Source organism: Lacerta agilis, chromosome 15, assembly GCF_009819535.1.
Source record: "Lacerta agilis isolate rLacAgi1 chromosome 15, rLacAgi1.pri, whole genome shotgun sequence".
Taxonomy (NCBI): Eukaryota; Metazoa; Chordata; class Lepidosauria; order Squamata; family Lacertidae; genus Lacerta; species Lacerta agilis.
In genome coordinates this window covers 17,026,899-17,093,667 of record NC_046326.1, presented here as the reverse complement: position 1 = coordinate 17,093,667, position 66,769 = coordinate 17,026,899, and the positions used below count along the sequence as shown (strand labels likewise).

Below are 66,769 nucleotides of genomic sequence, written 5' to 3'. Positions count from 1 at the left end.
GTTTATGGTGACTGGAGCAGCCTGCTGGGACCATGTGTCTCCACTCTTGAAGGCACTCCAGTGGTTGCTGGCCCAATTTAAGGTGTTAGTAAAGGTAAAGGTAAAGGGACCCATGACTGTTAGGTCCAGTCGTGTCCGACTCTGGGGTTGCGGTGCTCATCTCACTTTACTGGCCGAGGGAGCCGGCATACAGCTACTGGGTCATGTGGCCAGCATGACTAAGCCACTTCTGGCAAACCAGAGCAGCGCACGGAAACACCGTTTACCTTCCCACCGGAGCAGTACCTATTTATCTATTTGCACTTTGACGTGCTTTCAAACTGCTAGGTTGGCAGGAGCAGGGACCAAGCAACAAGAGCTCATCCCGTCGCAGGGATTCGAACCGCCAACCTTCTGACTGGCAAGCCCTAGGCTCTGTGATTTAACCCACAGCACCACCCACGTCCCTAAGGGTTAGTACTTTGGGTTAGTACTTAGTACTAGCATGCAAACCTGCAAACAGCTTGGGATCCAAATGCTGAAAAGCGCCTCCCTCAACATCAATCATCTTGGGCCCTATGATTGGCATGGAGTCTACCACCAAATGCTGCCTAGTTGGCACTGATCCATAACAGGGGTCTTCTTGTTGGCAGTTTGCCATTTGTGGAATGCCCTCCCTGGTGAGATGTTTCTGCCTCCCTAACATTCAGGAAAAAACTTTAAAACATTTATCTTCACCCAGGCTAAAAGATGCCATTCCTAGAAACCTTAAATTATTAGCTGTGGAATCACTCTGAAATAGAGAATAATCAGACTGGGGGCAGCTGCTTTTGTGTAAGTAACCAGCAGGAAGCCTCTTGGCTAAATCTCAGTGAGAAACATGATCTATCATGGGAAGTCTCTTGGGAAACTGAGCTTGTGTGTAACATCCCCGTATGCATTTGCTAATAGCCTAATCTTCCAATCCCAGGATGGCTTCCGCTGAGCCAAGTTACAACAACTGTTGCTCAAACAGTTCAGCTTTTTATTCATAGGCAAAAGTACTGCACATGACAGAGAGGAAACCAGAAGAGGGAGCTAAAGGCACTGAGAACAGACACTAAAATAGAACTCTGCATTGATTTCTAGTTGTGAAGGGGGACTTACCACCATTCTGTTTACCAAAATGTGCCTTTGTGGTTCTGCGGAATGCTTTTCTTTTGCAAAAGGAATGCTTCGTCATACCCTTGGAGGGCCATTGGGCTATTCAGTTAAACCCTGACCCTTGCCTGTGTGTCCAGAGGCTACCTTGTCAGAGATATGGCTTGGATTTCAGGATAGAGAAACCTGTCAGCTTTGGCTTGTCAAGTTTCCAAGTGTCTTAAATTCAGTTATCTGCATTTCCTCTACAATTAGATTATTTTTTAAAGATATCCTCACGAAACACCATCAGCATATTAGTGCAGATTTTTCCTATTAAACATGTTTGCGTATGCAATTTTGACCAATATACACATTTTTGCAAGGAACTTTCCCGAATATAATGCATTTTGTATGTTATTTTTACTAATATGTGCACTACTCTTTGGAACTCCCTTCCCATTGCTATTAGTTGGGTTCCTTTACTGTATTGGTTTCAGCAATTGTTTTTGTTTCCGTAAGCCTACCAAGGCATGTAATTTTCATATATGTGTAGCTGCTGTTTTATTTATATTTTTTTTTTAAAAAATGTGTTAACTTGTTTTTCATGTTTGTTTTTATCTGCATATTTAAAGAAAGTTTTACTATAGATTGTCACTCGGATGCCTTCTGTCAAGGAAGCGACTTATAAATTTTATTAAATAAATAAAAACAAAATCAATGGCCTGGACCTTGAAGCTCTCTATTATCCAACCAGCTGTTTGAAAATATGTATTACGGACTCTCTGCAAAACTGGATGAGTGTGTGCAGAATGTGCTGGAAAAAAGATCTCCATGGAACAGAAGGGGTGTGGAATAACTTTTGCTAAACCTCCTCCAGGAGAAATCATCACCTCCCTTTTTTACACGTCTCTAAGAGGTACCTCAAACTAAGGCAGGGGTTACCAGTGTATCACCAAATATACTCCTTCCCTGGTACCCACAAGGTCTTATCCATCTGCTGACGTTTGGAGTTGTTGTTGTTTTAAAGCGTTCTGTTGTAGCTTATAGAATAGGTGGGTTGAGTAGCTGGCCCCTACAAAGTAAGCACAAAAAACCCCAACCCCCTCACCCACCCATAATTTCCTCCCCACTTTGATCATTCTGAAATGCAGTTTCATTTCTCAAATGATGGAGAATGGTGCAAGTGATACCATCTTCATTCTTATTTATACGCCATGAGTTGTATGTCTATATAATGAAGATGGTATTATAAAATAAATGTTAGAAGGCGAAATTATGTAAATATGGGAAATATACAAGTTTGGAAGAGAGGATGGAAAGAACAGGAATAGGATGTAGAGGGGGAATTAAATGTATGGAAATGAATTTAAAGTGCGAAATATAGACTAAGATATAAGGAAGACATAATATGAAAGAAGGGAAGTTCATGGATGTATGATTTAAATGTTTGGTGTGATATAATTTGTATTTTACTTTTTATTTGTAAAGTTACTGTAACAATTTCTTTGTTTGTATCTAGATAAAATCAATAAAAAATATTTACAAAAAAAAGAGAATGGTGCAAGTGGAGGGGAGGTGGGGAGGGGATAATTTTTTGTAACAGCTCTATCCTTTGTTTGTCTTGGCGTCACATCAGTAGCTGGAAGAGTGGACCAAAGATTGGAGGTTCTGCTGGTTACTTCCATCTAGAGTCCCGAGGCAGGCTAGAAGCGAGACTTCTGGGGAAAAGACAAGTCTTGGCAAGGGCTCTTGATGCTGCCCTGGGCTCCTTCGGAAAGAGGGGTAGGATAGACAATAATGATTATGGTTTCCTTCACATGCCAAGAATCCTCTCATCATGCCTCTACTCTCCCCCTTTATCTCCTTCAAGTGCACACAACAAAAGGCCACAGTGATGTAGCCTAGTTCAGACACACACACCATTCAACTGATTTCTGGGGGCCCTGGAAGGTATTTATAGATATCTGAAGGGCTGCCAAGGCTGGCTGCAGAGCTAGTAAGAATCCTGGGCTCTTGGATATGAAGCAGAATGTAAATGGGAGGAGGGCTGACTCTGTATCAAATTCAAGGGGAGCATTTTAGATTCCATCATCTCCTCCACCAGCAGTGCCGGATTTACATATAAGCTACACAAGCAATAGCTTAGGGCCCCACTCTCTTGGGGGCCCCAAAAAATTTTAAAGGGAAAAAACCCTGGATGTACATTTCCAAAATATAAGATAAAAAACAAAATAAAACCTACATACAGCAACAGTGTTTTGTGTTGTGTAGGCTCCTATGATGTAAGTAATGGAATATAAGCCTGCTATAAAGGGCCCCATTACCTTCATTAGCTTTGGGCTGATTTAGCTGTGACATGGGATGGCCCCATTAACGACTAAAGTAAGTGATGCCAGGGTTCCACCCATTTGCAGGTAACTCCTTCTGAGCTAGGAAGGCATCACCCAATGGAAGGTATGTATGTGGTTATTGTGCAGAGAGGTAATCCTGCATATGCCCAGGGGGTCTTCGTTCCCCACTCCCCATTATGTTCAAAGTTGATATGCAGAAAGCATCGAAAGGAATTAGAAGAGTGAAAAAAGCCACCTTGTAACTTGGTTTAATAGGCTTGGGCATGGAGACAGCATGAAGTGTGGACTAAGGCTGTCCACATTAAATTTCCTTATCTACATAAAGGAATATTGATATTGACAATGGGTTCTTCCATGTGCTTCTTGATAGTTTCCAAAGACTCAAGAGACGCTGTTGCCATAATGCCAACTTTTTGGTGGCTTTTGTCTCAGGCCAATTTCACTAAATCTCCACACCAGCCAAATTCACCTGCAACCTGGTTTTGCTCCTGGGATCAATCAGCCTCTGACCCCAGAACTGACCCGATTGTGTTTCTGGCTAACTTTGACAGTTTAGCTGATTTTTAAAGGCCTGCCTCTTCTGGTGAGACCTCTGGTCAGGGCAGCCATCTTAGCCTAACCCAACCACTGGCTTCTTTCTTCAGTTCTTCACCAGCCAAGTATTACAAACACATTTGGGGTGAGTAGCTTAATATTCAGACCTCAGCTCTCCACTTTTGACCCTAACCCCTCAGTCTTCTCAAATATTTGCCTCACACTTTGCCCATCAACTGACTTTCCCAACTGACTTTCCTAACTGACGGTTGTTTTCTGCAACTGACAATTAACTACCCTTTACCCACCGACTAGGACTTCCAGCCAATCAGAGCCTGCAGTTCCCTTGACCAATCAAAATGGAGTTCTCTGATCCAGGCCCCTATAAATACTCAAAGCAGTGCTCTCCCTCATGCAGAATCTGTTGCCAAGCTGCTGCTGCCAAACAGGCCTGCAACATAGTAAGAGTTCAAGGCTTTGGATTTGAGGGTTTTGCTCTACATCAACAGAGGCCACAGAAACCTTTTTTTCTTTCCTTTTACACAGGTCAAAGAATATGTGTATATCTGTACTATACACAGAGCATTTTTCCACACTGTGTCTCCAATTTGCTAAGATTATTCCATTCCCCAGATGGAATAATAAAATTATGGGGGGGGGGGAGGTAAGCCCCACCCTGCATAATCAATCACATGATATGGCGCATTCACACTATTTGAATGGCGTGTGCGCGCACACACGGGGGGGGGGGCTCAGTCTCTAGGAGTTGGCTCCTATGCCCCTCCTACCCTATTTCTTTCTGTAGTCTTCTGGGATATTATATTCCCTCACCAGTCCTTGAGCCCAGTGCAGCACTGTACAGTACTTTGATTCCTATAGTCAGAGAGTCTGTGTTTTAAAGGGCCTGCCTCAGCATCATGCCTTCTTTCATCCCTGAGATCAAACACCAGAGGTTAGAGGTGAGGTAAGGTGGTTGGCAGCAGTTTTGATGAAAAAGAGGGCACCCTGTACCCACTATGAGAGAAAGAGAGACAGCAACAGAAGCAGTTTTGAACAAGGAAAGGATAGGCCCAGAGAGAGAGCTACCTAGGAGTTTGAAAGTGGTCTCCACCTGTGTTATTCATATTTTTGTAAACAATCAAGGTTTGTTTGTTTGCTTGCTTGCTTGTTTTTTAAGGACCAAAGGCTCAAGTGCTCTCCAAAGGAAGCCATCTGCTGATAATCTCTAACCTGGAACTATTATTATCAACATGATTATCATTTTACTTACTTATTTTCAACATATAACCTGGAGATTATTACAACTCAGAGAAGTAGGATATCCATCCATTCAAGACTCAGGAACTACAACCAGGTGGAGGTCATCATATCTGAAAATCAGTATTTTCAGTTATTGAAAAGGTTTATTTGCATTATAGAAATGCATATCCTAAGATCAGTAAGTGTGCAACAGAATAGAAATTAGAGAGAAAGAGAGGGGGGAGGGGGGAGGGGGAGAAAGAGGGAGAGCCTACTACTCTACTAATGAATTTCTGGTGTCAATACATGCAGGCTACTGGGTTAAATGAAGTTTCAGTGAGTTTTTAAAAATGTGCATTCTAGAATAGTCTGTTGGAAAGTATTACTACTCTCCCCTTGCCTTTGGTTGCAACAGGTTTGAAATCAAAGGTGGTGAAAAGGAATTTCTCTGCACCTTTTGACAGAGGTGCCAGGAATATCTATGGTTTGTACCATGACCTCAACAGCCTTCCTGGCTATTGTGCTTGGAGTCAGTTTCTTCCTCATCTACACTGTCCACATCTACAAAACTGATACCCAGGTAGAGTGTCTTACCTTACTCAATAACACAAACTAATTCATAAAGATCTATTTTAAAATGGTGTATGTTCATATACCTGAAGGAGTGTCTCCACCCCCCCCCCAATCGTTCTGCTCGGACACTGAGGTCCAGCTCCGAGGGCCTTCTGGTGGTTCCCTACCTGCAAGAAGTGAGGTTACAGGGAACCAGGCAGAGGGCCTTCTCGTGGTGGCGCCCGCCCTGTGGAACGCCCTCCCATCAGATGTCAAGGAAATAAACAACTATCTGACTTTTAGAAGACATCTGAATGCAGCCCTGTTTAGGGAAGTTTTTAATATTTGATGTGTTATCATATTTTTAATATTCTCTTGTCAGTCACCCAGAGTGGCTGGGGAAACCCAGCTGGATGGGCAGGGTATAAATAAGAAATTATTATTATTATTATTATTATTATTATTATTATTATTATTATTATTATTATTATTACATTTAGCTAATTAGCACCTGATGGCCCTGAAATACAACATGGATTGGACTCTGGTGACCATTTGAAAATAGAAGTACCAATAGTTTGGCTCTTGTGATGTGACACTTTCGCAGAATGGAATTTTAAATGCAATAAATATTCAAGTTGAGTAAATGTTGTTTCTCTATTTTCCAGGAAACCTTTTATTGCAGCCTTTCCCCCCATGGAAGAACATTGTTTTTTTAAACCTGTGTCCACTATCAACCAACTGCAGCCAAGTGGATGGCTGTGGAGGCCGCAAATGTGGGGTTGGGGGTTCAAGTCAGTTGCCCTTTCCCAAATTATTTTGACCCTGGCACCTGCTATTCAGAGATATGCTTCCGCATGGAGGTTTTGCTTGGGAATTGTCCCTTACTACTGCTCTGTTTTCTCCTTGGGAATGCTTGTAATTCTTTCTTTCTCATTGCATGCTCCAGATTCTCATCTTCAGAAGTCTCACGGCGAGCCATGTATTAACAAAACAGATCAATCACTTTGCTGGTGACTTTGGTGAGGCCTTTTTCAGTTCTCATATCTATACCCTACCAGCTATTTCCCTGCTCCCCCCCCCCCCCCATTCCCTTTGGCTTATGTCATTGGAGGCTGGCCACTGCTGGCGCTTGTAAAAGGTGAAGCTGAGCCTGGTCTTCACAGAGCTTCACAACTGTGTGGGGTGGAATGCTCTCTTCCTCCTCACATACTGGAACGAGAGCGAGGGAGAAGTGAAGGATGCGAGAGCAGCAGCAGCAGCATCTATAGTTGAAAGAGAAGGGAGCTTCAAAAGCAAAGCATTATCTCAACCTGGAAGATGCAGGCGGAACCAGCAGGGAAATCTTCCTAGGTTATAACCCAGTACTGAGTCAGGGAAGCAAAATCCTTACAGGAGCAGGTATTGGGGGAATAGTACAGGGAAGCATAGCAGGGAAGTATACTAGGGGCCTAAGAGCTCGCCCACACTTCCGCTTGTTCATGCCTAGAAAGCACGGGGGTCTGGACAGTTTTCCACTTGCCCCATTCTTTTCAGGTAAAACTGAGCAGTTTTGCCTTTCTTCCTGGAAAACCAGTTCTTTAGCGCTAAATCAGAACCAACAGCAATTCTCAGAAAAACCCGATTCCCAATTGTTCTGATGCTGTGCTAAATCTCAGGTTTTTCCGGGTGGAAGTAGTGGAGCAAATGGGCTTGAGAAGCCCTGGGCTCTTCCACACTTCTGCTTGTTCCATGCCTGGAAACAGTGGCATAGTATGGGGGCACAGGGGCGGTTGCCCCAGGTGCAAAATTGTTAGGGGTGCAAAATTTCAACACCTCTTCTTTTCTTATTTCTGCAGCTGCGATCTCCTATGTGACATGGATGATGTTAAGCTGTTGAATGTGCATGTGTACTCCTTTGGTTTCTCTTGCTCCCACCCCTCCATGTGGTCCGGGCAACCCACGCAACACCATGGCCTAGAAAGCATGAGGCTGTTGTTTTCTGCTTGACCAATGCTTTTTAGGTATGGGTCTGAGCAGTTTTCTACTTACACCTTTCCTTTCCCAGGAAAACCTGCTATTTTGTGTTCAATTGGAGCAAACACTGGAGGAAATCCAAATTGATGTTTGATCTGATTGAGCACTAAAGAGTGGATTTCACCTGAGGAAAGGAGCAGGACTAGCGGAAGTGTGGCAAACCTCCAAAAATATGAGCTTTTGCTATTCTGAGAGCAATCGTACATTGACAGCATGGAGGCAGAGGGGGAAGAGAATCTAGAATATGAAGGATGCTACGTAAATCTTTTAAACTGATATTGCTAAGCCTTTATAGGAGCCTCTTCCCCCCTTTTTTACTGAAAAGTAAGGTAAAAAATGCCAATATTAATATCCACACCAGCCATTACTTAAAGTAATTGATATGGGGAAATTATAAAATACATTTTAAAACAATGCATAAATAAATAAAAGCTTTATTGTGGTCCAAAGGCCCATCGAACAATTTCAGAACAAAATACAGTTAAGACAGCCAACCACAAAAGAGAGAGGAACCGAGGCAGTCATTTTGTTTTGTCTCAAGCAGGGCCGGCGCATCCATTTAGGCGAACTAGGCAATTGCCTAGGGCGCCAAAATGGAGGGGGCGCTGGCCAGGCTTGGGCAGGGGGGCGGGGCGGGCTAGCAGCAGCTTCTCCGCTGTAGTCGAGAGGTGCTGCTTGCCCCCTACACCACCCCCAGCTCCCCCTAAAGCAGGCTTTGGTGGGGGATGGGCGGCAGGACGGGCGAGGTGTAGCTTCTCTGCTACAGCAGAGAAACTGCTGCTTGCCTCTCCACCACCCCCCACCTCCCGCTAAAGCAGGCTTTGGCGGGGGGTTGGCGGCGGGACAGGCGAGCAGCAGCTTCTCTGCTACAGCAGAGAAGCTGCTGCTTGCCTCTCCACCCCCCACCTCCCGCTAAAGCAGGCTTTGGCGGGGGGGGGGGAGAAAGTGGTTCGCCTAGGGCGTAAGAAGCCCTAGCACCGGTCCTGGTCTCAAGCATGATGATCCTTGATTCTTTTAACTTCCAAGACAAACTTTGCCACCGCCAGTGTAATATCATTAGACCTGTCATCCAAAAGATATTTAATATGGGAGGCTTCAGATTTTCCCAGCAGATTTGCCGGTAGGGGTTTGATTAAAACAAAGCATATTTTTCTGTTTTTTTGAATGCAACCAATTTTCATCCCATGCTTCCTAGACTTCTATGAGCAAATCCCATATTTTCCTAGCATTCAGGTTTACTTGTAATCACTTTTTTGATTAATTTGAAAGTATTTTGATTCTTTAAACAAAAATTCTTCCATCAAAGACAGCAGGAACAGAATTTTGCCCATAAAAGATGACATCCTAATGAATATGAGGATACAGTGGGAAAAGAAAGACAAAGAAGTAAAAGACATTCTGAGAAAGCTGAACCAGGTGATGCCCAGGGTCACTTTCAAAGATATAATGACCACCACAAGTGCCAGGAACAGCAAGGCCACCATATTAAACCAAAAGGGTTCTTATTGTGTTGGAGACCCCTTGATGGTTCGGCTAGATCTGTACAACCACTTGGGGAAGAGAAAAAAGTACGGAGGAGACTTCTTACGAGTGAGGATCTACTCTTCAAGTCTTAGGGCTGGAGCTTCTGGGCACATCACAGACTATAAGAATGGGACATACCTGGTCAATTTCACTTTATTTTGGGAGGGTGATGTCAAAGTGTCCATCTTGCTCATTCACCCCAGCGAAGGAGTTTCTGCACTGTGGGCTGCGAGGAAGAGAGGCTACGACAAAATGGGTTTCAGTGGCAAGTTTCTGAATGGGACCTCACACGTCTCCACTAACTGTGGTTTTGTCAGAAACGCAACTGCGGATCTGTGTGAGTATCTTGATGAACGAGACCAGGAAGCCTTCTACTGTGTGAAACCAAAGAGTGTGCCGTGTGAAGCTCTTGTGAAACTTCAGGCTGAACTAACAAAGAAATCCTACCTCACGGACTTGGAACAAAGACTTTTTAAGAGGTATTTTACTCTCCTGTCTCTTCTTAATGCATACTAATGCCAACTGTCAATGCATTTTACAACTCGCAGCCCTGGAGCAGGGTATTTTAAGAATTCTGCTGTTCATTCTGCAAATGTTTCATTTTGAGACAGTTTGGGCCTGTGTGTTTGCTCTCTGGAGCTCGTTGGCAGTCAGAAAGCCGTACAGAATCCCCAGGGTCAATGATGAATAAGCGGGTGCAATACGGTGTCTTTTAGAAGTATCTAAAAACAGGAGTTAGAGATATGGCTTTAAAGGGGGATTCGACAAATTCATGAAGGAGAGGGCTATTGCTGGCTACTAGCCATGGTGGCGATGCTCTGCCTCCACAGCTAGAGTCAGCAATCCTGAATACCTGTTGCTGGAAACCACAGGAGGGGAGAGAGAGGTCTTATGCTCATGTCCTGCTTGCAGGTTTTTGGTAAGATGCTGGGCTAGATGGGCCATTGGCCTGATCCAGCAGGCTCTTCTTTTGTTCCCATGAGTGTGTACATGCCCCTTCTAGGGTTGTGCAGGCTAAGATGATTACAAATGGGTAAGCAGCTCCTCTCCCAAGATAGATCCTCCTCCCGGCTTGGTTGTTCAATACAATGATGTGGCAAGCTCCTCGAGATTATTGGAATCTGTTTGCAGTATTGAGGAAGATGTGAAGACGGTTTCATCTGCTGAATCCAAGGCTTCAGCATGCAGTTTGTTACATTGCCAGTTAAATACACATTTGTGTTGCAAAATATTGGCTTTCAACAGTTATGTGGGGCAAACAATTGCTTAATTTCCAGCCGAAGATTGGACAAGTTCCGCAATAGAAGTGAACAGTGGTTGGAGTGGTGTTGGTTGTGTTCTCTGTTAACTTGTTTCTTAGTTAGTCTCTAAGACCCAGACCCAGTCAATCCTCAGAGCACCAATGTAGGGCTTTTCCACACTTACCTTTCCTCCTGCACTTCCTAGGCACAGACCTGTGCTTTATAGCTCCATGTCTGAGTGCTCTTTTCATTGTCCCATAGTTTCACCCACAAAACTTGCTCCTTAAAGATAAAGCATAAAAAACAGCAATTTGGGTTTTCTCTGGTTTGCCATTTGCTCCAATTCAGCATTAAAGTGTGGGCTTTTGTAGGGGGAGCTCCAGAGCAAAAAGAAAGAAAGAAAATCACATTGCAACAATATAGAAGTCATACTTGTCACATTCAGAACTTACATTTATTTAAAATGTTGATGTGCAACTTTCAGAAAGGCATCCAATAAAAAGACAAAAAAACAGTACAATACAATGCGGAATACTTTACAGGGGAAATGCAAGTAATAGAACAAATATTTCCCTTAAGCATTCATTGCACAAGGAGTGAATTGAACCAAATTCCTTTCTTTTTATCAGGTCCATTTTAATGTCATTTTCTACTTGACCCAATAAAAACCTGACAATATACAAAAGGCTTTGCAAAATCAGATTAAGGTTCATCTTCCATTTACAGCAGCAACATGTTAGATGTGAGAATTTAGTGGGAAACATTGATGGTGGAAAGATTCTGAATTTGCTGACTTCCTTTTTTTCCCTTGAAGGGACAAAGTTGGAGCTGAGATCCTGCATCCATTTGTGGGCATCCATGTTGTATCCTGTGGAAGTGAGTCAGACCTTCCGGTTCTCATTGCAATGTTTTGTTGGCACATATAATGAATGTAGGAATTTCGGGGCAAAGTAGGTTTTTTAGCACATCGCAGCCTTCAAATTCCTTGAGATAGGCAGAACCATCCTATACTCCCAACTTGCGAGGAAGAGGGTTACACCACCACAATGACTGCCATATATTACATATGAGTGGACAATCCTTTCAATCTGAGGGCCACCTTACCTCTTGGATAACCTTCCAGGGTTGTATTCCAGTTGTGAGTGTGATCAGAGCAGAAACAGGCAGTGACTGTTTGGGCTTTCAAATTTCAGAGGCGCCCTGTGTGACGCCAAAATCCCTCCCCCTGCCTCTCACCCTCTGTTCCAAGTCATTTTTGCGGTAACCCCTGCAGCGCCCTCTCAGCTCAGTGCCCAGTGAACGTGGATGGCACTGTGGTCTAAACCACTGAGCCTTTTGGGATTGCCAATCAGAAGGTCGGTGGTTCGAATCCCCGTGACGGGGTGAGCTCCCGTTATTCTGTCCCAGCTCCTGACAACCTAGCAGTTCGAAAGCACGGCAGTGCAAGTAGATAAATAGGTACCTCTGCAGTGGGAAGGTAAACAGCGTTTCCGTGCACTCTGGTTTCAGTCACGGTGTTCCGCTGCACCAGAAGCAGTTTAGTCATGCTGGCCACATGACCAGGATAGTTGTCCTTGGACAAACGCCGGCTCCCTCGGCCTGAAAGCCAGATGAGCACCACAACCCCATAGCCGCCTTTGACTGGATTTAACTGTCCAGGGGTCTTTTACCTTTACCATTTTACCAGTGCAGGTCATGCTCCGCTAAATCCGCCTCTGAAACAGCATGGAGCGATGAATATAACTCTTCCCTTTTTACAGTTGTCCACACTCAAAGGTCATTCCTCTTTACCCAGGCCTATGGCTATTAAGTTATGGTCTGTAAAAGCAGAGGAGATGCCTGTTACAATGATGACTCTTTTATTATTAGGCTGTCTGTCAGTATGCTTTTTATTGTGTTTTTATCATTGATGTTCTCTAATGTGTTTTTAATGTTGTACACAGCCCTGGGATCTTTTGATAAAGGGCAGTATGTAAATTGAATTGATGACAACAACAACAACAACAACAACAACAACAACAACAACAACAACAACAACAAACAGTTAGAGAGAAAGATTCCTAGCCAGACAAGAAAGATTCATTATCACAGTGCGGACCCTGAGGTCATCTTCTGATGCCCTTCTTGGTGTGCCGCCTCCTCAAGTGTTCCGTTGTGCCAGAAGTGGTTTAGTCATGCTGGCCACATGACCAGGACAGTTGTCTGTGGACAAACACCAGCTCCTTTGGCCTGAAATTGAGATGAGCGCCTCACCCCACCCATAGTCGCCTTTGATGGGACTTAACTGTCCAGGGGTCCTTTACCTTTACCTTTTACCTTATAGGTCGAATTAAACAGTGCTCAAATTTGTTAAATAAAAATTGCACTGACATGATGGCCGAGTATTGGCAGCATCTCCCGCTGCCTGCCCTCACCCCTGGCATGCTGGAATATGGGGTTCCTCTGTAGAGGACAGTCCTCTTTGAATAGTTAGAAGTAATGCTTTTATTGGGGCCTTGCTCCATGAAGGCATAATGAAAGTTTGTAGCTCAGCCATCAAAAAGGTGTAGAAAGGTTTGGTGGAGGACATGCCATTGGTGCCCTGCTCTACCAGGTGAAAGATTTAGCTATTTTGATTACTATTACTATTATTTATTAAATCTGTTTGCTGCCATTCATCCAAAGATCTAGGACAGGGTGGTTCACAACATAAAAATACAAAATGGAAAATGTAATAAAACCAAAAACAAACCAATGACCCCCCCAAACACATTTAAGAGGTTGTATAGAAACATTTTCATCTGGTGTCTAATGAAAGTGTTGTGGACAAGTGTCCAATTCAAACTGGGTTAACTTAGCCAATGATCATACCGGGAGTAGAAAACAAAAAGCAGTTTATTCCATTATAGCAGAAAGCACAGAGTGAATACTTATACTGTTCCAATGCATTGTTACACGTGAGAAACTCTTGATCCTGATTACAATGGGTTACATACATGTGGCATTAAGCATAGGTATAGGTATCAACAGAAAACCTTGGGGCTCAATTCCCATAATCTTTTGGCCACTGTCCCTTCCCTCCTGGTCATTGCTTTATTGAAAATGCTAGGAAATCTCCAAACACAAAGTCTGAACAATTTATACCTCCCCCCTAAAAGTACACACACTACCAGGAAATTTCCAAACACAAGATCTGCACCAGCACTGTCAGGAAACGTGCAACCACAAGGTCCCTTGCAAGTGGACCTTTTGACTTTTGCTTCTTGAAAGCACCTTGTGGACAGCTAAATGGGTTATGCTTAGTAGGTCATGCCATTTGTAAGCATAATCTAATTGGAGAGAAGCCATCATTATGGACACGTAGGCCAAGAGGATCTCTCTTTCCCTGGGGAGAGCATTCCACAAGTGGGGAGCTCCCACAAAAAGCCTGTTCTCTTGTTGCCATCCTCTAGGCCACAGAGGATGATCACAGAGTCCAAGTTTATTCATATGATGAGAGGTGGGCCTTGATATTCAAATAGAACAACATCCCCCACCCCCAAGGACCCCTTTCCCATGAGTTGTTAAACCCCCCCCCCCCCAAAAAAAAATACAGAGCTGGTCAAGTTGACTGATGGGGTTTCTAAAGCTCAAACAGAATCCTCCATACTATTTTCATCTGCTCATTTTTTTTTCTTTTCCTTTTGGTAGGGAACAAGACAATGGCTAACATGAACTGCAGAGTTGGGATGACTTCCCCGTCTCCCAGTGGCTTTGTTTGGCAGAACCAATGGCATCCTGCTTTCTGCAACGTGCTCAATGGCAGCACCTTGGATAATGTTTACTCTTGCTTACAGGGAAAGCAGGTTTTCCTCCTGGGAGACTCAACTATGTGGCAATGGATCCAGTATCTCTTCAAAAGAGTGAGCAGTACGTTTTCCCACAATGTAGTATTTGGCCTATTAACAGTATCAACTTCTATGTACCCAGAAACTTTTATTATTATTTAATAATAATAATAATAATAATAATAATAATAATAATAATAATAATAATGTAGGGAGACTTCTGTACAGCTTGATGTTGGCTATAAAGAGCCACCTGAACTGATCTGGTTGTAGTGAAAGCCTGATTAGAGACACTTTCCTTGGATGGCAGGAGGGTTTCGTGAAAGTTGGAAAGCTTTGTGAAATGAATGGAATGTTGTCAGAGATCATTCTATTTGGTGGCTGAAGCAGTATGGTTAGAAAGGATCCACCACTGATAGATAGATAGATAGATAGATAGATAGATAGATAGATAGATAGATAGATAGATAGATAGTAAAGGTAAAAGATAAAAGGACCCTGAATTGTTAAGTCCAGTCAAATTCAACTATGGGGTGCAGCACTCATCTCTGCTTTCAGGCTGAGAGAAGTGACGTTTGTCCACTGATAACTTTTCCGGCTCATGTGGCCAGCATGACAAAAACCACTTCTGGCGCAACGGAACACTGTGACGGAAACCAGAGCGCACGGAAACTCCATTTACCTTCCCGTCACAGCGGTACCTATTTATCTACTCATGCTGGTATGCTTTTGAACTTGCTAGGCTGGCAGGAGCTGGGACAGAGCAACAGCAGCTCACCCCATCATGGGGATTTGAACCGCCAACCTTCCGATCAGCAAGCCCAAGAGGCTCAGTGGTTTAGACCACAGCGCCACTCACATCCCTAGATAGATAGATTGATAGATAGCTAGATAGAGGAATAGAGATATACAGGTAAAAAGCAAGGAACTTTTCTGGGGGACTTGTGTATAGGAGAACAGCAGGTTGTGCCTAAGAAAGAGAGCCAGGCTTGCTGCAGATGGGAGTTTTTGGCTGTTTCTCTATTAAACAAGCAACATCTTTATTCAGTAAGTTTTTTTTTGCAAAAAGTAGGAGGGGGGGGACCCCCAAGTCTGCAAAGGTGGTTTTATTAGGTGCAATATATTTTTCATTGTAAAAGTGGAGCAACTTTAAAAAACAACAACCCAGATCCATCTGTGTTTGTCAAGAGGACCTTTCTTTAGACGTAGGTCTACGCAAATGGAATATGACACGTTGCAGGGCTACATAGTGAGCATTTACAAAGAAGTTTGTGTTTCATAGCTTCGGACCAATATACATGCAAATTATTTTCACTTGATACCAGTTTTGGTTTTTCAATTCCTGGGCTCCTGATAATCTTTTAGTGTTTTATTCAGAACTTTGTACAAGGTAATTAACTGGCTTGTCCTGTTCCTTTTCCATTTCTGTTTTGCCCCACTTGAAATGGCCCAGTGATTTCTCAGAGGATTTTACATATATATATATGTAACTTGTCTTTATTTTGCATCTGTTCCCATATTAACGCTTTTGTACTTTGATACCCAAGGACAGTGCATAACCCCTAATGTTGTTGTGGACATGACCAAAAACATTACAATCCATTGGAGAAGGCATGGGAATCCCTTTATCTCTTTGAGATATCTTACCTCATTGAAATCTCACACTTACATTGCTCGAGTGATTGACATGGTGGAAGGCGACAGAGACACGGTGGTTGCCATCTCCTTGGGCCAGCACTTCCGCCCCTTCCCCATTGAGCTCTTCATTCGAAGGATGATCAACATCCGGGGAGCCGTCCAGCGCCTTCTCCTGAGGAGCCCAGATACAAAGGTCATCATCAAAGCAGAGAACACCCGCAAGATGAACGATAACCAGGAGCTATATAGCAACTTCCATGGTTATGCCCAATACCTTGCAACAAAGGATATTTTTCGGCATCTTAATGTTGGTTTCATTGATGCCTGGGACATGGCAATTGCCTACAAAGCTCACCAGCGTCACCCTCCAGAAGACGTGGTCTGGAATCAAATTGTTATGTTTGTAACTCATATTTGTTAACACACTAAAGCACAGCTAGTGTGCAAACTTTAATTAAACAGAGCAGTATATTTTGGATCAGCAGGTATGTTTGTTTAATGCACGAGAGCCTTTGTCAAATGTTGCGTTTGCATGATTTTGTCCCATTGGGTTTCCATAAGAATCCCAGAAGAGCCTTGCTGAGGGTCAGTCTAGTATCACTTAAACTTGCTTGTAAACTTCATCCAATCCTCATGAAAAATTCCAGCCCCAGCCCCAGCAACAGCAACAACAAAAAGAAATTCAAAAAAAGAGAAAAACTCAGTTCCCCTCAGTTCCTACTCAAAAACAAACAAACAAAACAACCCCTGATGTAATATGATCACATCATGCCGTAGCACTTAGTAAACTGGTCATTTCATTCTGTACCAAGGGCGGCACCAGAGAATGAACTGCTGTTGCTATGCTATCAATTTGTGTGAAAGATTCTTGCATTGTAGGGGGTTGGACTAGATGACCCTCATGGTGCTTTCCAACTGTACAATCCTAGGATTCTGTGAATACATCATCACCTCCTAAACGCCGAAAATTATTTTGGTGTCCTACTTCATCCAGATGACACACCAAAGGACAGGAAAAGAAAACAGTAGGGCTGCAATATTTTGTTTAGGAGCAGCTAACCTGTGGCTTTCCAGATGTCCTTAGTTTCTTAACTCCCATCAGCCCCTGCCAGCACAGCCAAGCACCAGGAGGTAATAGGAACTGCAATCTAACATTACCTGGAATTGCCTGTGGTTTAATAGCCCATCTTAAGGTCAAAGAATGCAAATCTCATTTACTTACTTCATAAAATTTCTACACCACTTGATTTTTTTAAAAAAAACAAAAACCACAAAGCAGTTTACAAGAAAATAAAGGAAAGGTTACACCTGTACTTTAAAACATACAAAGATTGTGGTCTGCCCTTATGCCAGTGATAGCAGAAATGCCCCTTACCCCAAGGAGATATATCTAAATAATAATAATAATCCACCTTTCATGTGGTAAAACCAAAAGTCACTGGGAATTGAGAGGAAAGCTCTGCTAGATGTCCTAAAATAATTATTTAATTCCTGTGTTTGTTTAATTTGTATCCTGCCTTTGCTCCCAAAGGAGCAAGCCATTAGAGTTCATTTGCATTCTAGAGGGTGTAACCCAAGCTGGGGTATTGCCCTAGCAAAAAAATAAAATAAAAATTAATTAATTAAAAAAATCAACAAATAATTCTGCGGCATCTTGACGATGAGCCAAGTGACATCTTTTTGTGGTTCTGAGCTATCAGATGCCATCTGATTAAGAAACAAAACTAGTACTTTTCCCTACAGACCGAGACCAAATGGGGGAACCAATGCAGAGATAACAATGAGTGTGTTGGGCAATGAGCAGAGTGCAATTCAATACAGAATCAAATGAAAAGAAACGCAAGTCGAAAGTCCTCATGAGGACCCACTGATGCTTAACAGACACCACATAGTGGATAATGTAAATCAAATCTTAGAGTGGGGCAATTTGCTTTCTACACTGAGTTAGCAAATCTCAGGATTGATTGAAGCCAAGTCCTTTACAGTGGCACCTCTGGTTAAGATCTTAATTCGTTCCGGAGGTCTGTTCTTAACCTGAAACTGTTCTTAACCTGAGGTATCACTTTAGCTAATGGGGCCTCCCGCTGCTGCCGCGCCACCACCACACAATTTCTGTTCTCATCCTGAAGCAAAGTTCTTAACCCAAGGTACTATTTCTGGGTTAGTGGAGTCTGTAACCTGAAGCGTCTGTAACCTGAAGCATCTGTAACCCCAGGTACCACTGGTATTTGTTCCATTATCACAAAGGAGAACAGAGATTATAGGTCCTAGGATCATCATTGCAACATTCTCTTACTTGTTAGTGATTTATTGCTGATTCCCAATGTTGAATGCAATGTCTTCGGTCTTTTATTGGGCTCACTAAATTTTATTCTTTGGTAGATTTAGAAAAAAGAAAAACACATTTTAGAAAGGGGCAAGATTAGACACAGATGCACAATGCATTTAAAAATAATAATCAAGGCTCCGCTTCCCCTTTCTTTCTGCTCAGGGTGATCCTGCCCTCTGCCTGCACCTCAGAGCCAGCGTGTCACACAGGGCTGGGCCTTGGCAGCAGTGCTGTCAAGTATCCCGTTTTCCCCAGGAATCTCCCTTATTTCAAGCAGTTTCACACTGCTATCCCTTATTTTTTATATCCCTTTAATTTCCCGTTTTTTCAAAGGAAGCAGCTCCTCTCCCTCCCCCTGCTGGCCAGGGACTGGGAAGACCTCGCCTCCTTGCAGCCTCAAAGCAAGCGGGAGCCATTTCCCGCGCTTACAGGCGTCGTAGCCCACGGGCAGCGTTTCCAAAATACAGTAAGCCTACTGCGCGCATTCATACCAGTGCCGCCCACTTTTGCTTCTGGCTCCGCCCACCACTGCTATGTGACTGTCCCCGGGATAGGTGAGGCTACTGAGCCCTTATTTTCAAATCCGAAACTTGCCAGCTATGCTTGGCAGTGGCAGCCTCTCTTCCTCCTTGCCCGTTCTTTAGCAGCCGCTATGAGCTGCCCAAGGGAGGAGACTGGGAGCGGCGACTATGGAGAGGCAACAGGGTGCTCCTTCACAGCAGCCACCATCCCCATTGTCATCGCTTGGGACAAGGGCTGGCTTCTCTTCTCTGAGCTCAGTGGCGGCAGTGCTGGCGGAAGAAATGGGGACATTCCGGAATCAAATCAGAAACCGGGATGGCTTTCGTAATTCTGGAAAATCCGGACACTTGGAGGGTATGCAGTTGCCCCAGGCGTCGGAGGGCTCAGCTTGCCAGGGCGTCCCACTAGGGACCTGTGGGACTTAGGCTGTAATGCCAAGAACAGGACTCACACCTGGGCCTCAAACAAGCTCTGCATGGGCCTGGCTCATAGTAACAAGAGACCGGGTCCAATCGCATTTGAATCCACTGCTCTCTCCCCCCCCCCCCCGATTCCAAGCTTTTCAGGATAGGTTATAACTCTAAATCCATACATAGGATGTGGCTTGAAAGTGCAGTCATCCTTCCATAAATCCTTAATGACAACTTGGTTTAAAATAGTGGCAAATTAAATGCACAAATCATTGTTCCAGCAATGGTGTGGAGCCAACAGAAAGCCTGAATATTCCGCTGGTGCTAAAGGGGTTCTGCCTTTGTCTGTACACACTGGCTCTGTCACAGTTCTCCCCCCCCCCCCCCGCCCGCTGTCCCTGGAGGTGGGGCAGGAGGTGGTAAGAAGATGCACTTCTGCTGGAGTGGTCATGTACCCTCCTTTATTCCCCTCTTTGAAGGGGAATTTTCCTCTATTTTAGGGTTGCCATACATACAGAATTTCCTGGACATAGGCGGAATACAGCGGTCAAAAACAGCGTACAGGTGAAAATCACCAAACTGTCCAGGAAAATCTGGACGTATGGCAACCCATGTTGGAAGTGTAGATTTTGGCAAATTTTATTAAAAATAGCTCAAAAACATTTTTTGGGAAAGCTCAACTAAAAAGCAAACTAAATATAAAGCTCAACAACAACTTTGCCCCCCCCCCCCGAAAAAAGCCCAACAACTCTCGTGTTTGGATTTTCACTTTTTGAAATAATAAAGTAATTCTAAGAAGGAATGGTCTAGGCATTGGGCAAGCCTTAGTCTTGCTTGGGGTTGGGTGGGGTGAGAAGATTGTAATATCTGCTTGCGCCTCCCAAAATCTACAGTATATTGTTAAAGGGGTCCGGGAAGAGTTGTTCTGGGTCTCTATGCCCAGGCAGAAGCTTGGACCTCAGCACTCCTCAAGGCAGTGACCAAGGCCGGATTTAGATTTGATGAGGCCCTAAGCTACTGAAGGTAAAAGGTAAAGAGACCCCTGACCGTTAGGTCCAGTCGTGGACAACTCTGGGGTTGCAGTGCTCATCTTGCTTTACTGGCCGAGGAAGCCAGAGTACAACTTCTGGGTCATGTGGCCAGCATGACTAAGCTGCTTCTGGTGAACCAGAGCAGCGAACGGAAATGCCGTTTACCTTCCCACCAGAGCAGTACCTATTTATCTACTTGCACTTCATGCTTTCGAACTGCTAGGTGGGCAGGAGCGGGAACCGAAGAATGGGAGCTCACCCTGTCACAGGGATTCAAACCGCCGACCTTTTGATCGGCAAGCCCTAGGCTCAGTGATTTAACCCACAGCACCACCCGCATCCCTTACTGAAGGTAATAGGTCCCTTTATATGTCCAACTGTCCTTTGTCAATAACAAATTGTTGATTTTTTGTGTTGAATATATGCTATAAATATGGCAATTTATGGACCTAATAGGAGCCTACACAACACAAAACACTGTTGCTGTATGTAGGTTTTATTTGGTTTTTTATCTTATATTTTGGAAATGTACATCCAGGTTTTTTTCCTTTAAATTTTTTGGGGGCCCCCAAGAGAGTGGGGCCCTAAGCTATAGCTTGTTTAGCTTATACATAAATCTGGCACTGTCAGTGACCCCCATAGGGGTCCCCCTATTTGATGTAAGTCATCGGAACCCCCGCTGCTGGTGCACTTCCGGCAGGCGGGCCAGAAGGAAATGGTTGCCCAATTGCCTGTGCCAAACCTCTTACTTACATTTGTTGTCAATAAACTTGACCCCACTCAAGTCGTGCTGTGTCCTTTATTTACCATGCCATCAAAGAGGTGGGGGGGGGGGAGTGCAGAGCCTGAGCATGCAACAGAATGTTGCAGAAGAGAATGCACAAGCAGGTTTCTGGTAACTTCGTTGCAGAATAAATGTGAAATCTCTTGCACAACGAATTTCCATTAGTGCAGCTATTGCACTGAATTCCTCTATTGCTGCAGCGTTTGTGCAACATTACAGGCTCAGCCACACTTGTGCTTGTCTTGTGCTGAGAAAGCTCAGGTCCATGAGGTTTGCCACTTGCCCTGTGCTTTCCTGATTTTTCATTTGCCCCGCTGCTTTACCACTGAATTGGAACAAACATCAATCTGCAGAAAAACCAACTGAGAGGTAAACAGTGAGGTTTTCCCAGGTTTTCCCAGGAGGGAGCAGTGAGACAAGTGAAGGAGTCCTAAAATTCACCTCTGTGCTTGTGAAGGGGAGAGACAGCCTACTACAGTACAAATAATGATGATGAATAAATAACAATGATTGCCGGTAGTTTTCCTGCCTATCCTTCACCACCAAGTCCCAATGCAGTGTAAAAACCTAATATTTAAATCAGATACTCCTTGTTTGAAACAAATAGGAAATTCTCCAAAGCAACCATATTCATGATTGGCTATGTGGTCAGTCAACCTTTCTACAATTCAAATGAGAACTTGCTAGACAATTTCTCCCCCTCCAAATGTGTATTGGAGAATTTTTCTTCTTCTCTTGTAGAAACTGCTGGAATAAATGAGGTGTTAATTGATATTGAATGGAAGGCAGTTTTATATTGTCCCAGATTGAACTCTTAGCGCTCTCTCTCTCTCTCTCTCTCTCTCTCTCTCTCTCTCTCTCTCTCTCTCTCTCTCTCTCTCACTCTCTCTTTCTGTGTGTCTGTTTGGGTCAAGTAAGGTGATGTCAGGAGTGGTCTGGAAATAATATTTCTAGCAATGTTGAAATAAGGCAAAGCTTCTCTGAAGTGGCAGAAGCTGTCGTAAAGTAGACTTTGTGGTTTTTATACACATCAGCTGTGACTCCCTGCAAATGTTCTGTTGCCGTTTACTCAACAGGACGTTTTCAGCTGTTAGCTTTTTCTTATTGCATGTAGCACAAATAGAATAGAAGAGGTTTAAGCAGAATCCTATCTGGCATTATTCTCATTCACCTCTCTTGATTTCAGGGACGATGTTCGAATATGCCCATGGTGTTAAAAGCAGATTTGAGCAATTTGGGTCATATTTCCCTCCTGGAGTACTAGGAACATAGTGGCTTTGTGGCTTCTGCCTCTCTATTATCCCTAAAAACTCTGGCTTCTAATACCTGAGATATTTTTATGACCCACCTCATCCTGTAAGTTTTTAATATTGTGTTTTAATTGTTGTAACCTGCCCTGGGACCTGAGAGGGGAAATTGGGTTTATCCTGACCCTTATCATCTGCCTAATCATGTCCTTGTTGTCAGCAATGCTTGATGACTGAGTTGTCATGGTCTTTCAATTATTTTTTTGTTTTAAAAAATGCAAACAGCTTGCCTAAATGGTAAGCATTGCCATCATCTGAAAATGCTCTCTTGTCTGGTTTCTGGTTTTTTTATTCATATATTTGGTCGTATTGCATATGATTGACAATTTTCAGAATTACAGAAAACATACTGTATACATTTGCCAAAAGGAAAGAAGTGATTATATAGTGTTCCTTACATGCCAGAAGGAACTAATGTCATGTATACTGTATTCCAGATCATAATTCTGCAGGTAATGCACTGGCTCATTATTATGTGAATTGCTGCAGGATATCAAACTTATGCCTACTGCCAATAATTTCACATTAGAATTTGCAAAGCTGTGAATATAATGAAGAAGATCCACTCCCAACCAGTGTAGGATACTCAGCTGCTGCCTGAGGGTTTCCCCAAGGTATTAGGGGGGTCCACGGGGAGAACTGGATGCTGGACAAGAGGGGCCATTGGCCCGATCCTGCAGGACTCCATTTATGTTCTTAAACTATAGTTTGGATTACTGCATCATGAGAGGCAGCCCTATGTGGTGATCAGATAGCGGAAATCCCAAGGATGTTTGTGTATGTGTGTGTGTGTGTCACTCCATGTCCCTATTTTCCAGAGACAGTCCTGGATTTACAAAAGCTGCCCTAGTTTCTGATTTAATCTTGGAAAGTGCAGCTTTCCTTAGGACACCCCTACTTTCACTGGAGAAATGTTGGAGGTTATGGAATAGGATATCCCTATTTTCACTGGAAACACTGACCTGCATCATGGGTTAGGTCTGGACATTGTAAGATTATTGCTTTCCTTTGGCCTCCTGTCAATTCCCACAAGCACCTACACCTTGATACGTTTCTGGGCAACTAGGAAATAGACATTCTTGGTATCACTATCTGTTGGTGAATAGCTATTTTTGGCCCCTTCAGACCATAAAATATCAAATCCTGCCTCTGTCACTGCACTGTCTACAGTTTCCTGCTCAAGGTAAAGGCAGAAGAATGGGTGCTGGCCAACCATGTAGAAGTTTGCTCCAAGAGCTACCAGGAGCACGAGGTGCCCCCCGGGCTTTACAAGGGAGCCAATGTTCCTCAAGGCGGCATGGTAGGCAGTCAGGTCTTTGCATGCAGCCTCCAGGCATAATGCAGAAGTCACACAGCTAGCTTGGGCCACCACCAGCGGAGCCAGAGGGTTGACTTGGGTCACGTCACATTTCAGCACTCGCCGGATGGTGCTTCGTACCTTCTCTTCCTTTTCTACCCATTTCTCCCTGGGGAAGAGCAAAGGTGGGAAAGAGCCAGAAACAGTGAGCATGCAAACCTCCTTTTCTGACAAGCCAGCAACCTCGTCCCCCACAGGAGCAACCTCGTCCCCCACAGGAGCAACCTCGTCCCCCACAGGAGCATGTGAAATAAAGCAACTTGTTTATTAAAATATTCAGCAACCACTTCCCCAGTTGCTCAAAGTGGATTACCGAGCTGGGAGGGGTGTGAAAAGTGCTTTGCTTCTGGTGGTGGAGGACACGTGCCTTAATTTTGTTGCACTGGTCAAATTGGCTTGGCAGACTTTTGCAGCTGTATGAAACCTGCCAGCCTTGTTTAGAGGTGAAATGGGGACAGGCCAGCTGCTACATTCTGGTCCCATCATAGGTTGTGGCCATATTTCTGTTATAAGAAATATGCATTCTAAAAACAGCGGCAGAAGGTTCTTGCAAGACTTTAACACAATCCTAATCAGGCCTAGGTAAAGGTAAAGGGACCCCTGACCATTAGGTCCAGTCGTGTCCGACTCTGGGGTTGCAGCACTCATCTCGCTTTATTGGCCGAGGGAGGAGGCGTACAATTTCCGGGTCATGTGGCCAACATGACAAAGCCGCTTCTGGTGAACCAGAGCAGCGCACGAAAACACCGTTTACCTTCCCGCCGGAGCGGTACCTATTTATCTACTTGCACTTTGGCGTGCTTTCAAACTGCTAGGTGGGCAGGAGCTGGGACTGAGCAACAGGAGCTCACCCCGTTGCGGGGATTTTAACCACCAACCTTCTGATCAGCAAGCCCTAGGCTCTGTGGTTTAACCCACAGCACCACCTGCGTCCCTTTGTAGCACCTTTAACACACTCCTAATCAGGCCTACTCTGAAGTAATTCCTATTGAATTTAGCAGCGCTTACTTCTAGGTTATTGTTGCAGCCTAGGAGACTTAAGAGAGTAAGTCCAATTCATCAGATGCATGGAGATTATGTGCTTGTTAGGACAAGCTATGTAAAGCAATTCACAAATACCTCCTTTTCTGTAGTATTCCCAAGTGTAGGTCCCTGAATGGTCACTGTGATCTGAAAACAGAATGTGGTGCTGTGCCCCTCTATAAATGCCGTTACTTAGTATAAACATGTGGGGAAAGGATGGCTGAAGTGTCGAAATCTATCGAGGATGCTGCAAAAGAGAGTTCCCTACATTGTCAAGAGGTTGCACTAGATTGAAGTTCTTTCAAACTGTAGGATTCCATGAGTTTATTAATGAACGGAAGTTAAAAGCCCAGTACCTGTCTCCTTCCAGCTCGCACACATATTTCAGAGCCTGGCTCCAATCGAAAGCTTCTGGGTCCTTTTTCAGCCACCTCTTAATCTCCTCCCTGTTCTGGTCAGTGTAATCTGTGGCAATGATCTCTCGGAAGGACCCACAGGAAGAGAGAAATTGGTAGATAGTGGGTCCGCTTCCAATATCAATCAGGGTGTCTCCTTTAACACCATCTGCATTTGAAAATGATAGTGAGGTTGCTACTACTTGCACACACCACACACACACACACACACACACAAAACTGTTGCTGTCATTGGCCACATTTGTTCTGCCCTCATTGGGATGATGATGGCATCTTTTGCACAGGGTGACAAATTGAAGTGGCCGTGGTCTTATCTGCTCATGGGGTCCGAATCATAAGAGGCATGCTCTTCCATGATGCAAAGTTCCTGGATAATAATAATAATAAAAGCTCGGTATGCATATATCCAACTGCATGGACTAAAATATTCTCTTCCTCCTCATTAACAATACTAAATAATTTATATAGCACCACCACTGTGCATGTGGCATTGTAGAATGCAACAGGGAGCTTACAGGGTCAAGGGAGACAATGTATAGCATTCCGTATTTTTCTCCTTTCCCATCAAGGCAGCTGACTGACTCAGAGGCCACTGCTCTTCAAAGATACGTTGGGTTCAATGGGTACTTCTCCAATGCAACAGTTATGCTGTGGGGAGGAAGATGATTGCAGTTTTCCCAGTGCTATGGAATATCCTACTGCAAGCCGGAATGACTGCTCTGATTTTATCTTGCTTGCAGTACACTTAAACTTCATGCAAAACATCTAATGTCACACCTTTTAGAGTCACTGGCCAATACAGTTTTCACTGGAAGGAGAAACCTTTGCCTTCCAGATGTTACTGGATTGCAACTTCCATCGCCCCTGCCTATTGCCCATGCTGGCTGCGAGGAATGCATAACCATGGAGGCTACAGGTTACCCAGCAATGGCTAACAGGGATCAGACGCAAAAGGACAATTGGGATTTTTTAAGGGCAGCTTCTCATGCAGAAGGTTGAGCAAGGTGCATGCATCTCACATGTTTGACAAGCAATTTCCCCAAATAGAATGCATCTTTATCAACACATGGATTTTTATGCATGCTTAAATTAAGCTGGTGTTTTTTTTATGCTACATGCTTTTCTTCCTCATCTCTTCTTTTTTGAAATAATTATACTATAATTTGAATAGAATCACAGTCCATTTCACTGCAGAGGGACTGCTGTGGTTGGATGAGCAGCTCAGTCTGCTGCCTGCAAATTCAGTGCTGAGGGGCAATTTCAAGGCAAGCCTCCTGCTCCCTATTCTTAGGGTTTTGCATCTTTAAGGAAAAACTGAACGGGACAGAGGGTGTCCAGATAGAGGATCATTCCTCTGGCACTCCTTCATGTGAGGGCTGTCCTTTGCAAAGCTGGACACACAGCCACTCTATGAACTGAACTATTCCAGCTGGCAGTGGAAAATTTGATCAAGGGAGTGATTGTTTGGATCAAAACAAAATTCCTGCCCTGGCTGGATAACGGCTTGGGGACCTGGCAAAGGGGCATTGAGTCCTCTTGGCCTCTTGCCCAGTGAAATGACTAATGGGGCTGAGAAGTGGCCCATTTAGCCATTGTCCTTGGGCCCAAATCTCTTTTCCTACAACAAATGCTCCAGGGATAAAGGGTGGCCTAGCCCACTGCTGCCTCCCACCATGATTCTTGTGGGAAAGGGATAACCCCTGCAAATTTTGCAAAAGGTGGACACACTTGTAAAAAAAAAAAGAATATTAATTGGAAGCATTCTCTCCATCATGAACGACAAATTGACAAAGTTCAGCCAGCCCACCTGTGCCATAAAGCAGTCTATGGGGTACTCACCCATGGTGAAAGTTTTGTGGAACTTCTGCAGAGAAAAAATTAGGACAGCATTTTCTTGGGAGCCGTCTTCCTTGCTGAAGGAGTAGTACATTTTTAAATAATCTTTTGGAGCAAAATGCTTCCCGTAAACATCTTTGCCAGTGAAGTCCCCCTCCATCCTTCCTCCAAGTCTGCAATGCACACAAATGACCTTTGTTCTTTTCCATTCTCATTGATCCAACCTCCCACCCCACCCCAACACATATCCCTGCCTCTTCCTGGAATGAAATCTCTGTCCAGTTGTGGACTTCATCTGGGGAACATTTGGAATTATTAACTAGTGCTACTACTGCGGGAGTGACGCGGGTGGTGCTGTGGTTTAAACCATTGCACTGCTTGGACTTGCCAATCGGAAGGTCGGTGGTTTGAGGCCCCGTGACGGGGTGAGCTCCCATTGTTCAGTCCCAGCTCCTGCCAACCTCGCAGTTCGAAAGCACACAGTGCAAGTAGATAAATAAGTACCGCTCCGGCGGGAAGGTAAACGGCATTTCCATGTGCTGCTCTGGCTTAGTCATGCTGGCCACACAACCTGGAAAAACTGTCTGCGGAAGCGGACAAATGCCGGCTCCCCCAGCCTGTAAAGTGAGATGAGCGCCACAACCCCAGAGTCATTCGTGACTGGACTTAACTGCCAGGGGTACCTTTACCTTTAACTGCTACTACTGTAGGGATAAGCCTCTGGCAGGATAGGTGGATTTGATTTGTCAAATATTATCTCAATAGCCAATGCTTAAGGGACCGGTTGCCTCTTAAATATCCACATAAGGTAGTTGCCAAATTTTCAGCTGGCTCTGCTCCCCTCTCTTTAACAGCAGCCCAGCCCAAAGATGTTAATGAAAAAGGAACTTCCTCTAGTGGTATTCCCACTGCTGGATAAGCTTAGCTAGAGTGGTACCTCTGGTTACATACTTAATTCGTTCCGGAGGTCCGTTCTTAACCTGAAACTGTTCTTAACCTGAAGCACCACTTTAGCTAATGGGACCTCCTGCTGCCGCTGCACCACCAGAGCACATTTTCTGTTATTGTCCTGAAGCAAAGTTCTTAACCTGAAGCTATATTTCTGGGTTAGCGGAGTCTGTAACCTGAAGCGTCTGTAACCTGAAGTGTCTGTAACCCGAGGTACCACTGTATTTCGTTTCTGTTTAGGGGACTGCTCTTAAAGGTACAGAAGCAACACAAGGGGTTGGGGAGGTGCCTCCTCTGTCAGAATATGGCAGTTCCGTTCTTCTTGCCTCCTCTTTTTGAAAAAATACGATATCGGGGTGGGGAAGTGTTTTGTATAATAGAAAAGTCTTGGGCCTCTGCATTTTCCAAGTTTGCTCAAACAGGTTCACAATCAAGACCTGTGGAGGAACAGAGAGAAGCAGGGAGATGGAAGTCCATTTTTACCTGGGAACTAACATTTTATCTCTGTTGAACCTGGAGGCTGACATTCAGTTTGCTGGTATACACACCTGCTGTTCCATCAGTTGTGAAGGTGGACTCAGGGTACCTCCTGCAAGGGCCAAATTAAATGTGATGTCGAAACAGCTGACTTTTGTGCTTGCAGAAGGCCATGGGTTCAATCCCCAATGGCAACTCCAGGTAGGACTGGAAATTCCCTGAATCCCAGGGGGAGCAGCTGCCAGTCAGCCAGCAGAGACAATACCGAGCCATTTGCCTTGACAGCCTTCCTTGGGGCTCCATGCTGATGAGGGTGAGCCCATGGAGGGTGCTAAGGGAGGTGGAAGAGGAGGAGCAGCAGGTTTCCTGTGGAGCCATGCGCCCTTTCTCCTCCAAAGCCCTGCCATTTCTCTAAGCCAGGCATGTCCAACAGGTAGATCGTGATATACCGGTAGATCACTGGACATCTGCGGTAGATCACTGGTAGATCATTGGCTCCCCCCCCAAAGAAGCTGAACAACTGTGGCTCCCATAAAAAAGCTCAACATTTTACCTCCTCCCTGAAAAAACTCAACAACTTCCTCCTTCCTAAAAATGGGCCTTCCTCCTTCCTAAAACCCCTTCATGGATCACTGCCTTGTCGTGGCGAAGGGGCTTGAATTACTATGGACAGGTCAAGATGGACAGGTCAGAGTGGAGAGTTTGGACCAAACATGATCCACCTGGAGGAGGAACTGGCAAGCCACTCCAGTATCCCTGCCAAGAAAACTCCATGGACAAAGACAACAGGCATAAGTGAGGAGGAATTAAAGAACCTTTTAATGAGGGTGAAAGAGGAGAGTGCAAAATATGGTCTGAAGCTCAACATCAAAAAAACTAAGATCATGGCCACTGGTCCCATCACCTCCTGGCAAATAGAAGGGGAAGAAATGGAGGCAGTGAGAGATTTCACTTTCTTGGGTTCCATGATCACTGCAGATGGTGACAGCAGTCACGAAATTAGAAGACGCCTGCTTCTTGGGAGAAAAGCAATGACAAACCTAGACAGCATCTTAAAAAGCAGAGACATCACCTTGCCGACAAAGGTCCGTATAGTTAAAGCTATGGTTTTCCCAGTAGTAATGTACGGAAGTGAGAGCTGGACCATAAAGAAGACGGATCGCCGAAGAATTGATGCTTTTGAATTATGGTGCTGGAGGAGACTGAACGACTGAACAACAACCTTCCTAAAAAAAAAGCTCAACAACTCGGACCTGAACCCCCCAAAACTGCCAGTGTTTAACTCTGAGTAGATAGCAGTCTCTTGGGAGTTGGCCACCCCTGCTCTAAGCCTTCAAAGACTCCTGGTGTAGCTTCTCCCAGCCAGGCCCTTCCATCAGGAGGGAAGGGGGAAGTCAGTCAGTGTCCTGCCCACCTGGAATTGAGCCAAGACTCTTGTTGAGGTTCTCCTGTTGACTTTTATTGAGAGAATGCTTTGGTACATTAGCCCAAGGCATTCAGGCAACACCCGATTCTTTGCAGCACCAGTATTCATGCTTTGAAATTCACAGCATTGTAGGTTGTTTTTTTTTTCCAAGTTTTATTGTTTGGAATATTTTTTAAATGTTATATTTTTGTAAACCATGTGGAGATTTTTCTGGTATTAAAATACAGGAAACAAAAGGAAGTAAAAATACTAATCCTAGAGGTAAGTTACACCACCTAGAAGCCTCTTCATATGTAGCTGTTGGTAGGAAGTGTGCATCTCCAGTCTCCAGTTGGAGATCTGGGAACCCAAAACCTGTATCTATGCCCTTTTGACATCTTCATTTCCTACTCCAGTTTCCAAGAGCTTTGGCGTGCTTTTGAATGCCAGCTTTGTTCAATTTCAAATTGTCTGGCACATCAGCATGCCTGAATCCACAGTTCAAATCACAAAGGAATTTCAAAAGTTCAGAACAGAAGTTCGGGTCTTGAACAGAAGTTCAAGACCCGGTCCAAAGGCTAAAGTTAAATGTCCAATTGTGCAAGAGCTTGGCTTCATTTTTTGGCTAAAAGTCCTTACTAGTTTCTCCTTCTGGGCAGAGATTTTGCAAAGATTCCATGAACCATGCCAGGACTTTTAAAGGGGAAAACACAGATCTGGTCAGTGGTATTTGATTACAATTTGTGCACAAAGCACTACAGCACACCCGTGCATTTTTCTTGTGTGTGCATATATGCTTAGATGAGTCACATTGCATAACCTTTAGAAGCCTGCACAGAGTGGAAGAAAACATTCAGAACTGGGAACTTGACAGCACGAATGCAAGGGGGTGGTTTTGAGGCACCCCCCTTTTTTACTGGAGCTTGCATTTCTTTTGAAGAACGTACCCCATTGGTGCCAATGGCAGATATCCCTCTTGTGCAAAATGGATGGGATTTTCCTGAGGGTCATGGTACAGGAGGAATGGGTTAAGGCCCCCCATGCAAGCCACAATCCCAATAAATATCACGTCTCCCAGCTGATGCTATTTGCATTTTTTGTAAAGACTTGCATATTAAATACAAAGACTAGTGTTTCAACTTCACATTTAATTTGGGCCCTGAAGCAGGTACCCTGAGTCCACCTTCACAACTGATGGAACAGCAGGTGTGTATACCAGCAAACTGAATGTCAGCCTTCATGTTCAACAGAGATAAAATGTTACTTCCCAACCCCTTGTGTTGCTTCTGTACCTTTAAGAGCAGTCCCCTAAACAGAAACGAAATACAGTGGTCCCTCGGGTTACAGACACTTCAGGTTACAGACGCTTCAGGTTACAGACTCCGCTAACCCAGAAATAACGCTTCAGGTTAAGAAGTTTGCTTTAGGACAAGAACAGTAAATGTGCTCTGGCGGTGCAGCGGCAGCAGGAGGTCCCATTAGCTAACGTGGTGCTTCAGGTTAAGAACAGTTTCAGGTTAAGAACAGACCACCGGAACGAATTAAGTATGTAACCAGAGGTACCACTGTAGCTAAGCTTATCCAGCAGCGGGAATACCACTAGAGGAAGTTCCTTTTTCATTAACATCTTTGGGCTGGGCTGTTGTTAAAGAGAGGGGAGCAGAGCCAGCTGAAAAGTTGGCTACTACATTACGTGGATATTTAAGAGGCACCCGGTCCCTTAAGCATTAGCTATTGAGATAATATTTGACAGATCAAATCCACCCATCCTGCAAGAGGCTTATCCCTGCAGTAGTAGCAGTTAAAGGTAAAGGTACCCCTGACAGTTAAGTCCAGTTGCGAACGACTCTGGGGTTGCGGTGCTCATCTCACTTTACAGGCTGGGGGAGCCGGCATTTGTCCGCTTCCTCAGACAGTATTTCCAGGTTGTGTGGCCAGCATGACTAAGCCAGAGCAGCACATGGAAATGCCGTTTATCTTCCCACCGGAGCAGTACTTATTTATCTACTTGCACTGCGTGCTTTCGAACTGTGAGGTTGGCAGGAGCTGGCACCGAACAATGGGAGCTCACCCCATCATGGGGCCTCAAACCACCGACCTTCCGATTGGCAAGTCCAAGCAGTGCAATGGTTTTTTGTTTTTTTTAATAAGAATTTTATTGGTTTTTTGCAAAACAAAGAACAACAAAACACATACAACAACACATACACAACAATCAAAACATAATGAAAAACAAATACAAACCACCACTAAAACACCAAAAATTCTTTTTCTTGCTTAGAACAACAAAAAATAATAATTCTTGTTTTGAATCTAGACAGGGTGACTTCCCCCGTTTTCTCTCCTTTGGTTCCAATTCTAATTTACTTTAATAACTTCTCATCTCTAAAATTTAAATCATCCAAAAAATCTAGACAAACTTCTTAATATTTATTTTTACTTCAAAAAACAACCTATTACTTCTTAACTCAAATCATACATCTTATTTCACTTAAACTGCTGCTAATAAAAAAAAAATCACATATCTCTTCACTAGTTCAAAATCTTAAATTCTTAACACACTGACTTCAGGGTACCATAGTAAGCCATCCTAATTATATTTTAAATATTCTCACCCTATCCCTTTTCTAACCATTTTCCTTCGCCATCTCAGGGTCTCCCCCCCCCAGACATTTCTCCATCTCCCTCCAACATCATTGTCCAGAATGCCCTCTTTTTCTTTTTCTATAAATCCACAGGTCCAGACGCAGTCCATAAATGTCCTTGCAGGGAGCTTCAGGGAACACAAATCATCACCTTCCAGCATCTCCATTTCAAAGTTCCAGTCATCTTCTAATTGTAGATTCACAAATCTTTTTCCCTTCATTTCTGGGCTCTCACCCCAGAAATTGGATATAAATTGTCTTCTAACCCTGGGTCTCTCACACCAACAGGATATTCCATCTTCTCGGAGTTGCATAGTCGCTGTACTTTGTTTCTCAAAAATTTCCTCAAGTTTCCTACCAAGGTTTTCTTCCAGTTTAGCAAAGTTCTCAAGAGTCTTTCCTGTGGGATATAACTTTTCCTTGACATCCTGGTTCAACAGATTTAATTTCTGATTTAACAGTTCTAACTTCAAAAGAATAATCCTTTGTTCATGGGTCAGTCCTGAGTCTAAAGCCAGTTTAAAAACGAAACCAAACATGGTAGAAGTAGGCATAGGGTATCAAGTTTCAGTATTTTTCCATCTTTAAGCATAAATTTCAGCCGCCATTTTCCCCGGAGTCAGGGTGAAAAGAATACATTCCAACAACTTCAAGAAGAAATATTTCCAACAACTTAGTTCCCCTGAAAGGGATTCAGCCAGTCTCACTTGTCAAAAAAAAAAAAAAAAAAAACTCCATCGAAACTTTGTATCCGCTACTGCAGCAGCAGCCACAATCAGAAACATTGTTATTTTCTTCATTTAACAAAGGGAGGAATGGGCTTCCTTTTTAGCATACCTCCCGGAGTGCCAATTGTCAAAAAATTTAAATCCAATTATCTCCGTACTCACGGCCTGCGGGTTTCTTCTTTTATCTTCCTAATTAGGTAGAACGACTCACTCAGTGCAGGCGGCAGCCGCCGCTTCACCAGCCTGGTTGGGGCATACCTCCACAGCCCGGCGCCGTTGTCCCTTCACTCCCGCGCCCCTTTTACAAGGGGAACGGGAGAAGGGTTCAGCGCCATAGTGGGCTCGCTGGAGAGCCCATGCCGCGGGACGCTCGACCCGCGGGTTTGCGGAGCCCGCTGTGTGGTAGCGGAGCTCCTACCCCCAAGGCTGGCCAGGGTCGTCTCGCTGCCGAAACGACCCTCGGCCGCCCGCAATGGCGTCCTCGCTGGAAGTCCCAAGCAGTGCAATGGTTTAAACCACAGGGCCACCCGCATCCCTCCTGCAGTAGTAGTTGTAAGAAAGTGAGGTTTCTCCTGTAGAAGTAAACAACATTTACAAATTTCCTAGCTTTCCTAAGCATTATCTATTGAGATAATATTTGACAAACCAAACCTACCCATCCTGCAAGAGGCTTATCCCAGCAGTAGGAGCACTAGTTAATAATTCCAAATGTTCCCCAGATGAACTCCACAACTGGACAATGATTTCATTCCAGGAAGAGGCAGGGATATGTGTTGGGGTGGGATGGGAGGTTGGATCAATGAGAATGGAAAAGAACAAAGTTCATTTGTGTGCATTGCAGACTTGGAGAAAGGATGGAGGGGGACTTCACTGGGAAAGATGTTTATGGGAAGCATTTTGCTCCAAAAGATTATTTAAAAATGTACTACTCCTTCAGCAAGGAAGATGGCACCCAAAAAAATGCTCTCCTCACATTTTATCTGCAAAAATTCCACAAAACTTTCACCATGGGTGAGTACCCCATAGACTGCTTTATGGCACAGGTGGGCTGGCTGAACTTTGTCAATTTGTCATTCATGATGGAGAGAAATGCTTCCAAATTCATGTTTTGCAAGCAAATTCAAATCAGAGCTGCATAACGGTTGGGTGGAAGAAGTACCTGTTGAACCCTGCATATCTCTGAAGAGCAGTGGCCTCTGAGTCAGTCAGCTGCCTTGATGGGAAAGGAGAAAAATACGGAATGCTATACATTGTCTCCCTTGACCCTGTAAGCTCCCTGTTGCATTCTACAATGCCACATGCACAGTGGTGGTGCTATATAAATTATTTAGTATTGTTAATGAGGAGGAAGAGAATATTTTAGTCCATGCAGTTGGATATATGCATACCAAGCTTTTTATTATTATTATCCATGAACTTTGTATCATGGAAGAGCATGCCTCTTATGATTCGGACCCCATGAGCAGATAAGACCACGGCCACTTCAATTTGTCACCCTGTGCAAAAGATGCCGTCATCATCCCAATGAGGGCAGAACAAATGTGGCCAATGAGAGGAATCGTTGTGTGTGTGTGTGTTGTGTGTGCGTGTGCACATGCAAATAGTAGCAACCTCACTATCATTTTCAAATGCAGATGGTGTTAAAGGAGACACCCTGATTGATATTGGAAGCGGACCCACTATCTACCAATTTCTCTCTTCCTGCGGGTCCTTCCGAGAGATCATTGCCACAGATTACACTGACCAGAACAGGGAGGAGATTAAGAGGTGGCTGAAAAAGGACCCAGAAGCTTTCGATTGGAGCCAGGCTCTGAAATATGTGTGCGAGCTGGAGGGAGACAGGTACTGGGCTTTTAACTTCCGTTCATTAATAAATTCATGGAATTCTACAGTTTGAAAGAACTTCAATCTAGTGCAACCTCTTGCCAATGTAGGGAACTCTCTTTTGCAGCATCCTCGATAGATTTCGACACTTCAGCCATCCTTTCCCCACATGTTTATACTAAGTAACGGCATTTATAGAGGGGCACAGCACTTCATTCTGTTTTCTGATCTCAGTGACCATTCAGGGACCTACACTTGGGAATACTACAGAAAGGGAGGTATTTGGGAATGGCTTTAAATAGCTTGTCCTAACAGGCACATAATCTCCATGCATGTGATGAATTGGACTTACTCTCTTAAGTCTCTTAGGCCGCAACAATAACCCAGAAGTAAGCGCTGCTAAATTAAATGGTGTTTCGGTATGCTGCTCTGGTTCGCCAGAAGCGGCTTAGTCATGCTGGCCACATGACCCAGAAGCTGTACACCAGCTCCCTCGGCCAGTAAAGCGAGATGAGTGCCACAACCCCAGAGTTGTCCGTGACTGGACCTAATGGTCAGTGGTCCCTTTACCTTTACCTAGGCCTGATTAGGATTGTGTTAAAGGTGCTGCAAGAACCTTCTGCCGCTGTTTTTAGAATGCATATTCCTTATAACAGAAATATGGCCACAACCTATTATGGGACCAGAATGTAACAGCTGGCCTGTCCCCATTTCACCTCTAAACAAGGCTGGCAGGTTTCATACTGCTGCCAAAGCCTGCCAAGCCAATTTGACCAGTGCAACACAATTAAGGCACATGTCCTGCACCACCAGAAGCAAAGCACTTTTCACACCCCTCCCACCTCAGTAATCCACTCTGAGCAACTGGGGAAGTGGTTGCTGAATATTTTAATAAACAAGTTGCTTTATTTCACATGCTCCTGTGGGGGACGAGGTTGCTGGCTTGCCAGAAAAGGAGGTTTGCATGCTCACTGTTTCCGGCTCTTTCCCACCTTTGCTCTTCCCCAGGGAGAAATGGGTGGAAAAGGAAGAGAAGGTACGAAGCACCATCCGGCGAGTGCTGAAATGTGACGTGACTCAAGTCAACCCTCTGGCTCCGCTGGTGGTGGCCCAAGCTAGCTGTGTGACTTCTGCATTTTGCCTGGAGTCGGCCTGCAAAGATCTGACTGCCTACTGTGCCGCCTTGAGGAACATTGGCTCCCTTGTAAAGCCTGGGGGGCACCTCGTGCTCCTGGTAGCTCTCGGAGGAAACTTCTACATGGTTGGCCAGCACCCATTCTTCTCCCTTTACCTTGAGCAGGAAACTGTAGACAGTGCAGTGACAGAGGCAGGATTCGATATTTTATGGTCTGAAGGGGCCAAAAATAGCCATTCACCAACAAATAGTGATACCAAGAATGCCTATTTCCTAGTTGCCCAGAAACGTATCAAGGTGTAGGTGCTTGTGGGAATTGACAGGAGGCCAAAGGAAAGCAATAATCTTACAATGTCCAGACCTAACCCATGATGCAGGTCAGTGTTTCCAGTGAAAATAGGGATATCCTATTCCATAACCTCCAACATTTCTCCAGTGAAAGTAGGGGTGTCCTAAGGAAAGCTGCACTTTCCAAGATTAAATCAGAAACTAGAGCAGCTTTTGTAAATCCAGGACTGTCTCTGGAAAATAGGGACATGCAGTGACACACACACACACACAAACATCCTTGGGATTTCCGCTATCTGATCACCACATAAGGCTGCCTCTCATGATGCAGTAATCCAAACTATAGCTTAAGAACATAAATGGAGTCCTGCAGGATCGGGCCAATGGCCCCTCTTGTCCAGCATCCAGTTCTCCCCGTGGACCCCCCTAATACCTTGGGGAAACCCTCAGGCAGCAGCTGAGTATCCTACACTGGTTGGGAGTGGATCTTCTTCATTACATTCACAGCTTTGCAAATTCTAATGTGAAATTATTGGCAGTTGGCATAAGTTTGATATCCTGCAGCAATTCACATAATAATGAGCCAGTGCATTACCTGCAGAATTATGATCTGGAATACAGTATACATGACATTAGTTCCTTCTGGCATGTAAGGAACACTATATAATCACTTCTTTCCTTTTGGCAAATGTATACAGTATGTTTTCTGTAATTCTGAATGTCAATCATATGTAATATGATGAAATATATGAATAAAAAATAAAAAAACCAGACAAGAGAGCATTTTCCGATGATGGCCATGTTTACCATTTAGACAGGCTGTTTGCATTTTTAAAAAACAAAAAAATAATAATTTCAAGACCATGAGAATTCAATTGTCAAGCACTGCTGACAACAAGGACATGATTCGTCAGATGATGAGGGTGAGGATAAACCCACCTTTTCCCCTCAGCTCCCAGGGCAGGTTACAATTAAAACACAATATTAAAAACAACTTACAGAAATGAGGTATGTTGTAATAATATCTCAGGTGTCAGTAGCCAGGGTGAAGAGGTGTATCTTCAGTTGGTTTTTAATGTTGAACAAACCCTTAAGGTGTTTGTCTGGCAGGGGGGACATTTTCATTCTAAGCACCTGATCCCCTCATACACAATATTTCAGCGGCTGCAATCCAGTAGCAGGTAGGGCAAAAATGAGCTTTGAGCTGGTTCCTCCACCCCCCTCGATCCGACTTGGAACTCGAACTTTTGTCACAGCTGGAGTTTTTCAAGCTTTTCTTTTAAAAGTCAGTATGGCAACTCAACATGGGACTGCAGGTGTCAGGGACTGGTCTGGATCAGAAGATTGGGGAATGCAATAGCAGGGAGATTAGCTCCTAACAGAAGAGGAGGGAAAATATCCCCCCCCCCGCTTCCAGCATTTCCAGACAGCAGAGAGACTGTCAGACACAGAAGCTGCACAGTTGAGAGAGGAGCTACCCAGCTATGAAATAGTAGCTAAGCAACCCCAAGAGAGGGAGCAGCTGGGCGATACAGCAATCAAGAGTGGGAGGGGGAACCCCTCCCTCCCCCTGAACTCGGTGGTCCGAGCATGTCAAAGAACAAGGAGACTCAGGGGGGGAGGGACTTCCCGTTGGCGTGCTTCTTGCTGTGGAAGTGGGGAGGAGTCAGAGTAGGCAGCTGATATCCTTGCGGAGGGTTGCCTGTTTGTGCTTGTAACATTATGCTGCAATGAAAGAACTATAAATCTACCAAATGGTTGTTAATTCTTATCATTGAGCTATCAGAAGGGAGAGGGGAACTCCCGTACTTGACAGCAGGTTACAAAGTTCGTAAGGCATGGCAGAGATCTAGGCATTAGCTAAGATGTTGCAGCTCTTCACATAGATTGATGTCCAAAAGCTTGGGAATGGGCAAGCAGGCAAGCAGAAACATCTCCACGGAGGTTGGGAATGCAAGGTTTGTTTGTGCCAGCACTATTTCTTCCATGTCCTTGTAGATGGAGATGGAGTCAACAGAGTTGGCTCACCATTGGACTTATCTCCGGATGCCTCCCTGGAAGGGATTAGGTCTTTGCTGGTGTGGGGAGAGAAGCACCTGAGACAGAGCTGTGGGTGGAGACATTACACTTGGGGTATCTGGTGGCACAAGTGTGGGCCATTCTCCTGACAACCCACTCGGCCCTTACTGGGGATCCAGATCTCCATCTCCCAAGCTCCTGGGGCTCTCCACTGGGACAGATTGCCTTTGGGATCCCAGACTCCCAGCTCCACAACCTGAGAGGACCTTTCCCCAGCTCTCTGATCCCACTCCTCCCTGTCATCCAATTCCTCGTACGCTCGTATCTCCATGAGACTTATCACAGGCATGGCCAGTGGCAGAAAGTAGGCTGGACTACAACTGTGACTTCTATGTTTGTACTGTAGGCTATGTTCCAAGTCCGAGGTTCCATCACGCTGGGCGCCAAGCCTAGGGGGCACCGCAGGGCATCACAACTAAGACATAGCTGTAGAGCACTGAGCAGAACAGAAGGCAGGGGGACACTGAATTTTGGTCTTGCACAGGGTGCTGCTGAAATTTGAAAGACCAAAGTCCGCTCCTGTAAACACATGCCCCATCTCTTTCCAGGCAAGCAAAAAAGCATTATCAAAACTCAAGGGCACATTCTAGCCAGGCAAAAACACTCAAGGGTGTGTGTGGAGAAGGGCCAGCAAGGGTGTCGTGTGCCCTGAGCAGGCTCCTGAGGGCCAGCTAGAGATATATGGTGGTGGAGTCACATTCTGCCCTTGGGCCTGAGGTTCTGCAGAGGTAAACCCTGAGCTAACCAAAGTCCTCTGTGATCCATGATGAACTGAGCCGCTGTCCCACCATCCCTGCTGCCTGTAAATAAAACCATCAAACATCAAAAAAGCAAAAAAAAAAAAAGTATCAGTAAAACTGGCAAGAAATGTGTTTGTTTCCTCCCCTCTCTGCTTCAGATTATAGAAAGCAAAACGTAGCCAATTGTTGAGTCACTATTTCCAGAACCAGATTGTTTTTCAACTGCAACAGAGTTTTCATCTGCTTAGCAGGTTCTTGTATTCCCAGATGGAACCAGGCATAAAGTTTAGCAGATATATCGATCAGACTAATTAATTTACAATCCCAGCCTTCCTTTTTAATCACCTACCTTTTTAATCATCTGCTCTCCCATCCTGGAAGGGGAAATCCCATTTTGATTAATTACTGCAAAGAGATTTTGCCAGGATACGGACTTTGCCCTACCCTTGTGGTTCCACTAAACTGATGTGACTGCGCTCAAAGACCCACTCCAACTTTGTTAGCATACTCGTGCCAACTGCAGCAACGATTGCATGCACAGAGTGGACCAGTGTGCCCCTCTCAAAGCAAACAAAGGCCAGTGTTAGATCTCTGCACTCTCTCTCTCTCTCTGCTACCCACCAGCTGCAGCAGTCCTCACATGTAATCCCTCCAGTGTTGAGCCCAATTCAGCTATGTCTACACCGAAAGGAGATGATTTAAAGTATTGTTGTGCGCACCTCAATCTCCAAGGGATGAGATTCAAGGACTTTCACGGCTGCCCAAGGGTTTTGTTTCCTTGGAATGAAGGGCAGTGCAGACTGTGGTGTCTTTAGGATGTATGGTTTTAGTTATACATACATACAACCTGAGCCTAGGATGGAGGGGCTCACAACACTAACACTCTAGCACAGAGGTTTTCAACCTTTTTGAGTCCACAGCTCTCTTAGCCAACTGCATCCTGTCTGCAACTCCCCTGTGGGGCTCAGGAGCCCAGTTATGTCACCCCTTGCCTGCAGAGCTGGCAGCCTCTCACCGTTGCGGTATTTGACATCTTCCCGCAGGGCCTGCAAGAAGGAGCTTTTCCACCAGGCCTTTGGTCTGGGCCCATTCTGACCCCCTTCTTTCCATGAAACCATGTATGTAAGTGGCCCCCTTGGCCCCTTCTATTTTCCCATATGGGACCAGCACAGGTAACCAGGCCTGGTGAATATTTAATATTCCAACTTTCATGGCTGTGATTCGTGGGTTGGACACTTAATTTTATTTTGATTTTACTGTGATTTTGAGCTATGTTTTAATCAATTGTTTGTGTTTTTAATATATTATATATTTGGTGTTAGCCACCCTGATCCCAAGGGTGGGGTATAAATAAATGTTTGTTGTTGTTGTTGTTGTTGTTGTTGTTATTCAAACACCCTTCCTTATGTAGTGTTCCCTCAGTCTCCTCTCCCCTCCCCTTTCCTTGGGAGTCCTCCAGGCAGTTGCTGCCACTGTCCCTGGTCTATGAGCTGCCCACACACACACACACACACACACACACTGCAAAGAGAGGTGCCTTCCAGAGGTAGCATTCACCTGCGGAACTTATAGCCAGGGCTGCTGCAATAAACAGTTGTGCAAGCCTTTGGGAGACAGAGAAACAAAACAGCAGCAGAGCCGGGAGGGGAGGAAAGAGGGACAGAGGCCAGTGTTGCCCACCGTACCCCTGACCATCATTCAAGGCACCCCAGGGTGCCTCGGCACACTGGTTGAAAGCCACTGCTCTAGAAGATCTTGCCTCCCCCATTAGATTCCCAGGGAGATCCCCCAAGCCACAGCTCTAGGTCCAGCGCAAAGCAAGACAAACCTCTGTTCTTCCAGCTTCCAGCCTGAGGCAAAACTCTCTTTCGTTCACACATATTGCCCCCCTTGGCCTATTGCTCTCTCTCCTAGAATGATGTGATATCCAGCTAGAAAAGATTGGGAAAGGCCCATTCCTTTGTCTCCATGGCAACAGCGTACTCTTTGGACATGTGAATGGAAGTACTTAACTGGCCAGATAAAGCCATTGTCTTACAAAGAAGCTGGTCTGACCACACCTATAACAGTATTTTGGTCTCTGCAGCTAGACCTCCCCAGCTATGTGCACAAAATGGCAACTCTTGTGTGTGCCGTAATACTGAGCAGCAGGTGAAGAATACAATCAACGCTACCGAATCAAGTGTAGGAGATTAAATTTATAGGCGCATGGCAGTGCATGGCTTGGGAAGAAATGACACTTCACATGCAGAGGTGCACTCGAAATCTTGTTTCCCATCATCCGCCTTAAAACTTACATCTGGGCAACAATAAAAATGTGTTGCCAAACAACTGAGAAGCCACAGCATTCCTTCCCAGAAGTTAAGCAAGTATTGCCCAAGAGAGTGCCAAAGTTGTGAGATGATAAAACTTACAGTACGCTGCAAAGGAAAGAGTGGGTGTTTTAGAGATCCCGAATGAGTTAGTTCTAATATGCAAAATTTGCAAGGCATCAGAGGCAATAGCTCAGTTGGTAGAGCACGAGAGTCTTAAATCTCAGGGCCGTGGGTTCAAGCCCCACATTGTTGCACTGCAGGAAGTTGGACTAGATGATCCTCGTGGTCCCTTACAACTCGGCAAAACTATGAATTTGCATCTGGTTCTATTACTGAATCACAGCTGTTATTGCTGATGTTTGTAACATTTGAAAGAAAATGTAGAAGATCCCCATAGCACTATACAACATTCTGATGAAATACAACATATTGTTGCACGCCACCACAATCTCCAAGCAGTGCGAGATTCCAGGGGTCCTGGGGGCCCGTTTCCTCAGAATGAGGGACAGTGGAGACTGTGGTGCCTTTAGGATATATGGTTTATTTACACACATATACAACCCAAGCCTACGATGGAGGGGTTCACAGCATTAACACCCCAAAAGGGTCTTGTTTCTCTCATGGCCATGGCCTTGAATTCCAGCATGCCTCTGACTCTCTGGCTTCTGCCTCCTTCTAGCTTCCAAATGTGAGTCTCTAGATCGCATATCTACTCTCAACTCTGGCCTTAGTCTTTCTAACTACTGACAAAGAGTCACTTCCTTTGCTACCTTAACAACCCATACTTAGGCAATTACCTCACCAGGAATTTGAATCCTTGCTTAGATGCTAGCACTTGCTGGATCCGAGGATTAGGAGGGTCTCAGCATCCAGCCTACTTTTCTCACAGAAAACTTGTTGTTTGCTGCTGAATTGGCACATTCATCAACTTGCGAAGATATTAAAATAAATTTGCAAATATGGAACAGAATGAATCTTTCACTATTAGACAGAGTGTCAACTATAAAAATGAAGGTATTACCTAGAATGTTATTTTTGTTTCAAACAATTCCGGTGATTGGCAAGACAGATTGTTTCAACGTATGGAAAAAAGATATTTCTAAATATATTTGGCAAGGGAAAAAACTGAGAATAAAATATAAAATATTGATAGATGCAAAAGAGAGAGGAGGTTTCTCCCTGCCGGATATGAGATTATACTATGAAGCATCTTGTCTTTGTTGGCCGAAGGAATGGATGACATTGGAGAATTCACATATTCCAGAATTAGAAGATCATAGTAATATTTTTTTGTTGGCATGCTCATTTATGGTATAAAAAGGTGAAAGTACATAAAAGATTTAGAAGTCATATAATTCGGGAAAATGTTTAGAGTATGGGATGAATACAAAAATCTATTAGAGGTAAAAACACCACTGGCTCTCACCATTGGAAACTTTAACGGTAAAGAAAAATAATATGATAGAAGGGTAGATAAATTATTGAAATTTATTAACACAAGAAGGAGGAGATTATCAGTTAAAATAATTTAAGGAATTATCAGGAAAATTAACAACATGGATACAATATCAGCATTTGAATGAAGTATTTAAGAAAGATTGTATACAAGGGTTTGGGGAACAAATACAGTGGTACCTCAGGTTACATACACTTCAGGGTACATACACTTCAGGTTACATACTCCACTAACCCAGAAATAACGCTTCAGATTAAGAATTTTGCTTCAGGATAAGAGCAGAAATCATACTGTGGCGGCACAGCGGCAGCGAGAGGTCCCATTAGCTAAAGTGGTGCTTCAGGTTAAGAACAGTTTCAGGTTAAGAACGGACCTCCAGAATGAATTAAGTACGTAACCAGAGATACCACTGTATCACAACAGGGGAGAGACCTGTTGGAATGTAATGTAAATGTGTTGTCTAAAATGTATTAGATATTATTGGAATGGGAGACAAAGGATGAGCTAGTAAAATCCTCAGTGATACATTGGGCAATAGATATTGATCATAATATAGACATGGAAGCATTGGAATGATTGTGGAATACAGATATAAAATTTACAGCATGTTATGGCTTAAAAGAAAATTATATGAAAATGATATATCAATGGTATCTAACACTGAGTAAATTGGTAAAAATGTATAAATCCAAATCAAATAAGTGTTGGAAATGTAAAGAGAAAGAAGGTTCTTTTTATCATATGTGGTGGTCATAGTAAGGTTAAAGCTTACCGGGAAACGATATATAATGAATTGAAAAAGATGTTTAAAATAATGTTTGTAAAAACAACATCCAGAAACTTTCCTTTTGGGAATTATAGGGACAGAACTACCCAAACTGTATGGAAATTTATTCATGTATGTGACTACTGTGGCAAGAATGTTACTCACCCAAAAGTGGAAAGAAGCAGAAGTCCCAGCAAAAGAGGAATAGATACAGAAACTTATGGAATATGCAGAGATGGCGAAACTTACTGGAAAAATAAGAAATCAAGATAACAAAGTTTTTATAAAAGAATGGAAATGGTTTATTGAATATTTACAAGTAAACTGTAAATAGATAAGAACATTGGCAGGATTATTGTAATAACCTGCAATTTTATAAGAGTATATATTTAAAGTAAAAGAATAAATGAGCAAATTAAGTTATATAATAATTATTATTATTACTGTATAATAATTTATTATTTATACCCCACCCATCTGTCTGGGCTTCCCCAGCCATTCTGGGCAGCGTCCAACAGAATAATAATAATAATAATAATAATAATAATAATAATAATAATGCAATAAAACACCAAACATTAAAACTTCCCAATACAGGGATGCCTTCAGATGTCTTCTAAAAGTCAGATAGTTGTTTATTTCCTTGACATTTGATGGGAGGGCGTTCCACTGGGTGGGCGCCACTTCCAAGAAGGCCCTCTGCCTGCATAATTTGGATATGCAGAAAATATTAAAAATGAATTTAAGGAACCGCAGAAAGAGGAGGAAAGAAGTCAAGTTTTTAAATGCTAAGGTGACTATAAAATTATTGAAATGTATAAAATTGAAAATCATAAATAAAATAATTTTTATTTTTAAAAAAACAAAAAAACGAATTGGCAGATTGACATTTGTTCCAATTTAGTGGTAAACAGCTAGGAAACCGGCAAGGCAGGCACAAAGCCCTTTGGACACATGACTAGAAATGTGGACAAGTCCTGAATTTCTGGACATTTGTAAAGCCAAGGTGAGGAATGCCTCTGTATGTTGTTGTTGTTGTTCAGTCGTGTCCGACTCTTCGTGACCCCATGGACCAGAGCACGCCAGGCACGCCTATCCTTCACTGCTTCTCGCAGTTTGGCCAAACTCATGTTAGTAGCTTCGAGAACACTGTCCAACCATCTCATCCTCTGTCGTCCCCTTCTCCTTGTGCCCTCCATCTTTCCCAACATCAGGGTCTTTTCCAGGGAGTCTTCTCTTCTCATGAGGTAGCCAAAGTACTGGAGCCTCAACTTCAGGATCTGTCCTTCTAGTGAGCACTCAGGGCTGATTTCGTTGAGAATGGATAGGTTTGATCTTCTTGCAGTCCATGGGACTCTCAAGAGTCTCCTCCAGCACCATAATTCAAAAGCATCAATTCTACGGCGATCAGCCTTCTTTATGGTCCAGCTCTCACTTCCGTACATTACTACTGGGAAAACCATAGCTTTAACTATATGGACCTTTGTCGGCAAGGTGATGTCTTTGCTTTTTAAGATGCTGTCTAGGTTTGTCATTGCTTTTCTCCCAAGAAGCAGGCGTCTTCTAATTTCGTGACTGCTGTCACCATCTGCAGTGATCATGGAACCCAAGAAAGTGAAATCTCCCACTGCCTCCATTTCTTCCCCTTCGATTTGCCAGGAGGTGATGGGACCAGTGGCCATGATCTTAGTTTTTTTTATGTTGAGCTTCAGACCATATTTTGCACTCTCTTCTTTCACCCTCATTAAAAGGTTCTTTAATTCTTCCTCACTTTCTGCCATCAAGGTAGTATCATCAGCATATCTGAGGTTGTTGATATTTTTTCCGGCAATCTTAATTCCGGCTTGGTATTCATCCAGTCCAGCCTTTCGCATGATGAATTCTGCATATAAGTTAAATAAGCAGGGAGACAATATACAGCCTTGTCGTACTCCTTTCCCAATTTTGAACCAATCAGTTGTTCCATATCCAGTTCTAACTGTAGCTTCTTGTCCCACATAGAGATTTCTCAGGAGACAAATGAGGTGATCCGGCACTCCCATTTCTTTAAGAACTTGCCATAGTTTGCTGTGGTCGACACAGTCAAATGCTTTTGCATAGTCAATGAAGCAGAAGTAGATGTTTTTCTGGAACTCTCTAGCTTTCTCCATAATCCAGCGCATGTTTGCAATTTGGCCTCTGTATAGGCCTGCATAATTCATAGGTCCGTGGACTATATTTTTGTGGGTTCCCCAGCAGCCACTGCTGTTCTGTTTCAGCAAGTAAAGTCTCATCAAACATCATAATATTGTGCTTATTGAAGTAATCCACCAAAAGTGAAACTATATATTTGTAAATACTATCTATCAATCAATCGATCTATCCATAAGTTACATAAATGCTGCACCCAGGAACTTCCACACAGCTCAAAGAAGCATTGTGAGCCTACCATTCTGCAAAGAGGTTATTTCCTGGTATTGCGATACCAAAGCTTAACCTTTATTACATAAATGGATTATGGGATTGTTTCTCCCTCTTTTTATAAGATACTAATTGTTTTCAACAGATAATTTCGAAAACATATGGAAGAGTGCCAGAGAGGTAAACCTAGAAGAATTTTTCAAGGTGGTTGTTTTGCTTGTTTGCTTACTTTTTAGACAGGTGAGAAGAGAAGCTAATAAGGATATTACAACTTACTGGAATCAGCAAGGAGTCATTTTTTTAAAGAATGGAAAAAAACAGAAAAAACCCTTGGTTACATAATAGGAATGGAGGTGGAGCCAGAACTCCAAAAGGACACTCCAAAAACCTCTCAGCCGAACATTCTGCAGATTTCCAAGGATCATGCAAATGGCTTTCACCGAGAAAGACTTCTATGCTGCGCATTTCAATCCAAAAGACTATTTGGACACCTATTACACCTTCAGCTCTGGAAAAGAAGACGAGAATGGCTTTGTGATTTTCTATCTGAAAAATCTCCACCAGGCATTCATTTTAGGTAAGTGCTGGTGTATTTCATGGGTTCCAGAGCTGTTGCCAAAATGGGTTCCCTGGAAAGAGATCCCTGAAAGGGATATGAATGATCCATTTGATTATGTCCAGAGTTGCCAGCCTCTAAGGTGTCCCATGGTGGGAGAGACCTTTAATACCAGTTGGATCTATAGCAGTGGTATCTTTCTAGCTCCCGTTGGCCCTGGCCAGCTTGCACCACAGCTCAGGGGAATGATAGGAGTTGTGGTTCAGCAACATTTAGAGGGCTGCAGGTTGGAATGGGCAAGCCTGTCACCTGTTGTTTCTCATTCTTCCAGCATTAAGTTCAGTTCCCCACATTTCCATTTTCCATCCGCATGGAAATTCATTAACATTTCAGTACAGTACTGATCTAATTGCACAATTCTTCGTGCAATTTTTGCGTAATACACAGATTTTTGCAAAGCAGTCTTCCCTAAAACAATGCATTTAAAAAAAATATTGTTTTAGATAAGATATAATTTTTTCTGCACATTTTACCCTGCTATACAGTATGTATTTATGATCCCATTTCTAGAACTAAACTGCAAAATTCAGAGATGTGTGAATTTTGAAAGCTACCTGTGCATCACTTCATATATTGTTTTGAAAAGAGTAGATTAGGCGTGTTTGCCAACCAATGCAAATAGAATTGAATTTCTCCCTTCCCCCATTAGCACAGGTTAGCCACTCTTGATCTATCGTGATTCAGCAGCAATTTTGAAACACTGTGGAAAACCTTCCATGCTGATATGCACATATAACGTTGTTGATTAAATGTGAAATGACCAGGCCAGGCTGTTGTTGTCCAATAATCATGACTGACATCTGAACATAAGTGTTATTGGGTTGATGCCATACAGATGACATAAAAGGGGACACCCTGATTGATATTGGAAGTGGACCAACCATCTACCAGTTCCTCTCGGCTTGTGAGTCCTTCCAAGAAATTGTCGCCACAGATTATTGTGAACAGAACTGGGAGGAGATGCAGCGATGGCTAAGGAAGGAGCCAGGAGCTTTCGACTGGAGCCCGGTGGTGAAATATGTGTGCGAGCTGGAGGGCAACAGGTATGGATAATTTTCTGGGAGGCTTCCAACATATATAAAAACATAATAAAACATTAAACATTTCAAAAAATCTTCCCAAAACAAGACTGTCTACAGAAGTCTTCTAAAGGTTCTACAGTTAGTTATCTCCTTGGCTCATGGGTTGCATAACTCCATACCCTTCAACATTTCTCCAAACAAAATAGGGACATCCTAAGGAAAAGCGGGACATTATGGGATCAAATCTAAAACTGGGATAGCTTGTGTAAATCTGGGATTGTTCCTTGAAGTTAGGGACACTTGGGGGGTTAGGCATTGTGGGGTGCAGGAATCTTTTCACATTCATCTTGTGTTCTCCCCCAGGGAAAAGTGGGAAGAGAAGGAAGAGAAGGTCCGAAGTGCCATCAAGCAGGTACTGAAATGTGATGTGACCCAGGCCAGCCCACTGGGCCCTGTGGCTCTGCCTCCAGCAGACTGCTTGCTGTCCTCCCTGTGCCTGGAAGGGGCCTGCAAAGACCTGCCCACCTACCGCTCTGCTCTGAAGAACATCAGTTCCCTTGTCAAACCAGGGGGGCACTTCGTCTTATGCTGCATCCTAGAAGAAACCTACTACAAGGTGGGCCAGCGGCCCTTCTCCTGCCTCTACTTGGAGCGGGCATCTGTGGAGGAAGCCCTCAAGGAGGCAGGCTTTGCTGTCAAGTGGCTCAAGGAGACCAAGATCAACTTGTCGCTCTCTGTGACGGACGCAAAGGCGGTCTGTGTTGTGGTGGCCCAGAAATGCCAGAATTGAAGGAAAGACCCCAGGGCAAAGCATGAAATATTTTGTGGTAAAATTTGTAATAATAATAATAATAGTTATTTCTTTAGAACTTTTATGTATGTGACAACAGCAGCTAACATATAATATGCACAGAAATGGAAAGAAGAGAAGGTTCCACGGAATGAGGAGTGCCTTTTAAAATTATTGGACTATGCAGAAATGGCAATGCTGACAGTGAAATAAAGAGATCGAGATGATGAACTTTTTATAGAAAAATGGAATCCTTTCATGGAATATTTAGAAAAAGATTACACTCAAATTAAATTGCGGGCAGGATTCGAGATTAAAGAAATTATAGTATATGCTTTGATAGAGAGCCTACATGTCAAGAGCTGTAAAAACTGTAAAACAGAGTGTGAAAAGACCTTGTTGGAAGAATCTGTTTACTCAGACTTTAAGTGTCAAGAATGTTTGCACAGGAAGAACTCAGCTTTGATTTAGCCTGACAGCAAGTAGGCACCCTATTCTTCCTGCTGAATCAAGCATCTAATTCTGATCATGCAGACATGGTTTTCCTCCGAGTACATGAATTAGGGTTCACCCACACTTCCACTTTTCCTGCCCCACCCCCGGAAAATTTGCTGTTTACTGCTGAATTGGAGCATTGTTTCTCCTGCAGATTGGTGTTTGTTCTGATTCAGTAGTAAACAGCAAGGAAAGTGGCAGAGCAAATGGAAAACCCCTTAGAGCACATGCCTAGTAAAGCACAGAATAAGTGGAAATGTGGACAAGCCCCAAATTTCTATACATGTATAAAACTAAGTCGAGGAAATGCCTCTCTAAAGACCTCAGTATAGTGGTACCTCGGGTTGCGGACACAATCCAATCCGGGGTGCCATTCGCACCCAGAAAAGTCCGCAACCTGAGCAGTGATATTGCGCATGCGCGGAAGCACGATATTGCGCTTCTGCACATGCGCGACCTGCACAGAACACTTCTGTGTGTGCGGCGAAACCCGGAAGTAAACACTTCCGGGTTTGCCGCGTTAGTAACCCACGCCATTTGCTACCCACAGCGAATGCAACACGAGTTACGACTGTAATTTATAGGCCTGTGGACTCCACTTTGCATGCCCTCCAACATTTCTCTGATGAAAATAGGGATGTTCAATTGCATAATAAGAATTTTACTATTTATACCCCACACATCTTACAGGGTTGGCCCAGCCACTCTGGGAAGCTACCAACATATATAGAAACATAATAAAACATTCAACATTTTTTTTAAAAAAAACTTCCTTATACAGTGGTACCTCCAGTTGTGTACGGGATCCATTCCAGAGGTCCGGTCAGATCCCGAGGTTTCCGCAACCTGAGGACCGCTACTGTGCATGTGCGCACAGCAAAACCCGGTAGAATACTCCTGGGTTTGCTGCACACGCATCCTGAAGTTTACGTAACCAGAAGATTACATAAATGGAGGTATGAAAATACTGGGGCACGCTTCATGAAGAAATAAAAAAAAATACTCGGGGTTAATTTTAATAAAAATCCAGAAGTTTACCTGCTAGGAATATTAAATGAGGAAATACCAAAAGATAAGACTACAGTTTTATTCTATGCAACCTCTGTGGCCAGAATACTGTTAGCCAAACACTGGAAAGAGAAACATATACCCACCAGAGAGGAGTGACTCCACAAGGTCTGCGAATATTTGGAACTAGCTAAGTTAACTGACACAATAAGACACAAATCCAAATCCCTAGTGAAAAAAGAATGGGAATGCCTGAATGAGTACTTCAAAAAACAAAGGCCAAAATTGAGCATCTGATTGAGTCTAGACTGAAGTGAACTTGAGAGGATAAGAGGATTCATATTGAACTAATTAAGCATAATGGAGAAATAAAGACGGAAATTAATAAAGACGGTGTAAAAGTAAAAGATTGAAAGGTAGTGCTGTATGATAGGTGGAAGTCATCAAAAAGTCATTTTTTCTTTTCTTCTTCTTTTCTTCTTTTTTCTTTTTCCTTGGTATAGGATGTATGTATAGTAATAATGCAAGTATATAATGTAATTTCAGGTTTAATTTTTGGAGCCATGTATTATGAAGTGGATCTAATTATCAGTATGTTTTTTCTTTATTATTATTATTTCTTATTGTATACTTTGCATATTTGCATAATTGTGCAATTGCTAAAGTGAAATAAAGTTTTAAAAAAATGAGGTACGAATTTACAGGAATGCCTTCAGATGGCTTGGTGGTCGGATAACTCCATACTTTCCAACATTTCTCCAATGAAAATAGGGACATCCTAAGGAAAAGTGGGACATTCCAGGATTAAATCACAAACTAGGACAAATTCTCTAAATCAGGCAGGTCTCTGGAAAATAGGGACAGTTGAAGGGTCTGAATTTGTGGGTTCCCCAGCAGCCACTGCAGTTCTGTTTCACCAAATAAAGTCGTATCAAACATCACAACAGTGTGTTTATTGAAGGAATCCACCACAAGTTAAGATATATCTAGAACTATGCTTGCTGTGAGCTCCTTCCAAAGGAAAACAGACCTACATAAATGCTGCACCCAGGAACAGCCAAACAGCTCAAAAAATAATTAACTTATTTCCAGGTATTGTGGTCCCAAAGTTTAACTTTGTTGTTGTTCAGTCGTTCAGTCGTGTCCAACTCTTCGTGACCCCATGGACCAGAGCACGCCAGGCACGCCTATCCTTCACTGCCTCCCGCAGTTTGGCCAAACTCATGTTAGTAGCTTCGAGAACACTGTCCAACCATCTCATCCTCTGTCGTCCCCTTCTCCTTGTGCCCTCCATCTTTCCCAACATCAGGGTCTTTTCCAGGGAGTCTTCTCTTCTCATGAGATGGCCAAAGTACTGGAGCCTCAACTTCAGGATCTGTCCTTCTAGTGAGCACTCAGGGCCGATTTCCTTGAGAATGTATAGGTTTGATCTTCTTGCAGTCCATGGGACTCTCAAGAGTCTCCTCCAGCACCATAATTCAAAAGCATCAATTCTTCGGCGATCAGCCTTCTTTATGGTCCAGCTCTCACTTCCGTACATTACTACTGGGAAAACCATAGCTTTAACTATACGGACCTTTGTCGGTAAGGAGATGTCTTTGCTTTTTAAGATGCTGTCTAGGTTTGTCATTGCTTTTCTCCCAAGAAGCAGGCATCTTCTAATTTCGTGACTGCTGTCACCATCTGCAGTGATCATGGAACCCAAGAAAGTGAAATCTCTCACTGCCTCCATTTCTTCCCCTTTGATTTGCCAGGAGGTGATGGGACCAGTGGCCATGATCTTAGTTTTTTTGATGTTGAGCTTCAGACCATATTTTGCGCTTTCCTCTTTCACCCTCATTAAAAGGTTCTTCAATTCCTCCTCACTTTCTGCCATCAAGGTTGTATCATCAGCATATCTGAGGTTGTTGATATTTTTTCCGGCAATCTTAATTCCGGTTTGGGATTCATCCAGCCCAGCCTTTCGCATGATGAATTCTGCATATAAGTTAAATAGGCAGGCAGACAATATACAGCCTTGTCGTACACCTTTCCCAATTTTGAACCAATCAGTTATTCAATATTCAGTTCTAACTGTAGCTTCTTGTCCCACATAGAGATTTCTCAGGAGATGGATGAGGTGATCAGGCACTCCCATTTCTTTAAGAACTTGCCATAGTTTGCTGTGGTCGACACAGTCAAATGCTTTTGCATAGTCAATAAAGCAGAAGTAGATGATTTTCTGGAACTCTCTAGCTTTCTCCATAATCCAGCACATGTTTGCAATTTGGTCTCTGGTTCCTCTGCCCATTCGAAATCCAGCTTGCACTTCTGGGAGTTCTCGGTCCACATACTGCTTAAGCCTGCCTTGTAGAAGTTTAAGCATAACCTTGCTAGCGTGTGAAATGAGTGCAATTGTGCGGTAGTTAGAGTTTAACTGTTACTACGCAAAGGGACGGTGGGATTTTATCTCTCCCTTTCCAAGATAATAATTGTTTGTAACAGATAATTTCTCAGAGATAGGGGAGAAAAGATTACGGTAGCTTACAAAAGAAGTCCCAGAGGTAAAGCTAGAAGATATTTAAAAGGTATTTGCTTGTTTGCTTGGTTTTTAGAGGGGTGAGAAGGATTTGACATGCTGGAATTCTGGTAGGTTCCTTTAAAGAAAAACAACAGAACTTAAACCCCTAAGGACCCTAGATAGCATAATAGGAATGCAAAGGTGGAGCCAGTAAACAAAACTCCCTATAAACACTCCAAAAACCGAGCATTCAGCAGGTTTCCAAGGATCGTGCAAATGGCTTTCACCGAGAAAGACTTCTATGCTGCACATTTCAATCCAAAAGACTATTTGGACACCTATTACACCTTCAGCTCTGGGAAAGAAGACAAGAATGCCTTCTTGATTTTCTTTCTCAAAAATCTCCACCAGGCATTCATTTTAGGTAAGTGCTGGTGTATTTCATGGGTTCCGGAGATGTCGCCAAAATGGGTTCCCTGGAAAGAGATCCCTGAAGGGGATATGAATGATCCATGTGATTATGTCCAGAGTTGCCAGCCTCTGCAGAAGCCCATGGTGGGAGAGACCTTTAATGCCAGTGGTATAGCAGTGGTATCTTTCCAGCTCCCATTGGCCCTGGCCAGCTTGCGTCAATGCTCAGGGGAATGAAAGGAGTTCTGGTTCAGCAGCATTTAGAGGGCTGCAGGTTGGAATGGGCAAGCTTGTCATCTGTTGTTTCTCATTCTTCCAGCCTTAAATTCAGTTCCCCACATTTCCATTTTCCAGTCTGTAGGGGGAATAATTGCTTTCATGTGGAAATGCATCAGTATTTTAGTACTGATTTAACTGCACCATTCTGTGTGCAATTTTTGAATAATACACAGATTTTTGCAAAGCAGTCTTCCCTAAAACAATGCATTTTGAAAAAATATTGTTTTAGCTAAGATATAAACTTTTATGCATATTTTACCCTGCTATATGTATTTCTGAGCCCATTTCTAGAACTAAACTGCAAAATTCAGAGATGTGTGAATTTTGAAAGCTAGCTGTGCGTCACTTCATATATTGTTTTGAAAAGAGTAGATTAGGCAGGTTTGCCTACCAATGCAGATAGAATTGAATTTCTCCCTTCCCCCATTAGCACAGGTTAGCCACCCTTGATCTATCGTGATTCAGCAGCAATTTTGAAACGCTGTGAAAGCTTTCCCTGGTAATATTCACATATAAAGTTGTTGACTAATTGTGAAATGACCAAGCAAGGCTGTTGTTGTCCAATAATCATGGCTGACATCTGAACAAATGTGTTAATGGGTTGATGCCATACAGAAGACATAGAAGGGGACACCCTGATTGATATTGGAAGTGGACCAACCATCTACCAGTTCCTCTCGGCTTGTGAGTCCTTCCAAGAAATTGTCGCCACAGATTATTGTGAACAGAACTGGGAGGAGATGCAGCGATGGCTAAGAAAGGAGCCAGGAGCCTTCGATTGGAGCCCGGTGGTGAAATACATTTGCGAGCTGGAGGGCAACAGGTATGGAGAATTTTCTGGGAGGCTTCCAACATATATAAAAACATAATATATTGGAACTTCAGTTTTCAAACATCTCCATTGATGAACATTTTGGTTTTCGAATGCTATAAACCCGGATGTAAATCCTTTGGTTTTCAAACACAACTCCAAGTCGAACATGCCAAGCGGCTTCTGTATTGAGTTTTCCGTATTGAATTTTCCATTTTGAGGCTTCCATATGGAGTTTTCGGTTTTCACATGTTTTGGAACTGAAACATTCTTCCACTGTAAAACATTATTTTTTAAATATATATATATATATATATATATTTTTTTAAAAAATTTCCCTATACAGAACTGCCTTCAGAAGTCTTCTAAAGGTTGTATAGTTATTTATCTCCTTGGCTCAAGGGTTGTATAAAGCCATACCCTCCAACATTTCTCTAAAGAAAATAGGGACACCCTAAGGAAAAACGGGACATTCTGGGATGAAATAAAAAACTAGCATGGCTTCTTTAAATCTGGGACTGTGTTGTAAGAAAAAATCTGCCCTTATTCCCTTATGGAGTACACAAGAGCCCTTTTAAAGTCCTTTGCAGGTTCTCCATTGGTAGGAGTAAAAAGCAGAGGCCAACCAGAGAATAATTAGAAGCAAAGCAGCTAGTAAGCTTGATTTTTATTGTTCTGTTGCAACAGGGTCCCTTCCTCACACACAGGTGAGTAGGGAAGAAGAACCCCAAACCAAGGGCTGCCTGTCCTTAAAAGGACATTTCAAAAAATCCCCCCTTGGAGTCCACCCCCCAGAAGCATCATCCATACATCACAGAAGAGCTGCAGCCGCAAGCTCATCCCCCAGATACATCACACAAAAAGGTGTTATCTGATGCCTGTTCTCAGTAGCCTGGCCATTCCTATGAGATGGTAATCTTCTTTCATTCCTGGGACAATGGAAAAACTCCCTCACCCCTCCTTCCTTGCAGAGACACATTTGGTAAACATTTGGTCAGTTTTGAGAGTCAAAATGGTGTCAAACCTGTCTTCCTGTGCTGCTTCAAACACGTGGCCTTGTTTGCTTGGAACACTTATGAATATTATAAATAAATATATATATAACCATAATTTGTTACAACAGACTGTCCCTGGAAGTTTGGGACACTTGGGGGGTCTGGCACTGTGGGGTGCAAGGATGTTGTCATGTTCATCTTTCATTCTTCCCCAGGGAAAAGTGGGAAGAGAAGGAAGAAAAGGTCCGAAGAGCCATTAAGAAGGTTCTGAAATGTGACGTGACCCAGGCCAGCCCACTGGGCCCTGTGGCTCTGCCTCCAGCAGACTGCTTGATGTCCTCCCTGTGCCTGGAAGGGGCCTGCAAAGACCTGCCCACCTACCGCTCTGCTCTGAAGAACATCAGCTCCCTTGTCAAACCAGGAGGGCACCTCATATTAGGCTCTGTCCTAGAAAAGAACTGCTACAAGGTGGGCCAGCAGCCCTTCTCTTGCCTCTACTTGGAGCGGGCGTCTGTAGAGGAAGCCCTCAAGGGGGCAGGCTTTGTTGTCAATTGGCTCAGGGAGACCAAGGTTGATGGTGCACTCTCTGTTATGGACTCAAAGGCATTCTGCATTGTGGTAGCCCAAAAATGCCAGGGATGAAGGTTAGACCACAGATGGAAAAACAGGGTGAAGAAGGCAAAAAATTCTGGTAGAATTTTTTATGAAGATTTGTTATTTCATTAGGGAGTTTATATATGTGACAACAGCAGCTAAAATATTGTATGTACAGAAATGGAAAGAAGAGGAGGTTCCACTGGAGGTGTGGCTTTTAATATAAACAGCAGTACCTTGGTTCCAAAACAGCTTATTTGACAAACAAATCAGCTCCTGAATGCCACAAACCTGGAATTAAGTGCTCCAGTTTGCGAACATATTTCAGAAGCCAAACATCTGTCGGCATTGTTTCCGGGGCCAGTCAGGCAATCAGAGGCCATGCCTTGGTTTTCAAACGTTTTGGAAGTTGTACAGACTTCCAGAACGGATTGAGTTTGAGAACCTAGATACCCATGTAATGGACTATGCAGAAATGGCAATGCTGACAGCGAAATTAAGAGATCGAGATGATGAACTTTTTATAGAAAAATGTAATCCTTTCATGGACTATTTAGAAAAAGATTACAGTCAAATGAAATTGCGGGCTGAATTCAAGATTAAAGAAATTATAGTATATGCTTTGATAGAGAGCCTACATGTCAAGAGCTGTAAAAACTGTAAAACAGAGTGTGAAAAGACCTTGTTGGAAGAGTCTGTTTACTCAGACTTTAAGTGTCAAGAATGTTTGCACAGGAAGAACTCAGCTTTGAGTTAGCCTGACAGCAAGTAGGCACCCTATTCTTCCTGCTGAATCAAGCATCTAATTCTGATCATGCAGACATTTTTTTTCCTCCAAGAACATGAATTAGGGTTCACCCACACTTCCACTTTTCCCGCCACTCCCCCCACCCCACCCCAGGAAAAAATTGCTGTTTACTGCTGAATTGGAGCATTGTTTTTCCTGCAGATTGGCGTTTGTTCTGATTCAGTAGTAAACAGCTAGGAAAGTGGCAAGGCAAACAGAAAACCTCTTAGAGTACATGTCTAGAAAAGCACAGAATAAGTGGAAATGTGGGCAAGCCCCAAATTTCTACACATGTGTAAAACTAAGGTGAGGAAATGCCTCTGTATAGACCTATGTAATTTATAGGCCTGTGAACTCCATTTGGCATACCTTCCAACGTTGCTCCAATGAAAATAGAGACATCCCATACCATAATGAGAATTTTACTATTTATACCCTATACATCTTACTGGGTTGGCCCAGCCACTCTGGGCAGCTATCAACATATGTTAAAAGCATAATAAAACATTAAACTTTTTTTTTAAAAAAAACTTCCCTATACAGGATTGCATTTAGATGGCTCAGGGGTCGGATAACTCCATACCTTCCAACATTTCTCCAAGAAAAAAGGGACATCCTAAGGAAAAGTGGGACATTCCGGGATCAAATCACAAACTAGGACAAATTCTCTAAATCAGGGACATCCCAGAAAAATAGGGACAGTTGGAGGGTCTGAATTTGTGGGTTCCCCAGCAGCCGCTGCAGTTCTGTTTCACCAAATAAAGTCGTATCAAACATCACAACGGTGTGTTTATTGAAGGAATCCACCACAAGTTAAGATATATCTAGAACTATGCTTGCTGTGAGCTCCTTCCAAAGGAAAACAGACCTGCATAAATGCTGCACCCTGGAACTGCCAAACAGCTCAAAGAAGCAGGGCGAGTGTAACATTATGCAAATAAGTTAATTATTTCCAGGTGTTGCAACCCCAAAGCTTAACTATTACTACGCAAAGGGACGGTGGGATATTCTCTCTCCCTTTCCAAGATAATAATTGTTTGCAACAGATAATTTCTCAGAGGTATGGTAGAAAAGATTAGCTTACAAAACAAGTCCCAGAGGTTAACTTAGAAGAATTTTAGAGGGTATTTGCTTGTTTGCTTAGTTTTTAGAGGGGTGGGAAGGATATCATGACATGATGGAACTAGCCAGGCTTCATTTAAAAAAAAAAAAAACAGAAGAAAAACCCCTAACGACCCTTGATAGCATCACAGGAATGCAGAGGTGGAGCCAGAACTCGAAAAAGACAATACAAAAACCTGTTAGTCGAGCGTTCTGCAGATTTCCAAGGATCGTGCAGATGGCTTTCACCGAGAAAGACTTCTATGCTGCACATTTCAATCCAAAAGAGTTTTTGAATGCCTATTACACCTTTAGCCCTGGGAAAGAAGACGAGAATGGCTTTTTTACTTTCTTTCTGAAAAATCTCCACCAGGCATTCATTTCAGGTAAGAGCTGTTGTAGTTCATGGGTTCCATAGTTGTAGCCAAAATGGGTTCCCTGGAAAGAGATCCCTGAAAGGGATATGAATGATCCATTTGATTATGTCCAGAGTTGCCAGCCTCTGCAGAAGCCCATGGTGGAAGAGACCTTTAATACCAGTGGTATAGCAGTGGTATCTTTCCAGCTCCCGTTGGCCCTGGCCAGCTTGCGTCAATGGTCAGGGGAGTCATAGGAGTTGTGGTTCAGCAACATTTAGAGGGCTGCAGGTTGGAATGGGCAGGCCTGTCACCTGTTGTTTCTCATTCTTCCAGCCTTAAGTTCAGTTCCCCACATTTCCACATTCCAGTTTGCAGGGTAAATAATTAAGTTCTTATGAAAATGCATCAGCATTTTAGTACAAACCTCTCCTAACAGACAGAATTCAGTGTGCAATTTTTGCATAATACACATATTATTTTTTTTGCAAATCACTTTTCCCTAATAGCTTTCAAATATTGTTTCACAAATACATGAACTTTTATGCACATTTTACCCTGCTATGTGTATTTTTGTACCCATGTCTTGACTGTATATCTACACTGCAAAATTCAGAGATGTGTGAATTTTGAAAGCTAGCTATGCATCACTTCATATATTGTTTTGAAAAGAGTAGATTAGGCAGGTTTGCCTACCAATGCAAATAGAATTGATTTTCTCCCTTCCCCTATTAGCACAGGTTAGCCACCCTTGATCTATAGTGATTCAGCAGCAATTTTGAAACACTGTGAAAGCTTTTCCTGCTAATATTCACATATAAAGTTGTTGACTAAATGTGAAATGACCAAGCGAGGCTGTTGTTGTCCAATAATCATGGCTGCAATCTGAAAAAATGTGTTAATGGGTTAATTCCATGCAGATGACATAAAAGGGGACACCCTGATTGATATTGGAAGTGGACCAACCATCTACCAGTTCCTCTCGGCTTGTGAGTCCTTCCAAGAAATTGTCGCCACAGATTATTGTGAACAAAACTGGGAGGAGATGCAACGGTGGCTAAGGAAGGAGCCAGGAGCTTTCGACTGGAGCCCGGTGGTGAAATATGTGTGTGAGCTGGAGGGTAACAGGTATGGAGTATTTGCTGGCATGGGACATTGAAGGTGGAATGGTTGGTACAGGCATCACAGGTTCTTGTATAGCGCAAATGGAACAAGCAGCAATCAGGCACTGTATTTTAGTTTCCCCAGTTGGTTTATTTGAGCACAGCAGCACAGCACCTTTACTGATCCAACATCTAATAGGAAAATAACATCTACAAAGCGGAAAAGCACATACAGAGTAAATAGCACCTCGCCTGGGCATCTGACATGGGAAGAATTGCTGCATTTATAGCTCTCCTTTCCTCCAAGGAGTTCAAGCATAGCTGCTTCTCTCCTCCTGCCATCCATTTTTTCCTCTCAACAATCTTGCGAGGTAGGTAGGGGCTGTTAGGATTCCTGCTTTGCAGTCATGGGATTGTTTTCTATCACATGACAGTGTATGGCACCGCCACCCAGGGCAGGCTCGCAGTGCATGGGGTGTGGGGTGTGGAGAGAGCCTGCTGTGGCCTCACCAGCCCAGCCCTTGCCGATGCTTCAAACACTGGCTCTCCCTTTGAGTTCCACAGCAACCAGGAATTATTCACACATTCAGCTGAGGATGTGGAGCGATCATGAGATACACCTGGCTAGAATTAGGAACATCTGAGGACAGGGGTTGGGCATTGTGGGGTGTAAGGATCTTGTCATGTTCATCTTTCATTCTTCCCCAGGGAAAAGTGGGAAGAGAAGGAAGAAAAGGTCCGAAGAGCCATTAAGAAGGTTCTGAAATGTGACGTGACCCAGGCCAGCCCTCTGGGCCCTGTGGCTCTGCCTCCAGCAGACTGCTTGATGTCCTCCCTGTGCCTGGAAGGGGCCTGCAAAGACCTGCCCACCTACCGCTCTGCTCTGAAGAACATCAGCTCCCTTGTCAAACCAGGGGGGCACCTCGTCTTAGGCTCCGTCCTAGAAGAAACCTACTTCAAGGTGGGCCAGCAGACCTTCTCCTGCCTCTACTTGAAGCGGGCATCTGTGGAGGAAGCCCTCAAGGAGGCAGGCTTTGCTATCAAGTTGTTCAAGGAGACCAAGATTGATTTGCCACTCTCTGAGACGGATGCGAAGGCATTCTGCATTGTGGTGGCCCAAAAACGCCAGAGCTGAAGGAAAGACCACTGAAGGAATAACAAAGTGAAGCAGGAGGTTTTTTTTTTGGGGGGGGGTATATTTTGTTCTGGAAATTAGTTATTCCTGTAGAAAGTCTATGTATGTGATAACTGCATCTAGAATATTCCATGCACATAAATGGAAAGAAGAGAAAGTTCCAGTGAAGGAGGAGTGGCTTTTAAAATTAATGGACTGTGCAGAAATTAGAGTTGCCATACGTCCAGAATTTCCTGGATATATCTGGAATACTGCAGTCGGAAACAGTGCCTGGGCAGAAATCAGAGAAATGTCTGGGAAAATCTGGACGTATGGCTGCCCATGTCGGCATTGCCCTTTTCCCCGATTCCCCTTAAAAATAGCTAAGAAATGGCCATTTTGGGGGGAAATATGGCAACCCTAGCAGAAAATGGCAATGCCGAAAGGGAAATTAAGAGATCGAAATGATGAACTTTTTATAGAACAAAGGAAGGCTTTCATGGACTATTTAGGGGGGGAAAATACTACAGTCAAATGAAATCGTGGACAGGATTCGAGATAAAAGCAGCAGAATAAGAATGACAAATAATTGTAAGAGAGAAACCTTTTGTTATAAAGATATAACACAATAGAAGAGGTTTGAGTAAAAACACTGTGGAGCTGAGAGGGAAGTCAGCTTATGAAATAATGTAATTATTTGATTTGAAGGCTATTGTGGAAATGTTTGAAAAAAATTAATAAAAGAATTGTATGTTAAAAAAAGAAAGAAAGAAAGTGTAAGCCCCTTTCAGGTTACATACACCCACACCTGGGAGGTTGGATGCCATGATGATATTTAGTGTATATAACATGCAGGATGAAAGGGGGTGGGAAATATGTCTATCTCTGAACTGTAGTTAAGTGCGGAGAAAGGATTTGCGGTTCTTTCAGAACCTGATGCAAATCTATCTCCGAAGGGGGGACTGTTACGGAAATTATGGGGGGGGGGGGTCACCTAAGCAAAGTCTCTTCCCGAGTAAACTCATTTGGGGTATGGAGTGATGCCCTTAAGGGGACCCATCTCTCTGCCATGATCCAGTAGGCAAAAGACCAGGTACACAGGGAAATGCCTCAGCAGGTAATCTCTGGGTGCTTCAGGAAGCCACTGGGCTAATATCCCTCAGCTGGAATCCCATTGTTCTCTCCCAGATAAGTGCTCAAGGTATCCTTGCCAGTACTTAACACCCATTCACATTGGCTCAGGGCTATCTCCCTGATATTGCTCTGTTTTCCCCATATGTTAATCTTGTTTTTCCTGGTTTTCCTATATGTCAATCATGTATAACCCTTCCCTTTCGTGATGTAGTGATGATGTAGTAATGATGTTTCCAGACTGTATTCTGGGATATGATAGGAGTTTTTAAAAGTTCTTGTAACACTGCTCTGGGTGTGCAGTTTGACTGTAACCTATTGCGCAATAAACCCTGTCTTGTCCTTGCTCCAGTGGCTGGACTTCTTTTATTTAACTCCGCAGAAACCAGTGGGCTTATCCCTAAGGGCCAGGTGGCTGGGCAGTTCCACACCTGGGATTTTCCGTTACAAAAGTCACCCAGCCCAGCACAGGAATAAGAAGCCACATGTGTCTTCCTTCAGGTTTACAAGCCAAAGCAGGGATGGGGATCCTGTGGCTCCCCATTCAGATTTTGTTGGACTACAGTTCCCATGAGGCCCATCAACCAGCATGACCAAAGGCCCATCAACCAGTATGACCAAAGGCCAGCAACATCTAGAGCAGTGGTAAGCAAAATTTTGGAACCAATGGGCACATCTCACATTGTGGTTTTTTTTAAAAAAAACTAATTTTCAACAAATCAAAACAGTTAAAACATACTTACAGTAACAAGGTTAAAGATACATAACCGACTACACTAACACACATATAAACTTTTTATAATCATATCTTTCCTCACTTGATAACATGACTTCCTCAAATCCCTCTTTGCTGAATTTCATTGTATTACATCTTTAGCAGTCTTCCAAATTCATTATTAAACTTTAATATTCATCAGAATTAACCTCCTTTTTACCATCTTCTATCTTCCCAACCTTAATTTTCTCAATAATACATCTTTACAAACCTAGGCCTTTATTTACTTCCAAAATCTTTTCTATTTTTCAGATATTACAATATTTTTTAAAGTGTACTCTAAATTTACTCCAATCTTCCTCCACCGTCTCCTCCCTTCTGGTCTCGGACTCGGCCAGTCATCTCGGCCAGTTCCATATAGTCCAACATCTTCATTTGCCATTCTTCTATCGTCGGAATGCCCTGTGTTTTCCAATTTTTGGCAAGTAGTAGTCTCGCAGCTCTTGTAGCATACAAAAAGAATCTTCTATGTTTTTTGGGCATTTCTTCCCCTATTATTCCAAGTAAAAAGGCTTCTGGTTTTTTTTTTAAATAAACGTATTTTTAAATACTTTTTTCATCTCATTATATATCTTTTCCCAGAAGTCTTTTACCTTTGGACACGTCCACCACATATGGTAAAACATTCCTTCTTTCTCTTTACATTTCCAACATTTATTATCATGTGTATGATACGTTTTGGCTAATTTTACAGGTGTTAAGTACCATCTATACATCATTTTCATCATATTTTCTTTCAACACGTAGCATGTGGTAAACTTAACACCCTCCTTCCAAAGCCTTTCCCAGTCCTCTAACATTATGTTGTGCCCTATATCTTTTGCCCAATCAATCATCACATCTCACATTCTTAGGGAGTGCTGGGGGTGCTGGTCACAAAATGGCCGACAACTTTATGCTTACTGTGGGAAGTTAGCTATGTTGTGCCGGTCCTGATTGTGGAGATCACACAACAATTATCTCCCTCTCTCCCCCTCCCCACCCACACATTGAAGTCATTGCTGTCCAACAATAACAGTACCAGTACATGCTGGCCACAGCAAACTCATTTCACAGAAATTGCCTAGAAGGTACCTGCACATTTAACCCCATAACTTTCTTTCAAGAAAAGAAAGCTCAGAAGCTGGGTCACGTTCCCAGGGGTACCAATGAAAACCTTTACAGGTGCCACGGCACCCATGGATGCTGGGTTGGTGACCCAGGGTTTAAAGGGGCCCAGGGTTCCCTGACCTAAAGTGGTCAAATCAATGAAATCAATGTTCATAAGTACCCAGGGTGTCCACACACCAACTTTTGCACTGGGCCCCAAACTTGAAAAAGTATATATATATATATAAGCCAAACTTGGCTTACAAATAGCTGGGACTGCTGCAAAACTCTGTGTCTGTCAATGAGACTCCTACCCACTAACCTTCACTCACTCAGAGGCCTAAACCCACATCTACACTTAAAAAAATAGCACAGGGAAAGGTGTGCCATTTAAATGCCCTGCAATGCCCCTGGCAGGGAGTGAAAGGCACTTTGCGCATCCACAGAGGTGCTCTCTTCTTCCTTGACCTCCGGGCTGCAGGGCTTGAGGCTTACGCTGAAGACTGATCCAGGAGCTGAGCTGCAGTGAGGATGTGGCTGTTGTCAGGAGCTGGTGTCCTCGCTTTGCCCATCTCTGCAACTCGGGAGGACAGAATTGGTGACTCCTCCTGGGCAGAGAAGAGCTGAGCTAAGCAACGGGGACCGTGGTTGCCATGTGGTTTTCATTTTTATTTGTGAAGCATCCAGAGGCCAGACTCCCCTGGGCTGAGGCCCCCTGTCCTGATGAGTTCCTGGAAGCGTGATTTGTGCTTGCACAATAAAAGTGTTTATGGTACCCCTTCTAGACTGAACGCAGACGTGGAAGTGATACTATGGCTTCCACAATTTGTTTTTCTTTAATATCTGCTCCTACGTGGGAGCAGTGCTTTGCTGAGCCTGGTTTTGATTTTCAGACTTACTGCTTCCTAGGGAGCATTCATCCATCAGGCAAGAAGCTCTTAAATCACCCACAGAAATCAAAACCCACAAGCGGCATTTGCACGTAGTTTTGCCATGCAATAATACTGAGGAATGGGGATGCTCTATGGTCAGAGTAAATTACATCCTTCCAACATTTCTCCAATGAAAACAGAGACGTCGTATTCCATAGTAGTAGCAGTAGTTGTAGTACCACCAGCAGCAATAATGGTAATAATAATAGTTTTATTTTTTATTATTTATTTACCCATTAAACATTAAAAAATATTCCTATACAGGGCTGACTTCAGATGTCACCTAAAGGTCTTATAATTACTTATTTCCTTGGCTGGGGGGGGGGTCACGTAATTCCGTACCCTACAACATTTCTCCCATGAAAATAGGCATATCCTAAGGAACATTCCAGGGATCAAATTAGAACCTGGGACAGGTTCTTCAGTAAATCCGGGGCTGTCCCTGGAAAAGAAGGACACTTGGAGAGTCTGTTGTGTTTAACCCAGCACTCCACACAGTGCTTCATTCGGAGAAACAAGCTTCCCCATTACAGAAGATGAGCAAAACACTAAGGCTGTGGCCTTCTCCCACTGCTGACAGGAGTAAGACCCTGCCAGGATATTACACCTGTGCTTAGAGACCTGCACTGGCTGCCAATTTGCTACCAGATGTGCTACCAGATGCCTGTGAAAGACATTCTTTGTGAGGTTTGGAACTTTCAGGGTTAAGGAAGCTCAACAGTACACCCCTCCCACAGGGAAGATGTGTCACAACATCTGGGGTATCTGCTGTATGCGATGCCTATGTGATTTATGTGACGCACTGTTTATTTCCTGGTCTGTATTACTTTCACTTTTGACTGAACCGGAGCGGAGATGTCATCCGTATCTCCGGGAGAGTGTCGAGAGTGTCCGTGATTTATATGTCTGTAAATAAAGCTTGCTTGCTTTGAAACAACCCAGAGGTTGTGGGAGTTTAATTGCTGGCACGAAAGGCACACATACCGTTGTGCAAGAAGTTAGAAGTTTGAACAACTCTGCAACAATACTGGAGAAGCAGGGAAACGCAGAAGGAAGCATAGCTGGACACCACTCCAAGTGCTAAACTGGTTTTGGGGCTATTCCAGGTAAAACCAAAAGCCCAACATTCTTGTTTAGACAAACCTACCCAGAAAGCTAGAGTTCCAGAAAAACATCTACTTTTGCTTCATTGACTACACAAAAGCATTTGACTGTGTCGACCACAGCAAACTATGGCAAGTTCTTAAAGAAATGGGAGTGCCGGATCACCTCATCTGTCTCTTGATAAATCTCTATGTGGGACAAGAAACTACAGTTAGAACTGGATATGGAATAACTGATGGTTCAAAATTGGGAAAGGTGTATATTGCCTCCCTGCTTATTTAACTTATATGCAGAATTCATCATGCGAAAGGCTGGGCTGGATGAATCCCAAACCGGAATTAAGATTGCCGGAAGAAATATCAACAACCTCAGATATGCTGATGACACAACCTTGATGGCAGAAAGAGAGGAGGAATTAAAGAACCTTTTAATGAGGGTGAAAGAGGAAAGCACAAAATATGGTCTGAAGCTCAACATCAAAAAAACTAAGATCATGGCCACTGGTCCCATCACCTCCTGGCAAATCGAAGGGGAAGAAATGGAGGCAGTGGGAGATTTCACTTTCTTGGGTTCCATGATCACTGCAGATGGTGACAGCAGTCACGAAATTAGAAGACGCCTGCTTCTTGGGAGAAAAGCAATGACAAACCTAGACAGCATCTTAAAAAGCAAAGACATCACCTTGCCGACAAAGGTCCATATAGTTAAAGCTATGGTTTTCCCAGTAGTAATGTATGGAAGTGAGATCTGGGCCATAAAGAAGGCTGATCGCCGAAGAATTGATGCTTTTGAATTATGGTGCTGGAGGAGACTCTTGAGAGTCCCGTGGACTGCAAGAAGATCAAACCTATCCATTCTTAAAGAAATCAGCCCTGAGTGCTCACTGGAAGGACAGATCCTGAAGCTGAGGTTCTAATACTTTGTCCACCTCATGAGAAGAGAAGACTCCCTGGAAAAGACCCTGTTGTTGGGAAAGATTGAGGGCACAAGGAGAAGGGGACAACAGAGGACGATATGGTTGGACAGTGTTCTCGAAGCTACCAACATGAATCTGACCATACTGCAGGAGGCAGTGAAAGACAGGAGTGCCTGGCATGCTCTGGTCCATGGGGTCATGAAGAGTTGGACATGACTAAACGACGAAACAACAACCCAGATATTAAGGAGGTTGAGGTGAGTTTTAATTTGTTTTAGCCTATTCTTGCTTTAACTTTTTGTACATTTTCAGTTATTGTCATAAGCTTTCCTTGTGATAATTTTCTTGATTTATCTCTTTTGCAAAATAATTCCCTCCCCCTACAATCAAGCAGTGTATATGTTTTATGAAATAAATTAAATAGTGCTTCTGGTACTCTTAAGATAGTCTACCTCTGAACTTGGGAGTTCCATTTATTTATTATGACTAATATTAATTGAAAGGTTCATGTTACGTGAATGCTTCTCATTTTTATAAGCTCACCTATTAGGTATTTGAAACTTGAAACACCAATCCTGGTAAGGATGTGATTGCCAAAAGAGCCAGAAAGTAATTTG

The 66,769-nt window shown here is 43.5% G+C and overlaps 6 protein-coding genes across 6 annotated transcripts; 5 read left to right on the top strand and 1 right to left on the bottom strand.

Annotated features, from left to right (window-relative positions):
• Positions 1-8,996: 8,996 nt before the first annotated feature.
• Positions 8,997-16,478, top strand: LOC117060211 (NXPE family member 2-like). Its single transcript, XM_033172398.1, has 4 exons — positions 8,997-9,796; positions 11,373-11,434; positions 14,228-14,445; positions 15,887-16,478. Exons 1-4 carry the CDS (start codon positions 9,141-9,143, stop codon positions 16,421-16,423), a joined length of 1,473 nt encoding a protein of 490 aa, XP_033028289.1. The 5' UTR covers positions 8,997-9,140; the 3' UTR covers positions 16,424-16,478.
• A 6,828-nt stretch (positions 16,479-23,306) lies between these two features.
• On the bottom strand, positions 23,307-27,327 carry LOC117060251 (nicotinamide N-methyltransferase-like). Its single transcript, XM_033172458.1, has 3 exons — positions 27,021-27,327; positions 25,122-25,329; positions 23,307-23,851 (listed from the first exon to the last, which is right to left on the bottom strand). Exons 1-3 carry the CDS (start codon positions 27,175-27,177, stop codon positions 23,422-23,424), a joined length of 795 nt encoding a protein of 264 aa, XP_033028349.1. The 5' UTR covers positions 27,178-27,327; the 3' UTR covers positions 23,307-23,421.
• A 6,712-nt stretch (positions 27,328-34,039) lies between these two features.
• On the top strand, positions 34,040-36,731 carry LOC117060259 (nicotinamide N-methyltransferase-like). The gene is made up of 3 exons (XM_033172469.1): positions 34,040-34,231; positions 34,855-35,062; positions 36,053-36,731. Exons 1-3 carry the CDS (start codon positions 34,075-34,077, stop codon positions 36,480-36,482), a joined length of 795 nt encoding a protein of 264 aa, XP_033028360.1. The 5' UTR covers positions 34,040-34,074; the 3' UTR covers positions 36,483-36,731.
• Positions 36,732-46,608: 9,877 nt separating this feature from the next.
• LOC117060074 (nicotinamide N-methyltransferase-like) lies at positions 46,609-48,765 on the top strand. Its single transcript, XM_033172169.1, has 3 exons — positions 46,609-46,800; positions 47,675-47,882; positions 48,225-48,765. Exons 1-3 carry the CDS (start codon positions 46,647-46,649, stop codon positions 48,649-48,651), a joined length of 789 nt encoding a protein of 262 aa, XP_033028060.1. The 5' UTR covers positions 46,609-46,646; the 3' UTR covers positions 48,652-48,765.
• A 4,055-nt stretch (positions 48,766-52,820) lies between these two features.
• On the top strand, positions 52,821-56,068 carry LOC117060075 (nicotinamide N-methyltransferase-like). The gene is made up of 3 exons (XM_033172170.1): positions 52,821-53,078; positions 53,960-54,167; positions 55,366-56,068. Exons 1-3 carry the CDS (start codon positions 52,931-52,933, stop codon positions 55,790-55,792), a joined length of 783 nt encoding a protein of 260 aa, XP_033028061.1. The 5' UTR covers positions 52,821-52,930; the 3' UTR covers positions 55,793-56,068.
• A 1,280-nt stretch (positions 56,069-57,348) lies between these two features.
• LOC117060073 (nicotinamide N-methyltransferase-like) lies at positions 57,349-60,958 on the top strand. Its single transcript, XM_033172168.1, has 3 exons — positions 57,349-58,018; positions 58,909-59,116; positions 59,800-60,958. Exons 1-3 carry the CDS (start codon positions 57,706-57,708, stop codon positions 60,224-60,226), a joined length of 948 nt encoding a protein of 315 aa, XP_033028059.1. The 5' UTR covers positions 57,349-57,705; the 3' UTR covers positions 60,227-60,958.
• The last annotated feature ends 5,811 nt before the right edge of the window (positions 60,959-66,769 follow it).

Excerpts from the sequence above, each read along its gene's own strand:
- LOC117060074 (XM_033172169.1), top strand. The coding sequence starts at position 46,647 with ATGCAAATGGCTTTCACCGAGAAAGACTTCTATGCTGCGCATTTCAAT. Across the intron at positions 46,801-47,674 it reads CCACCAGGCATTCATTTTAG|ATGACATAAAAGGGGACACC; the intron begins GTAAGTGCTGGT and ends GATGCCATACAG. Across the intron at positions 47,883-48,224 it reads TGCGAGCTGGAGGGCAACAG|GGAAAAGTGGGAAGAGAAGG; the intron begins GTATGGATAATT and ends GTTCTCCCCCAG.
- LOC117060073 (XM_033172168.1), top strand. The coding sequence starts at position 57,706 with ATGATGGAACTAGCCAGGCTTCATTTAAAAAAAAAAAAAACAGAAGAA. Across the intron at positions 58,019-58,908 it reads CCACCAGGCATTCATTTCAG|ATGACATAAAAGGGGACACC; the intron begins GTAAGAGCTGTT and ends AATTCCATGCAG. Across the intron at positions 59,117-59,799 it reads TGTGAGCTGGAGGGTAACAG|GGAAAAGTGGGAAGAGAAGG; the intron begins GTATGGAGTATT and ends ATTCTTCCCCAG.
- LOC117060259 (XM_033172469.1), top strand. The coding sequence starts at position 34,075 with ATGGAGGGGGACTTCACTGGGAAAGATGTTTATGGGAAGCATTTTGCT. Across the intron at positions 34,232-34,854 it reads CCACAAAACTTTCACCATGG|ATGGTGTTAAAGGAGACACC; the intron begins GTGAGTACCCCA and ends TTTCAAATGCAG. Across the intron at positions 35,063-36,052 it reads TGCGAGCTGGAGGGAGACAG|GGAGAAATGGGTGGAAAAGG; the intron begins GTACTGGGCTTT and ends GCTCTTCCCCAG.
- LOC117060251 (XM_033172458.1), bottom strand. The coding sequence starts at position 27,177 with ATGGAGGGGGACTTCACTGGCAAAGATGTTTACGGGAAGCATTTTGCT. Across the intron at positions 25,330-27,020 it reads CCACAAAACTTTCACCATGG|ATGGTGTTAAAGGAGACACC; the intron begins GTGAGTACCCCA and ends TTTCAAATGCAG. Across the intron at positions 23,852-25,121 it reads TGCGAGCTGGAAGGAGACAG|GGAGAAATGGGTAGAAAAGG; the intron begins GTACTGGGCTTT and ends GCTCTTCCCCAG.
- LOC117060211 (XM_033172398.1), top strand. The coding sequence starts at position 9,141 with ATGAATATGAGGATACAGTGGGAAAAGAAAGACAAAGAAGTAAAAGAC. Across the intron at positions 9,797-11,372 it reads GAACAAAGACTTTTTAAGAG|GGACAAAGTTGGAGCTGAGA; the intron begins GTATTTTACTCT and ends TTTCCCTTGAAG. Across the intron at positions 14,446-15,886 it reads ATCTCTTCAAAAGAGTGAGC|ACGCTTTTGTACTTTGATAC; the intron begins AGTACGTTTTCC and ends GTTCCCATATTA.
- LOC117060075 (XM_033172170.1), top strand. The coding sequence starts at position 52,931 with ATGGCTTTCACCGAGAAAGACTTCTATGCTGCACATTTCAATCCAAAA. Across the intron at positions 53,079-53,959 it reads CCACCAGGCATTCATTTTAG|AAGACATAGAAGGGGACACC; the intron begins GTAAGTGCTGGT and ends GATGCCATACAG. Across the intron at positions 54,168-55,365 it reads TGCGAGCTGGAGGGCAACAG|GGAAAAGTGGGAAGAGAAGG; the intron begins GTATGGAGAATT and ends ATTCTTCCCCAG.